Raw genomic sequence first — 60,948 nt, forward strand, 5'->3', positions numbered from 1 at the left:
TTATTGAACAGCTACTTTACATCCAGTGATTTCTTGGATTTCTCTCTCATTATCCCATTTATTTTCTCATTTCCTTCCCAACAACACTATGAGGCAAGTGCTATTTATTCCCTCTGTTGTGCAGATGAGGAAACCAAGACCCAGAAAGGTTAATTCACCCAATGTTGTCCTGTTAGGGAAGAGGCCAAGCTGGGATTCATGATCTTGGGAGCTTCTCACTTTTGTGCCATTCAATTCCTCCTTTAAGGATGGGGGGAGGGGTTCCCCAAACTGGGCCTCAGCTGCTTCAAGGGGGTGGGAGTCAGGGACAGACTTTGGCTGCATGTTGTAGAAAGCCAGCGACAGCAGCCTAAACAAGTACAGGTTATTTGTCTCACATAACAAGAAAGCCAGAGGCAGGTGGTCCAGAACTGGTGCAGCTCAACAATGACGTCAAGAGTCCAGACTCTTTCCATCTGCCCACACCATTATCCCTGCATTCTAGTTTCTTGCATTCTGGTTATAAAGTGGCGGCTGCACCGCCAACGTCATGTCTTCAGTCCAAGGAGGAAAAAGGGATTAGAGACAAGGAAGAAAGAAATTCTCCAGTTGGGCTGGCCCCGTGGCTTAGCGGTTAAGTGTGCGCGCTCCGCTACTGGCGGCCCGCGTTCGGATCCCGGGCGCGCACTGACGCACCGCTTCTCTGGCCATGCTGAGGCGGCGTCCCACATACAGCAACTAGAAGGATGTGCAACTGTGACATACAACTATCTACTGGGGCTTTGGGGGAAAAAAAAAAAGGAGAAGGATTGGCAATAGATGTTAGCTCAGAGCCGGTCTTCCTCAGCAAAAAGAGGAGGATTAGCATGGATGTTAGCTCAGGGCTGATCTTCCTCACACACACAAAAAAAGAAATTCTCCAGCCAAGCTTTCATCTTTGTATTTGGGAAGAGGAGCCCTCCCCAGCAGGTATCCCCTTGCATCTCATTGGCCACAACTGGATCCCATATCCCCCACCTTCTCCACCATCTAGACCAATCATTGGCCAAGGGAATGAGTTGCCATGGCTCATTTAAACCAATCCTGATGCATCTCCTGGGGCTGGGAGAGGGCCCAGAGTCCCAGCCTCCCAAAGATTAAGTCTCTCCAGTTGCTAATTGCACAAACCACGTTGTTAATAGGAAAGGAGAAGGGATGGCTGTTGGGTATGCAAGGGACAGTGTCTGCCACACCCAGTCCTTACCCTTGGCTACCTCTCATTCTCATGGACAAGATCTGGGTCCCAGCTGGAGAGACTGATTTGTTAGATATGTACACAGACAGCTTTGAGGAGTTTTGGAAACTTGGTTCCCTCCTAAGCCACCTTCTCTGGGTTTTGTCTACCCCAAGCTCCCTGGTGACAGGAGTTTGTGTTTTGTCCTCTGGACCTGGGTCTGTAGATCTATGTGTGCATGGGGAGCGGTGACACCATGGTTCACCATGTGTGAACACAGCTACAGTAACTAGCTCACTGCCCATCCCAGAGGACTCCACAGGCCATTGCTGGGCTCCTGGCTGCCTATCTCACTTCCTGATTTCTGCTATTTCCCAGACTTTTCTCAAGAGGCTCCTCCATGTAGATGGAAGGATGGCGGGAGTTTTCTAATTGCTATGGCCCCATCTCAGGCTCTCCAGGTGCAAACAGAGTCACATCTCCATTTCCTCGAGACCCCCAATGGTTTCTCATATCTTTGAGAATAAAACTCAAACTGTTTACCTTGACCTACAAAGGGGTGACCTGGTATCCCGACATTATTATTAGTAGCACTCCTTTCAGTCTCAAATGTGTCCTAGTCTGGATGATAAATTACGTGGTCACCTTATCAGGCAGTAGGCTCTGCATGTTCCCAGCCCTGCCTCTGTCCCCAGGCTCCTCTCCTCTGCTCACTCTAGCTCACACACCTCACACATCTCACACCAGCCAGGCAGAGCAGTTCCTCGAAGGGGGCCAACCTCCTGCCTACCTTGTTATACCACACCTGAGACACACTGCCCTTCTCTTTCCACTGCTCAGTTCTATTCAGCTCTCAGGTCTCACTTCAATGTCCTTTTGCCAAAGGGGTCTTCCTTTATCTGTCCCCCATGAGCCTTAATTCTATCATACAAATGTGGTTATTTTTCTTTATTGCCAGAATCATCAATTTGATGACATGTTTATTTGTTTAATAACTGTTTCCCCCACTAGATTGTAAGCAGAGACCCCTGCATCTCCAAAACTTAGCAGAAGCTGTTGCTGCATAACTGTTTTATGAATGAATGAATGAATATATAATGTTTCTCCCGAATGCATACTCCCACCCCCAAGATACTAAGTTCACTATGATCATCTGCAGGGAGATATAACTCCGGCACAATTTGAGCTTCCTAGCAACATAACACATCACTCTGAGCTGCCCATCACAGGAGGAGTTTAAACAAAGGCCATCATGGAATGACGGACACTGCACAGTAAGGCCTTCCCTGCAGCTAGTTCTCACCCTACCTCAGGCAGGGTATCAGCTGGTTTGCCTCCAACTCCACATCACCATATACAATGCTGTAGTGAATATGTACATGTCCCCTTATGGGCCTGTGAAAAAATTTCCCTGGAATATGGATTTCCCAGGTAGCTGAATTGATGGGTCATTAGGAATACGTATACTTAATAAACTTAACTGGATTAAACCCCCCCCTTTTTTTTTTTGGTCTGTGTAAGTTCTAGAATTCTTGGGCTGATTATCCATCTCAGCAAGTGGGGCTTTGAAAAAAACTTAATTCTATAAAAAAAAATACACATTTCTTCTATTCCAAGTATCATGGGGATTTTGCTACCTGTTATAGATAGCAATAGATATCCTGAATATCCCTGTATCTATTATAGAAATTGAATTTGTAGTTATAAACCTTCCCAGGCCCAGATGACTTCATGGTGAATTCTATCAAACATTTAAGTAAGAAATGACACCAATTCTACACACTCCTCCAGAAAGTTGAAGAGAAGAGAATACTTCCAAATTCACTCTATAATGTTAGCATTACTCTAATACCAAACCTAGACGAAGATATAATAAAAAAGAAAACTATTGACCAATATCCCTCAGGAATAATGATGCAAAATTCTTAACAAAATTTTAGAAAATTGAATCCAACAATACATAAAAAGGATAACACATTATGACCAGGTAGACTTTATCCCAGGGATGCAAGGTTGATTTAACATCCAAAAATCAATTAATGTAATACACTATATTAATAGAATAAAGGGGATAAAAAACAGTTGATTGTCTCAATAGATGCAAGAATTTGACAAAATCCAGTACACATCCATGATGAAAATTCTCCAAATACTAGAAATAGAATGAAATGTGCTTGACTTGATAAAAGATACTATGGAAACCTCACAGCTAGCCTGACACTTAATGGTAAGAGACCAAATGCTTTCCCCCTAAGATCAGGAACAAGATAAGGATGCCCAATCTTGTCACTCCTATTCAACGTTGTAGTGGGGATTCTAGACAATACAATAAGGCAAGAAAAGCTTTTTAAGAAGCCATCCAGATTGGAAAAGAAGAAGTAAATTGTCTTTATTTGCATATGACACGATCATCTATGTAGAAAATCCACTGGCATCTACAAAACTCTACTAAAACTAATAAATAAGTTTAGCAATACTGCAAAATACAAGACCAATTTCCAAAAATCAGTTGTATTTCTATATACTAGCAATGAACAATTGGAAATTCCAGTTCCATTGTAATGGAAATTAGGATTGCTATCATCAAAAAGACAAGAGAAAACAAGTGTTGGCAAAGATATGGAGAAAAGGGAACCCTTGTGCACTGCTGGTGGGAATGTAAATTGGTGCATCCACAATGTAAACAGTATGGAGGTACCTCAAAAGATTAAAAATAGAACTATCATATGATCCAGCAATCTCACTTCTGATTAATATATCCAAAGGAAATGAAAACAGGATAACGAAGAGATATCTGCACTCCCATGTTCATTGCAGCATTATTCACAATAGCGGAGATATGGAAACAACCTAAGTGTCCATCAATGGATGAATGGACAAAGAAGATGTGATATATATATATATATATGTCACAAAGGAATATTATTGAGCCATGAGAAAGAAGGAAATCCTGCTATTTGCAATAACATGGATGGAACTTGAGGGCATTATGCTAAATGAAATAAGCTAGACAGAGAAAGACAAATACTGCATGGTATCATTTATATGTGGAATCTACAAAAAGTCAAACATATAGAAACAGAGAGTAGAAAAGTGGTTACCAGAGGCTAGGGGCTGGGGGAAATAGGGAGAAGTTGGTAAAAAGGTATAAACTTTCAGCTATAAGATGAATAAGGTCTGAGGATCTAATGTAAAACTCGGTGACTATAGTTGACAACACTGTATTGTATAATTGAAATTTTCTAAGAGAGTGGAACTTAAATATTCCCACCAAAAAAAAAAAAAAAAAAGATAAATACATAAGGTGAAGGGTGTGTTAATCAACTAGATGGGGGGAATCTTTTCACAGTATATATGTTTATCAAATCATAATGATATACACTTTAAATATTTTACAATTTATCTGTCAATTATACCCAAATAAAGATATAAAAAAATGGAAAAAATTTTACAAGAACATCAAATATATGGACTACTTAGAGATAAATCTAACTGAAGATGTGTAATACTTGTACACTGAAAACTACGAACCATTACTGAGAAAAAATAAAGACGACGTAAATAAATGGAGAGATATATGGTGTTCATAGGTCAGGAGATGGTTAGGATGTCACTTCTCAAATTGATGTACAGTATCAAAGCAATCCCTATTGAAATTGTACCAGGCTTTTTTGTAGAATTGATAAGCTGATTCTAAAATTCATATGCAAATAAAAAGGACTTGGAATAGCCAAAATAGCTTTGAAAAAGAATGAAATTGGAGGTTAGCACTACCTGATTTCAAGACCTATTATAAAGCTACAGTTAATATGACAGTGTGCTGCTGGCTTCAAAATAGACAAATAGATCAATGGCACAGAAAGAGACCCACACATACATGGAGAGTTAATTTTCAACAATGATACAAAGACTATTCAGTGCAGCAAAAATAGTCTTTTCAACAAATGATGCTGAAACTAGTTGGGTATGTATACGTAAAAAATGAAGTTTGAGCCATACCTCATACTATACGCAAAAAATGAGATCAAAATGGGTCACAGACTGGACATGTAAAACCTAAACTATAACATTTCTAGACATCTTTGACACTGAGTTAGGAAAAATTTCTTAGATATGGCATCAAAAGTATGATACATAAAGGAAAAAATGATAAATTGGACTTCATCAGAATTAAAATTTTCTACTATTCAAAAAACACTGTTAAGAGAATGAAGAGAAAAGGCATACATTGGGAGAAATATGTGTAAATCACATGTCTGAGAGGACTTATATCCAGACTAGGTAAAGAACTCTCAAAGTTCAATAGTAAGAACACAAATAATTCAAAATAAAAATAATCAGTAAAAGATTTGAACAGAAACTTTCACAAAGAAGATACACAAATGGCAAATAATAGTCAGTAGGGAAATGCAAGTGAAAACCACAATGAGATACCACTACACACCTATTAGGATAGTTCAAATTAAAAAGGCTGACCATACCAAGTGTTGATGAGGATGTGGAAAAACAGGAACTCTCGTACACTGCTGCTAGGAATGTAAAATGGTACCATCACTTTGGAGAACAGTTGGACAGTCTCTTTAGGAAGTTGAACATACACCTAGCACATGATCCAGCCACTCCCAGATATTTGCCCAAGAGAAACGAAAGCATAGGTCCACATGAAGACTTGTAGACAAATGTTTATAGCAGCCTTATTTGTAATAGTCGAAAACTGGAAACAACCCAAATGTCCATCAACAAATGAATGGACAAACAAGGGCTGTATTAAAAGAACAAAATGCCGAAGAGATATTTGTACACTCATGTTCATAGCAGTGTTATTCAATAGCCAATAGCCAAAAGGTAGAAGCAACCCAAGTGTCCATTGAGGGATGAATGGATAAACAAAATGTGGTATAAACATGCAATGGAATATTATTCAGTTTTAAAAAGGAAGGAAATTCTGATACATGCTACAACATGGATGGACATTATGCTAAGTGAAATAAGCCAGTCACAAAAAGACAAATATTGTGTGATTCCACTTATATGAGGTACCCAGAGTAGTCAAATTCATAGAGACAGCAATAGAAGGGTGGTTGCCAGGGGCTGGGGGGTAGGGAGGAATGGGGAGTTACTGTTTAATGGGTAAGGAGTTTCACTTTTGCAAGATGAAAAGAGTTTTGTGGATGAATGATGGTGATGGTTGCACAACAATGTGAATGTACTTAACACTACTGAACTGTACACATAAAAATGGTTAAGATGGTAAGTTTTATGTTGCCTGTATTTTACTACAATTAGAAATTTTTTAACTTTCTTTAAAAAAGTGCCAGGAGAAAGAAGAGATTCCTTGCTCCTTGAAAGAATCCTAGACAGCTTCCTGGAGGAGGAGTCATTTGAGTGAGGTCCAGGAAGGAGACTAGGATTTACCTAGAGAACAGGAATTGGCATCCCAGGCAGAGGACAGCTCAAGCAAAGGCAGAAAGGCTGGAGTGGGTTGGAGGGGTGGGGTCAGACAGCCTGCAGCAGGGCACCCGGGTCTGGGAGGGATGAGGTGGAAAAGCAGACTTGGCCCACCAGCAAAGCCCTCCCAGCCTCTGTTAGAGGAGAGAGACATTTGTAAACATCAGCCCTGAGTGAGCTAGACCCACAGCACAATGGCTCCATCGAGACGGCCATTTGGGAAGGGAAAGACTTGGGGTCGGCTCTGGACAGTCGTCGAAAAATAAACATGTCCCTGGACATTCAGGAAATGCTTGGCGAGGCTGTGTCCAGGCGGGGCTGTTTGCTTATTTGTGACTTTCCTGCTTTCCATCACCCTGTCAGCGGCCACCCTGCCCCCATCCTGACCCTGACACCGGCCTGGCCTGGCCTCAGTCATTGGCTTCAGAAGAAAAGCGGTCCCTGGGAGGGGAAGGAAGGCAGAGGGGCAGCAGGAGTGCACATGCAGGGTCAGCAGGTGAGTGCGTGTGTCAGCGTGCATTTGCACACAAACAGGTCTGACAGCATTGTGAGTAGCACAACGTGTGCGTGTGGGTGCATTTGTCCACATGTGCACACAGGGGTTTGTGTGTACATGTGAAGGCAGATATACATCAGCGTGTGTGTGTGTGTGTGCGTGTGTGTCACACCAGAGTAGATGGGGGCCTGTGTGAAGCAGTGTGGACTCTACGCCCAGAGGGACTGAGTTCAAATCCAACTCAGGCAAGTTACTTAGCCTCTCTGTGCCTCAGTTTCTACCTCTGTTAAATGGGAAAAATAATATTACCTATCTCACAGGGTTGTGGTAAGGATTGAAATGAATTCATGAATAAAAAGCACTTGATCAAATGGGGCCAGTACATAGTAAACCGCCTAATAAGTGCTCGCAATTATTATTCAGAAATAGACTTGTGTGTGTGTGCGTGTGTGCATAAGTGTGTGTCAGTGTGGGTTCTGAGTGTGGAAATGCGAGCAGCCTTGCAGTGAACGAGCACCAGTGTTCTCTGGGGCACCTGTGCTGGGATCGGAGAAGAGCAGCCATAACCAGCCAGGTGCTGGTCCCCGGGGCACCTCTTCCCAGCCTGGCGCCCACCCTCCCCGCGGAGGCAAGCAAGGCCTTTAGCAGCTTCCTTCTCCACAGACCTCTGCCCTGGGGAGCAGGCCCATGCTTCCTGCCTTGGGCTCCTCAAGCCTCCTGTTGTCTTTCCATTTCCTTGGGCTGCAGGAGTGTGAATATTTTTTCTATCAAAGGCCACTGACCCCAAAAAGAAATCGAGCAAGGATCATATACAAAAATCAACTTAGGGCCAGCCCTGTGGCTTAGCGGTTGGGTGCTGGTGCTCCGCTGCTGGCGGCCCGGATTCGGATCCCGGGCGCGCACCCACGCACCACTTCTCTGGCCATGCTGAGGCCGTGTCCCACATACGGCAACTAGAAGGGTGTGCAGCTATGACATACAACTATCTACTGGGGCTTTGGGGGAAAATAAATAAATAAAAATTATAAAAAAAAAATCAACTTAATCTTGGGACTGTTTTTCCTTGAAAAATAACAAAGGAACTCAACTCTTCTGCTTTTTAAATCAAGAACAGTAAGTGGTGCCAATTCTAAAAAAAAAAAGTCCTCAATTTCATATTATGTGGAATTGCTTTATAAAAGGTGAAGAACATTACAGATGTGAATAATTCTTCTCATTAAGAGGCACAGTGCACCTCCCGGGGGTTGGGGGGCGAGGAGGATCCAGTAAGGGGGGAAAGAAAGACCGAGAAGAAAACCTATGATCCTGGAGCTGAGAGGTTCATCAGGGATGTGAACTTCAGATCTAACTTCAGTATTGACGTGGGCTAACCATGGCTCTCTGTTCTTGAACTGCTCAAATTCTCAAACCTCTAGAGGTTAAATTCTAGATGGAAACAGTGGGTTTTGGAATCAGGCTGGCCTGGATTCAAGTTCTGGCTCACCATCACCCACAGGGCTGCTCCATTAAATACCGCGTTCCTGGAACTGTGCAACCCAGGCGCCCACTTACCAGGTATGTGAATTGTTCTGTAGTGGGATGAAAGGCGACCCTAAAAGGATATGTCTATGTCCTATCCCATAACCTGTGAATATTACCTTATATGGCAAAAGATGTGAATAAGTTAAAGATCCTGAGAAGGGTCGCTTATCCTGTATTATCCGGGTGGGCCCAAATTCCAATGACAAGTGTCCTTATAAGAGAGAGGCAGAGGGAGATTTGAGACAGACAAGAAGAGGAGAAGACACAGACACTCAGAGGAGAAGGTGATGTGAAGACGGAGGCACAGATTGGAGGGGGAAAGTGACAGTTCCTTCCTCCTAGATTTTTTTTGAGGATTAAATAACAAAATGAATGTACAGGTAGCTGTAGAACTCAGGGTTCCTGCTTTAAGATTTGGGGTGGCAATATTAACCCCTCAGTTGTGTCACAGAGCGCTCACTGCTGGGGACGCATGGTGAGCCAGATACAGGATCAGCACCACAGTGAGAATTTTGAGCTTTATGTCTGCCTTGGATGCCCCAAAGCCTGATTCTCTGCCTCCCTCACCCCCTGACTCCTGGCAACAGTCACGAGCTGCCCAGTTTCCTTGTCTCTAATTTTCCATGAATATCTATTCTCCCCTTTCTTCCTTTTAGTAGCAGCAACTGCTGTTAGCCTGACACACAGCTCTCCAACTAAAGACTTCATTTCCCAGACTCCCTTGCAGCTAGGTGTGGCCCTCTAAGTTCCAACCAATGGGACGTAAGAGGAAGTGATGTGTGCCCTGGAAAGGAAGCTGCTTGCCCTTCCTTTTCTCCTCCCCTTCCTGAAATCTATAAAATGGATTGGTGGAGTCCCTTTCAGCCAGGCAGATAAGAACAACTCCAGAGATATGCTGTCCAACTCTAGAGCCATTAGTCGCATGTGCCTACTTAAATTAATTAAAATTAAATAAAATTTAAAAGTCAGTTCATCAGTCACTCTAGCTTCATTTTAAGTGCTCAGTAGACACATATGGCTAGTGGCTACTGTGTTGGACAATACAGATAGAGAACATTTCCGTCATCACCAAAAGTTCTGTTGGACAGTGCTGTCCTGGAGGATATGGAGCAACAAGGCAGAAGGAACCTGGGTCCCTGGGCAACTCTGAGGAGCAGAGCCACCCTATAGCCTCCCCTGCCCCAGCCGCCTATCATCTTATATTTTTATAAGAGAGAAATAAACCCCCCATCTTATCTATCTGTCAATGCAGCCAAACCAATATCCTAATAAATACTTTTTAAAAATCAACCCCTTTTCCACTTAAGTTACCAGAGGCAGTTTCTGTTGCTTGCAGTGAAGAATGTTGACTGTTACAAAAACAAGTAAAACAGGAATGATAAAAGAGGAGTTCTGATGTGGTCTGGGAGAGCAGGGACGGCTTTCTTGGGGAAGTGCTGTTTACACTGAGACCTTTGCGCCTTGCTCTGTCCACAGCAGTGAGGCTGGGTTGAGGTCCTTGGGTCACTCACTGCTTTGCCGCCAGGCAGAGCCACAGTGCTGGGGTCAGAGTGGTGCACATGATGTGAGACAGGATGCTCCTGCCCCTAAAACGGACCTAGATTTATTCACCCACAGGAAATGCCTGATCCCAGTTCTGAGGCAGGAAATGTATAAGATGGGCTGTGTCATACCAGCTAGCAAGGACTCTCCAAAGACACTAGGGCAGTGTCAAAAGGATCGGGAGCCAATTGAGGAGGACAAATATGGAAGACGCTGTGCATCAATAACAAAACTAACCACAGTGGATTGAAATGCATCAAACGTGTACATCTGTGAGTCCATAATGATACTAAAAACAAACCAAAAACCCAGGAGGATGGTTGGAAACTAACTTGTTCTTTTGAAGACTGGTAAATAAAAGGACAAATCCAGCCTTATCCTGCCCTTCCTATATGAACAGTACCACTGGGTGCCAAATAGTAGGGGAGGAGAAGTTTCTCTTCGCTAACAAATGAAGAAGGAATGATAGTTCTTGCAGCCCTTAATGAATTTATGGATCTAGGCTTTGAATATCACAAAAAGAGAGACAACCAGACATTATATGTCTCCTGATGAAAGAATACATCACCACCACTGACATAGCCTTGCCAAAAACAGAAATAAAACACAAAAAAAAAACCTGAATCTGATCAAACCTCTAGATCCAACTTTCAATTTACAGGAAATTCAGAATCCACAGGAGCTTGCTAAACATACAATTAGAAAATTTAGGCTGTGAAAAACTCTTCTGAACAACAATCCAGTTTCTTCAACAAATCAACTTTAAGAAAAAATAATAGAGGAGGAACTTATGGATTGAAAGACTCAGAGATATAACAACTAGTCGCAATGTGCGGGCCTTACTTAGATCCTGACTCAGACAAACTAAATTTTTTTTAAAGTATGACATTAATGAAGCATTTGGAAATTTGGATAATGACTGGACATGTGATGATCTTAAGGAATTACTATTAATTCTTTTAGGTGTAATAATGCTATTTTCAGATGAAATGATGCGATGTATGAGATTTGCTTCAATATAATCTGGAGAGGGCAGAAGTGAATGGGGAGGTGGATGAAAAAAAATGGCCACGAGTTACTTGTTGAAGTTGGGTGATGGGTACACAAGGGTTCATTATACTATTCTCTTTCTGTTTGGATATTTGAAATTTTCTGTTTGACATTTTCTAAAAGAATCCTTTGGTATCTTTATCTGTTTGAAATTTTCTAAAATTAATTTAAAAAATAATAATTTGTCACACACAAAATCCCAAGCACAAACCAAGACAACTGGGCCAAGGCAGATTTTGTTTTCTGCTGCCGTCCCTGCCCTCCCAGAGCCACCTCCCCTTCCACCAGCCAACCCACTGGTCCCATGCCTGACTCTGCTGATTTTATTTCAGGGACCTCCATAGCCTTCCCTGCCACTGGGTCTTTTTGTTGTTGTTGTTTTAACAACTGCTTAATTGAGATATAATTCACATATCACACGATTCACCCAATTAAACCGTATAATTCACTGGTTTTTGCTATAGTCCCAGATATGCACCCATCACCACAGTCAGTTTTAGAACATTGCCACTGGGTCTTTATCACATACACACACCAAAATTTACTACCTTCAAATCTTACGCAAAAAGAGTTAGTCTTGATCCTTTCTCTCCCAGAAGGCCCCTGCACCTTTTATGCCAGTTTTCCTGCAAGGATACAAGTTCTGTGTATCATTTACTAGACACACACGTACACACAGTAAGTGCCACCTCACTGGCCACCCCACCACAGAATAGTGAATGGTGGCCTTCCAGGCCCAGGCCCAGCAGGAGCAGAGGCCTGGGGGCGTGAAGCCGTGGGTGTATGGGATGGACAGGTATCCTGACGTCACTCAGAGGTGAAAGAGGACGCAGGAGCTGGAGAGATCCAGGCGAGGCAGAGGAGACTGGACTCTAGTGGGCCCCTGACACTGTAGGGGCTGCAAGTGTCCCTGCCCAGAGGGGTGGGAGCCACTCCTCTCTGCCCTCCTCCCAGGCAGGAAAGCCCTGGCCGTCACCCCCCTTTCCTGTCGTCCTGCCCGGATCCTGAGGCCTGCAAACCACACAGGCCACTAAGGCCATCCAGCCACACCTTTCAAAGCAGTAGTTGCCTTTATTCAAAGACAAGAGACGTTTCCACTGTGGGCTGGCGGGTCAGGAGCCCTGTCTCCATCCCATCCTCCCTTCCCAGGGAATCAATCTTCTTAAACTTTATCCTCCCAGAGACCATCTGGATGAAAACTGTTCAGGAAACTCAGGCGGGTACTAAGCCCAGAGCTCTCATCCGTCTTGCTCTGTCAGAGCCCAGTGCTCCAGCTTTTAAGGATCCTTACAGCTGGGGCCACCACGGCCCTCCTGGCCACAGGAGAGAGCCCTGCCTGCACTCAGAGCCACACCTCCAGACATCCAGAGACTGTAAACTGCCTTTGGTCTTCTCCAGCCCTCACCCTATCTCTGGGCCCTTGGTCCCACTCTGCTGTGTCGCCCCATTGTAATATCCAGAGAAGTAGTGTGATAGAATGGGAAGAATTCACAGAGACCCAGAGTTGGAACCTTTCTCTGCTGCATGACCTTGGCCAAGTGACCTGACCTCTCTGAGACTCAGTGTCCTCGTAAGTAAAATTATGGTAAGTAACACCCACCTTGGGGAACCATGGTAAGGATTAAATGAGATAATGTACTTTAAAATTACCTTCTTCCTCGTTTATTCTGCACTAGCCTTCTTGCTGTTCATCAAACTCTCCAAGCACCTTCCCACCTCAGGGCTTTGCACTTGCTGTTCCCTAGAACCTCATTCCCTGGATATCCATGTGCATGGCTTACTTCCTTCAGGTCTCAGCCCAAAATGTTACCTTGTCAGAGAGGCCTTCCTTGACCAGCTTATCTAAAATGGACACCCTCCCCACCACCCCTCACCTCTATTCCTCTCTATCCTTTACCCTGCTTTAATTTTCTTCAAAGCCCCTAAGACTACCTAACACATTAGAGAGTAATGTGTTTATTGACTGCTGTCCTCGCCACTGGAGTGTAAGTTCAGTGAGGGTGGGAACCATGTCTGCTTTGTTCCCTGCTGTGTCCCCAGTGGGGACACAGTGACAGATACATAGAAGCCACTCAACAACTATTTCACCAGTGGAGGACCAAATGGCTGATTGCATGAACGAGTCACCTAGCACGTGCCTGGCCCATCACAGATGCTCAGTAAATAGTAGCTATTACTGTTACTAATTTGGAGGTGCTGAGAGAGGCACAAGGGGGCCTGGACTTTTGGGAACAGGTGGGGCTAAAGATAAGAGCTCAGATGGACTCAAAGCCACCGACAGCCTGTCCGGAGGCCAAATACCATAAGCCAAGACATTTGGCCAAGGCAAGGATTTGCCATCAGAGAACTCCCCGGACTGCGGGGACCTGGAGCCCCACCCGTTGCTAGCCCTGCCCCCAGGGGATTGGGATGGCCCTGGTCCTGAGGCTGGACAGACCCTCCCACCCACACCTAGACGGAGAGCTTAGCCAGCCTCAGCAATGGGGCTGATAAGAGGCTCTCTGTCCCCATAGGGAGCCTGAGCAGCAGAAAGGACTGGTCACCAGGATTGAGTTGTGGTGGATCCCAGGCCAGGTGGGGCATCAGGCCAGGCCCAGCCAGAGGAACCAGGGAACAGGGTCGTGAGTCTAGAGCTCCAAGTTGTGCCCCCAGGGTTTTGGAGTTTCCCAGTTGGGAACAGGCTGCGCCCCCAAGTTATGGAGGAAAGAGCGAATCTGTGCAGAAAACCCAGCTCCATCCCTGTAACTGTATGACCTCAAGCAAACCACTAACATCTCAGAGCCTCAGTGTCCCGTCTGTCAGGTAGAAATAATAATATCCACCTCAAGATGCTGACGGGATGGTTATTAAGAATAATAATAGTTACATTTACCAGCAATTTGCCTAGTACTAGGGGTATTACGTGATCCCCTTTGATCCTCAAAACATCCCTAACTTTAGGTGTTTCTATGCTTACTTTATAGAGAGGAAACTGAAGTTCAGAGAGATTGTGGCCAGCCCAAAGCCACACAGCTAGGAAGAATCAGAACAAAACTGGACCCAAGTCTGCTGGTCATAAAGCTCTGTTTTAACCACCATCTAGAGAACACACCTAAGCCCCCAGCACCTGGCCAGGCACAAACAGACTCCCAATCAATGTGAATTTTCTTTTCCTTCTCTGAGGTCAGATCTTGGGGCAGGTGAGCCTGGTGGGGTTGCTAAAGGGACAGGGAGCAAGGTGGCCCTTAGGCTGGGTTAAGGCTGCAGCAATAGCTCCCACTCCCTCCTCAGCCAAGCACAAGGAGGCTGGACTGGCTTCCTGCTTCCAGCAGGTTGTGAGAAGCCACTTCCCAACACCTCCTCCCCAGCCCGGGAGAGCGGCTGGGGTCATCCCCGCAGAGGAAGTTCAGCCAGGTCAGGCCTGCCCCTTTCCCACAGCCCCAGAGTGACCCTCCACAGCTTTTCCACTCACCTCTGGGCCCAGAGTCCCCCAAAGCCCCCTCCCAGGGCCTGCGGGGTAATGCTGCCATTGGGATTGCTCCCTTGATAGGGGACAGCCTAATTCACGTATGACCCACACCAATAAATCAGGGAGGGGTGTGGGGTGGGGACATTCATAAATCCATATCAAACAGCCCCCAAATTATGACAGATGACATGGCAGTCATAAAATTGCACAAGCAAAACTCACCAAGTCATTAATTTCATGGCCGTAGAAAATAAACAGACACATTTTTTTCGCGGCCCTAATAAATTTTTAAAAACTCAAAGAATGGTCCATCTGCTTCGAATAATTTTTAATTTCCTATTCTGTCTCATTCCCATTAGCTATTCCACTGAGATATTTGCTAAATTCTTTCATTTACCTCCTCCCATCTGTATTCAATTACCCTATTCCCAAATAGAGCGAGTTTTTGTTTCTCCTAAGCGCGGGACGAAATACCCCGCCTGTACCTTAAAGCAAATGTTATGTGTGTTTTATTATCTGTTAGACCGTATGAGTCATTCTAACTCGATTGCCTGTGTGGAAAGGCTTGGAGAGCAATCTGATTTTGATGTTTTCTGGCTTGGGTGGAAAACACCTGCCCGATTCTCAAAGCTAATCTATTAACGTGGTAAATGCTGTAGCAGATGTTCCTGAGTGAGCGAAGGGCCGCGCTGTGCTGTGACCAGGCCCAGAATGTTGGGCCTACAGTGGAAATGCCCGGAGATCAGAGGCCAGCAATGCCACCGGAGGCTGAGCTGTCACAAAGTCACATTTTCTGGCCAGCCCCCAGGCCCCCGCTGCCTGGTGACTCCCCACTGCCTCCCGGGGCTCTCAGTAGCCACTCAAGATGGAAGGACATTTCAAGGTCATCTGGTCCACCCCAGTGCACCCCTGTTTTTTACAGTCGGGAGACTGAGGCCCAGAGAGGAGGTGTCCTTGCCCAAAGTCACATAGCATTCTGAAAAAGAAGATCCTTAGAGACCGCAGGTGGGTGCAGAGAGCTGAGGCTCGTTTTGTGGAGATGGGGAGAGCAGGAGAATTCTGTGAGTGCACCTTTCCCCGCAGTGCCTTCTACCTGGAAAATAAGATCACTTAGAGTCTTTTCAGCCCAAAACTTCACAGGCCGTCTTTCCTTATCCTGCAGGAGCTGGGCCAGGCCTGTGACAGGGGGAAACTGGGAAGCAAGTTGAGAGGCCAAAGCCTTGCTCCGGGGTGGGTTGGTTTCAACAGTGTACACACTGGAACCTGCAAAGCCCCCAGGAACATGGACTTCCAGGCCAAGCTGCAAATCTGGGGAAGAATTGGGGTCCCCAAGGCCACACATGGCAGGATCCATGTAGCTGTGCGGGAGGTGCCCACATCTCCTCAGCCCTCATTATTTCCACGCATGCTGGCGGCTTCTTACTATGGGCACCTGCAATACTGCCTGAGAGCTTTCTCTGACCTGGGATCATGTTCAGTAGACCCTCAGGATGGTCAGGAGATGTCAGGGACTTGACACTCCCAAGAGCAGCCCTAAAACAATGATGAATGAGAGCTGGGGTATTAGCTCTCTCCCCTCTTGGATGGGACAATTCTGAGATATGTCTACACCAGTGATTCTCAACCAGGTATGATTTTGCCCCCCAGGGGACATTTGGCAATATCTGGATATGTTTTGGTTGGATGGTTGCTACTGGCATCTAGTAAGTAGACGCCAGGATGCTGCTCAACATCCTACATTGCACAGGACAGCCCCCTACAACCAATAATTATCCAGCCCAAAATGTCAGTAGTGCTGAGGTTGAGAAACCCTGTTCTCCACCCTCTCTCAGAGGTCCCCAGTGGGACTGAGCCCCAGATGCCCACAGCAATAACCTGCTCACTTAGGCACCCTCTCCTGACTTCTTTCCTCTCCCTGGCCCCCTTCCCCACTCCCCTTCCAGCACTTCCTGGGACCACCTCCCACATTACTTTCACTCAAATCCTCATCTCAAGGTCTGCTTCTTAGGGGACCCAACCTAAGATCATTACTACAGTCATGGCGACTTTGGAAGGGTCTCAAAGACTTGGGTTCCTATTTCAGCCATCTACACTCTTACCACGCACATTCAGTCCCAGTGACTCCCACGCTGATGTGGCTGCTTGAGGACACATATATGCGGGCACACCAGACCAGCTTGGGCAGGAGGCCCTTTGGTCCTACTCTGGTGGACCAGCCGATTGGAGCTGTGCTCACCCTGCAAAGAGATGTAAGACAAGTACAGATTTATTGCAATCGCTTTCAGAATCCCAACTGACTTTGTAGAAATTGATAGGCTGATTCTAAAATTTATACTGAATTACAAGGGACCAGGAAAAGCCAAAACAATCTTGAAAAAGAAGAACAAAGTAGGAGGACTCACACTTCCTGATTTCAAAGCTTGCTTCAAAGCAACAGTAATCAAAATAGTGTGATACTGGCACAAGGATAGATACAAAGATCAATGGATTAGAACTGAAAGTCCAGAAATACCCATATGTCTGTGGTCAACTGACTTTCAACAAGGGCGTCAAGATCATTCAATAGAGAAAAAATAATCTTTTCAACAAATGATGCCAGGACAACTGGATATCCACATGCAAAAGAATGAAGTTGAACCCTTACCTCACACCATTTACAAAATTTAACTCAAAATGAATCAAACACCTAAATGTAAGAGCTAAAACTTTAAAACTCTTAGAAGAAAACATTGGGGTAAATCTTCATGGTCTTGGATTTGGCAAAGTTTCTTAGATATGACCCCAAAAGCATGAGCGAAAAAAGAAAAAAATAGATAAATTGGATTTCATCAAAATTGAAAACTTTTGTGCTTCTATGGGTACCATCAATAAAGTGAAAAGACAACCCACAGAATGGGAGAAATATTTTCAAATCATATATCTCATAAGGGACTTACATTATTAGGTATCCAAGAATTTAGAACTACTGTTTTCTCCTGGTGAATTTAAATTTCGTACATTCACCCTCTGTATCTCGAATGATGCCTTTTTGCCTTAAAGTCTATTTTGTCTGACAGTAATATAACTATGCCAGTTTTCTTTCAGTTAGTATTTTTCTGGTATTTTGTCAGTTTTACTTACAATTTTTTATATGTCCTCATGTTTTAGGTATGTCTCACGTAAGCATTTGGCTATTCTTTTTTTAATCCAATCTGATAGTCTATGCATTTTAACTAGAGAATTCAGTCTATTTATATTTACAGAAATTACAAATATATTTGACTTTATCTCTATAATCTTATTTTGTGTGTTTTTTTTTTTGTAATTTGTCCTGTTTCGTAAGGATTTCTTTTCATCTTCTTTGTTAAGTTGTTTTGAATTGATTAGATTTTTTACTCATTCCATGTTTTCCCCACCCCTAGTGTGGAAGATAGGCATCCTATTTCTTGGTTTTTTACTGGTGACTTGGCATTTTGAAATGATTACAGAACTTAACCCAGTCTAAAGTTAATCAATATCTTACCCTTCTCCTGAACAATGCAAAGTACTTTGAAAGCTTTAATTTCATTTACTTAAGACTCCGCCTTTTAGCTCCATCTCTTGTTTAACCCCATGGAATAGACATTGTTTTGGAGGATCAGTGTGTTTGTTTAGATTTACCCATATTTTTATTATTTTATCAATGCACCATTTCTTCTTGTATTTCAGAATTTCTTCCTGAGGTCATTTTTCTTCTCTTCAAGTTCATCCTTCAGAAATTCCTTTAATGGATGGTCTGTTATTTATAAATTCTCTCTGTTTTAGTATAAATGTCTTTGTTTCCACCCTTATTCCTATTTTTTGCATTTATTGAGATATAATTCACATACCATAAAGTTCACCCTTTGAAAGTGTACACTTCAGTGGTTTTAATGTACTTATAAGGTTTTGCAAACATCACCACTATCTAATTCCAGAACATCTCATCACCCAAAAAGGAAACCCCACATCCATTAGCAGTCACTCCACATTCCCCTCCCAACCCCAGCCTCTGGCATCCACTAATCTACATTCATTCTCTATGGATTTACTTATTCTGGATATTTCATATAAATGAAATCATACAATTTGTGGTTTTTTGTGTCTGGCTTCTTTGGCTTAGCATAATGTCTTCAAGGTTCATCCATGTTGTAGCATGGATCAGAACTACATTCTTTTTTATGGCAAGTAATACTTTATTGTATGGCTACACTACATTTTGCTTATCCTTTCATAAGTTGATGGACATTTGGGTTGTTTCCACTTTTTCACTATTATGAATAATGCTGCTGTGAGCATTTGTGGACAAGTTTTTGTGTGGACATGTTTTCTATTCTCTTGAGTATTTACCTAAGATCTACACTTATTCTTAAAAGATAAATTATCTTTTAAGAAATTATTTCAGTCTTATTAGGGACTTATACAGTCACTAGTTGGTGTAAATTTTTCAAAGCTCTTAAAGTTACTGTTCTTCTTTCATTGTTACTATTGATAGTATTATAACTAATCAGCCATTAGTCTAATTTCTTCTAATTATAGAAGTTGTGAACAACAAACATTTTTCCCTCTGAGACTTTTAAGATCTTCTCCTTGCCTTTGGTATTCTTCAATTTGACTATGATGTAACTATGTCTGGACTTCTTTTTATTTACCTTGTTTGGGATTCATTGGAATTCCTGAATCTGAGGATTCATGTTTTTTAATAAACATGAAAAATTCTCTGCGACTATGTCTTTGAATATTGCCTCTCTCATTATTCCTATAATCACTTTCCAAAAATCTGATTAAACATGTATTAAAGCTTTTCATTCCATCCTCCACGTCTCTCAACCTCTTTTTCATATTTTTCATTTTTCTTTCTGTGCTACATTATGTGTGATTTTTTCAGGGCTATCTTCCAGTTTACTAATTCCCTCTCCAGCTGTGTCTATTCTATTTAACTGCTCCATTGAGTTTTTAATTTTATATGTGATATATTTAATTTTCTAAAACCCCTGTTTGGTTCTTTATCAAATCTGCCTGGTCATTTTTATAATCCCTTGCTTCTTTCTTGTGCCACAGAAGCTCAAGGTGTGAAAGTTGCAGGCTGCCCAACAAGGTAGATGTCCTCAAGGTGTGCAGCAGTGTCAGAAATAATTTGCTTCCTTGGACTGGTGTTTTCAACTTGTTCCTTGACTCTTGTAATTCCCTTATTTTCTTATAAGCCCTTCCATTAAACAAAGAGAATTTCAAAAATATTTTTTCCAGCATCCTTACATGTTTTGTAGCTGATATATTTGTAAACCTTTAGTCATCATACAGATTTTTAAATCCTTGCTCCTTTTCCAACATCTCGGCTTTTAGAAAATAACTATTAAGCACCTACCATGTGCCAGAAACTGTGCTGCGGATTCAGGGGAGAACAAGACAGAGCTTGTCCCTGCCCTCAGGGTAGCTTATGGCCTGTGGAGAAACCAGACACTTAACCAGGCAACTGCACCCCACAGTTAATCGGTGCTCTGAGGGGGTAGGCGTTAGTAAACAAGGCCATGCTGAGATATATAGAGGCCAGAAACACTCCAATCATCACACTGATTCTCCTTAAGTAAATATTCAGCATTTATTTAAGGGGGAAGAATACCTTACAAAGCAAAACTCAAGCTCTTTTCCTACATTAGAAGGCATTAGGGAAGTGTCTGTTATTATTCAAGCACATGTTGTTACTGGAACATACATCTTTTGGGGGGAGGACCTAGCCCCCACCCCAAGCTACTTAGAAAATCAGTTATTCCAACCACATACAGTAGCCTCATGGAGGGATGTTGTGGTAAATTACATTTCCACTGATGTTTTAGTTGCTTCCTTAGCCATCTCTTAATTCTAGTGTTCTGAGTAACTACTGCTGCATAACAAATCCCTTCAAGACAGTAGCTTAAAGTGATATCAACGTGTTATAGGTTGAATTACGTCCCTCCAGAAGAGATGTTAAAGCCCTAACCCTCTGTACTTCAGAATGTCATCTTATTTGAGAAATACAGTCATTGCAGATGTAATTAGTTAAAATGAGGGTATACTGGAGTAGGGTGGGCCCCAATCAAATATGACTGGTGTCCTTATAAAAACAGGGAAATTTGGACACAGAGACACAGGGACAATACAAGGTGAAGATGGAGGCAGAGACTGGAGTGATGCATCTACAAGCCAAGGAATGCCCTGCACCAGAAGCTGGGAGAGAAGCACAGAACAGAGATTCTCCCTCGGAGCCCTCGGAAGGAACCAACCCTGCCAACACCTTGATTCTAGACTCTAGCCTCCAGATCTGTGAGAGAATAAATTTCTTTTTACCCAGATTGTGCTCATTTGTTACCTAGGCAGCCCTAGGAAACTCATATATGACCATTTATTCTGCACGTGAATCTGGAGGCTGCCTGGCCTCCAGGCCGTTCTCACTCTGGGTCTGTCACGCCTTGCAGGAGCCTGGTGGCTGGGGCTGGGGGCATCTCAAAGGCTGCCTCATGCATACGTCTGACAGTAGGGCTGGGAAGACTCAAACTACTGGGGCTGGATGAGTTGGGGCCCCTGGGTCACCTCTCTCACTCCATGTGGTCTCTGCACACAGCAGCCTCTTGAGAGGTAGACCTCTTATAGGGCAGCTGACAGCTCCCAGAGCAAATTCCCAAGAGAGAACCTGGGAGAAGCTATTTGGCCTTTTCTAACCAGCCTCAGAAGCCATAGAACATCACATTGGCTACATTCCGGTCAAGGAGGCTCGCCCAGGTTCAAGGTGAGGGGACATAGACTCCACCTCCCGATGAGAAGAGCGTCTAAGAATTCATGGACACGTTTTAAAACCAGCACACCAGCTCGGTCACGGGGAGCATTTGGCCTGGGGTGGTGGGGAACACTCCCTGAGACAGCAATGTCTGCCTGCCTGAACCCCTAGGCATGAGGAGTTAGCCAGGTGAGCAGGTCATGTGCCTGGGAGAGGAGCCCCTCCTCTCCCACCCTGGCCCTAAGCCTCCCCGCTGATGCTGGAGTACCACCCCCTCCATCCTCACCCGCAGCCTCCAGGCCTGACGGGGCCCAGGTTCACTCATTCGGCGGAGGCTCTGGGCCAGCCCTGGAGATCCAGACTCTGCCCAGATGCCGCCCAAGCCAGAGGTCATCCCTGGGCTCCTCTCTGGCCACCACCCAAAGGAGTGCAGGGGAAGCTCAGGTGCTTCGTGTAACCGACAGGGACCCTTCTTCTCGTCCTCAGTCTGAAGGCATTTCTGTCCCCACTAATCTGGGGCAGACAGGAGGCCCCTCAGAGAGGGTTCCCCACACAGACATCAACCCCGAGGTTTGGGGGCTAAGTCTTAAGATCTGGAGCAGTTACTGTCCCCTGCTAACCCCAGCTGTCGCTCCCCAATTCTCTGCCTTCTGATGAGTCTTTAAAACTCTCCCTATGCCCACCCCACTCTGTTGATAAGGAGATAAACGCATTTCCAGCATTGCTGTGAGTCTGAGGAGGCCATTTTCCTGTCAAGGGAAATATCCAGTTTTCTGATCATCTGGAATTACCTAATCTGGACACTGAGGGACACACACACACACATATGCTTCTCCCCTTTCCCGCTGAGGCCTCTGATCTCCAGAAGAGGCTGAACAAAGTTTCACCCAAGGTCACGTCACCCTCCCCTCCAGTCCTGCCTCCACCCTCAGAGCAGCAACCAAGACCATCAGGCCGGTCTGTGTGGGACAGCAGTGCCCGCTCGCTGGGCATCTGCTACAGGTCAGCCTGAGCCGTCTGTCCTTGCTGACCTCCTCGCAAGGGACATGTTCTGGTCCCTTCGGTCATTTGTGAAGAAGCTGTAGCTGGAGGAGGGGGGGCTACTGTGCCTGAGCTGAGATTCACTGTCATCTTTGTCTCAACACTTATCCCTAAAACCAAGACCCCTCTCTCCTCCCTTCCTCTCCCCCTCCTCCTACTCTCCTCTGCCTCCCTCTTCCTCTCCCTCTGTCTGTCTGTCTGTCCGTTTTTGTGTCTCTGAGCTCTCTCTCTCTCTTTCGCTATAACCCCCACAAGGGTCTAGGCTATCTAGAGGCTGTTTAGAATTTTCTCCAAAATGAGTTTGCCTTCCCCTCTGTCTTTGGTACCAGGATCTGGCCATACTCATTAGGAAAACTCCATGAAGGAATGAGCATGGCTACCTGCCGCCTCCTTCTCCCCACCCCACAAGACCTTTCCCGGCTCTCTCAGCTGAGACCCAGGGTGGGATGCATGGGGGAGAGAATGACCGAAGACCAGAATGGCAAGGGGGGAGGATTATTCCCAGTGGTCAGACTACAATAGGACACAGGCAGTCGAGGAGACAGGAATTCAATTTTTATCAATAATCAAAATTCCTCCCAACCTGAAAGCTCCAGCCCGAAGAGGTGCTGCCGCTTGCCGGCTATGTGACCTTAGCTATGTCACCTAACCTCTCTGAGCCAATAATAAGCCCTACTTTAAAGGATTGTTATTATGATTCAATGAGATAGGACTGTTGATTTGTTTGCAATGCTTTGGGCTGCAAATAACAGAAAAATCAACCAAGACTTGCCTGAGCAATAAAGATATTTAATTATTTCACACGCCGAAATTCTAGAGGTAGTTTTCAGGTTTTGTGCAATGATTCACAAAATGACATTGAAAATCAGTTTCTTCCTATATTTTTGCCTCACCATCCTTAGCTTGTTGTTTACATGTCATGCTGTTTCCTTATGGCTGAAAGATAGCTGCTGCAGCTCCAGACATCATGTACCACATTCAAAAAAAGAATAAGGGAAATATTAATAAAAAATACCCCTTGGGCCAGCCTGGTGGCATAGCAGTTAAGTGCACATGCTTCGCTTCAGCGGCCCAGGGTTCACAGGTTCGGATCCTGGGCACACACCAATGCACCACTTGTCAAGCCATGCTGTGATGGCGTACCGTATAAAGTAGAAGAAGATGGGCACAGATATTAGCCCAGGGCCAGTCTTCCTCAGCAAAAAACAGAGGATTGGCACCAGATGTTAGCTCAGGGCTAACCTTCCTCACAAAATGAAAAAAAAAAAACAAAACACCCCTTCAGGTGATGGATTTCATAGCAGCTGATCCGAGGATCCCACCTTGAGAGACTCTGCCCTGCAGCACGATCACCTAATGTGGAACTCACTCTCAGAGGCTTTTGCATTTTGAAAAAGCCTTCAGAGAAAAGGTGATGCCCCAACGGTAGTGTTCCATGCACAGGTGGGGCTAGGAAGAGGCAGGAGAAGCCTTCCTGGGACTTCAGGTCATATCACAGACCTTCAGAGCTGGAAGGGACCTGGGAGCCTCTCCCTCCCCCTACAAATGGGGAACCGAGACCCAGGGCAGAGAAGCAATTTCCTCCGAGTCACACAGCAGAGCCAGGGTGAGGATTCCTGGCTTGGAGCCCCTCTTAGTGCTCTGGGGGAGTCCTCAGCAGGGAGGCTCAGACCAGGAAAGGCAAGTGTCTTAGGTGGGTCCCCAGAAGCTGAGCCTGGGTCAGGGATTCCTGTTTGGATGATTTACTTGGGGAGGCTCTGAGAAGGGGAGTGAGGGAGGCAGGATAGGGAGTGGGTAAAAGCTAAGCCAGAATGCGGTCTCAGCCAGGGTCTAGCTGCAGCCTGGCACCTCGAGGGTTCCAGAGCATGAACGGCATCACAGAGTTCGTCCTACCTTGACACCTGGGGTCCTCTTCTGTACCACCACATCAGCCAGTCACCAGCCACAGTCAGCTCAGGTCATGCAGGGTGGGGCGCGGCCTTCTAGGTAGGGTGGCTCTCATCTGGCTGAGGGCCCGGCTCCAGTGAGGGGGCAGCTGTGAGCCATTAGCAGTAACCCTGCAGCTGCTCGGGGACGGGGAAACCAGCAGGGAGAAGGAAAACAAGCAGGTCCCCTCCCAGAGCCCCACATCATCCCCGCATTTCCAGCCACAGGGCACCGTGTGCAGCAGCACGGGCCTGTCCCTTCCGCAGCCTCAGTGCCCCTGCTCGTAAAATGGGCCCACAGGACCCAGGGAGGGCTGGGTTCCTCTCCAGCTCTGCACTTCCAAGCTTCTGTGGGTCCACTTCCACTTCTCCCCAAAGTTCCAACCAGGCAGCCCCCCGGCCCCCAGACTCCCCACTTGCCCAAGCAGGCAAAGAACCAGTGAGACCGAAGTAGGGTCTCCCCTCAGCCCGGCCTGAACCCCGTGAGGTGGGCAGAGGCCGTGGTTTTCTGGTGTGTGTGCATATCCAGCCTGCCGAGTGGGCCTGGGGAGTCAGTATTTCTTGAAATGCAAGTACCAGGACCACACTGGGCTGTCAGTAAATTCATTATCCCATTACGCAGGCCTGAATTATTCAGCACTCCTGCGGCCGCCTCAGGAACATGCCGAGCACAGTCGATGCCCGCATTAGTGGGATGGATGGAGTCAGGCCCGGGGCATGGTTGGTGCCGGGATGACGGATCTGGGCACAGAGAGGCTGCCAGTGCTAGAAGGCACAAAGGGGTCTGGCTGGCAGGACGCAGGCCCTGGGTGCTCCTGGGGCCTGGGAAGGGGGTAATGCACATATCCACAGTTCCCCTCACCCCCCAGGAAATTGGCAGAGTGTGTCTTTGGAACCCCGCCTGCTCCAAAGGGCCCAGGGACAGAAGATCCAGTCTCCACCTCTTCCTGGCTGTGTGACCTCCAGCAGTTCATCCACCTCTCTGAGCCTGTTTCTTTATCTGTAAGAGGCAGCAGTGATGCTAAATGTTCCCAGTATCCATTCTCCCTTTTAAGTTTAATGAGAGAACTGATTTTTCATTGAGCATATAACCCTCTAGAATAAAGACTATTTCTAGGTGAACGTGTGGCCATGTGACTAAGTGCTGGTCAAAGGGATGCAAGTAGAAGTGTCTTGTGAAACTTTCAGGAGGTGTCCTTAAAGGAAGGAGGTGAGTCCTGATTTGTCTCTTCCTTTTTCTTGAAAACTGAGGTGACGGTGTGATGGCTGGAGCTCAAGCAATCATCTTTCTCAATGAGGAGAAGCCACGTGATGAGGATGGCATTGAAACAGAGTAGAAGCCTGAGTCCCTGTTGACCTTGGAGCCTTCTTACCACCTCCAGGTTGCATCTACGTAAAATAGAAATCAACTTCTCTCTTGGTTAAGTCACTGTTCTTTTGGATTTTTCTGTCACTCACAGCCAAACCCAACTCTACCTTGTTGGGCAAATCTGAGGGTGAAATGAGACATTACAGGAAAAGCAGCCACCTCAATAGGCATTTCCTCTAGGATACTTCAGTAGTTAAGAACTGTAAGCCCTGAAACCAGAGGATCTGAGTTCAAATCCCAACTCTACCACTTATAAGCTGTGAAACTTTGGGCAAGTTGCTTAACCTCTCTCTGCTTCAGCTTTCTCATCTATAAGATGGGGATAAAAATGGTTCTACCTCACAGGGTTAATGTGAGGATTAAGTGAGTTAATATCAAATTACAGGAAGTGGCTGGCACATGGTAAGTGCTATATAAGTATCAGCCATTAGTCTGCCATTTTTCCACATCTAGGGGGATTCTCAATGTAGCCCAGGGACCTGGGTCCCCGTAACATCTCCCAAAACTTCATCTCAGTGTGGATTTTCCCCGAAGGTGACTGTGTTCTCAGGACGGCAATGCCAGGGGCATTCTGAGCTTCAGCCATGATGTAAACGGCTTTGCCTCAGGAGAGAGGAGCCCAATCTCAGCGAATGGGGATGGGCGGCAGCGACTGGGCTCCTGGTTTGCAGCCCAGAAGAAGGACTGCCTTCTGGGATCCAGATGAAGTTCTCAGGAAGAGAGAAAGAGAAATGAAGGCCCCTGAGTGGCCATGTACCCGGGGCAGGTGTCTCTTCCCTCTGACCCTCTGTGGAGTGGATTAAATCAGAGGTTATAGCTCATGTGCCTGCAACACAAAGACCAGGATGGAATGTGAGTGAAATTTGTTGGGTTTGAGGCAGCAGGGAGTGGTGGGGACTAGGGCAAGGGCACACGACCATGGAGGGACAGGGGCAGGCACCATGCAGTGCCAGCCAACCTGCTATGCAGCAAAATGGGCTCAGCGCTGTCAAATCTTCCGCTTTTTCAAAAGGAATGGAAATCAAATCTGAATTCTTTGTGAAATTTTCTGATTGTTTAGCGTTGGCTCCATTCAAACAAACAAAACACTGATCAGGGCAAACAAAATACGTCCCCAGGCCAGCTTCGCTACCAGCTGCCCTCAAGTGAGGAGAGGTCTCCCACGCATTGCAGCGGGAATCTCTGAGCCCCAGGCTCTATTTGCTGGCATCTCTGGAGAAATGGATGTGCTGAGTGTGGGGGCGGTGTGCGGGAAAGAAAGGGGCTGGGGCTTGTCTGTCCTGGGGAGGCAGGTGCTCTGGGCTGGACCCTGACTCCTTAACCCCTCCCCTGCCTGGGTTCAGGATGGTGGGCGGGCGGGCAGAGGCGGGGGCTGCCCTGCGGCCTCAGGCAGCACTCTGACTCCCAGAGCATCAGGTTCTTCCTCTGAAAGACAGATCGGGGACTCTTCAGCTCCAGGATCAGCAGCGACCCTGGCCCACCTGCCCCGCTGAGGCCCTGCCCAATGGGGTGGCCTCTGCACCCTCAGCTTTGGGGACACCCTGGGGCCACGGGGACCTGTGTGTAGATCCTGCCTCTTCCCTCCATCACCCAGAATAGCGTTACGTATCCACACCCTTTGCTTTGTGAGCTCACAGGGCCCCCAAGGAGGGCGTAGCGTACACACACTTGCCCGATCTCGGGGCTTGGCCAAGGGCCTTGCTGTGGCCACTGGAACATCAGCAGACCTGACTGAGGCGGAGGCTCTAAAAGCTCTTGTGTGGTCGGCCTCTCGCGCCTGTGCTGTCCACTGGGATAGAGTGTTCCCAAGTAGCCGCTGGTCTCACAACAATCCGGACCTACAACCCGAAGCAGAAGCACCCAGGAGACCCGCTGACCCAGGAGCAAGAAAAGCAGGTGGTTTTTGGAAGCCGCTGGGACTTGGGGCTGTCACAGCGCTGTTGCAGCAGAAACCTGACCACTCTGCTCGGAGTGGCTTCCCCAACCCGGTCCCCAGCTCGCTGCACAGAAGCTCCCACCTTGTCTGGTCATCCACTGTCCCAGGAGCCCCTGTGCCCCTGGCCCTGGAGCAAACTGACAGACTCCCCCTGGAGTGGGGAGAGCCTCAGGCTTTGGGCCATACAAATTTGGAGCCAGTGCCCGAATCCTGGCTGTGAGACTTCAGATGAGTCACATTCCCCGCCTGAGAGTCACTTGAAGAGTGTGGGAGAGGTTGGGAGGGTTCCAGGAGACGCCACGGGTCTGCCCAGCACTGGCATTTGGACTCGGCAGCGGGAAGAGGGACTGGGCCTACCATGAGTCTGTGGGCCGAGGCATCGCCTATGAGAAAACTCACCCCTGAGGAAAACGCCTTTGGAGGGCATGCTTTCAAATTCATGTGGAATCTGTCACTCTAGCCTGAAGAAAAGTCAAAGAGAGCACAGGCCACACTACTTGGGGGCCTGTATCAGTTAGGAATGCTTTGAACTTCACATAAGAGAATATACAGCTAATCATTGCTTAAACACAAAAGGCTCCATTTTCTCAAATAACAAGGAGTCTGGAGGTAGACAGTTGCTGGTGGTGGTTCAATGACTAGACAATGTCTTCAAGGACCAACACGCCCTCTTTCCTCTTGCCATCCTCACTGTTAGGTTTTTTATCCTTAACCTTGTTGCCTCGTGGCCACAAGATGGCTGCTATGGTTCTAAGCATTTCATCTTGGATGAAATCCAAGCAGAAGTGATAATGCCCAGGAGTGGCCATGATAGTGGCACCCCTGGCTATCCTGCCAAAAAAGGAGGAAAGAACAGGTGACACCATGAAACACACACCTGTCATCCACTGGGAACTCCCAGAAACGCCCAGATGCCAGGACCTGAATTGAACCAGAGAAATTGGATCACAGGTAAATCGCCGGTACATGGTAGATGCTTCTCAAAATAACTAAATGAATTTCCAGATACACGAGCTCTGGACTTGGGCCCAGTGGTGAGATGACAAACTTTTATGTGAAGCTGAGACGGAGTCAGGCTCACATCCTGGCTCTGCCACTTATATGTCCCCTGATATTTGGGAGCCTGTTTGCACATCTGGAAAATGGAGACAATGCTGGCTACTTGAGATGGTGGCTGAGGAACATCCCCACCGCCCATTGTTTGTGCGGTAGCAGGGAATGCTCCGTATTTACATACCTAACACTGTGGTTCTCAAGGAGGGGGGACGGGCACCAGGGAGGGGTATATTAATCCTTACATCCACTCAGAGAGGTCGGGGGTTGTGGCCGGCAGGATCTTGCCACCCTCTCACGATCTCCACTGCCACTCCTGTGGTCGTTATCTTAGATGAAAGAGGGACTCTGCGGCATAACTAAGGTGACTAACCTGCTCACCTTAAAATAAGGCGATTATCCTGGATTCTCTGGGTGGGCGTCGTGTAATCACGTGAGCCCTTAAGAGCAGAAGAGGAAAGCAAAGTGATTTGAAGCACCAGAAAGATTCGAGGTGCCTTTGCTGGCCTTGAAAATGGAGGGGCTCCGTGAGAAAGGACTGAACTCTGCCCACAACTAGAGAGCTTGGAAGAGGGCCGGTCCCAGGGCAGAACTGCAGCCCTGGATGCCACTTTGACATTAGCCTGGCGAGACCCTGAGCAGAGAGTCCAGCCGTGCCTTCCGGACCTCTGACCGACAGCACTGAGACAACACGTGGTGCTGCCTGAAGCCACTAAGCGTGCGGTAGTTTATTACGCAGCAACAGAGCATTAAGACAGAAGCATTGTCTCCATTTTCTAGTCGAGACACTGAGCTCACACAGCCACAGAGTGAGTGGAGGGCCCACTGTTTGAACCCAAGTCCGTCTGACTCCGGAGCCCATGCTGTCACTTCCCATTCGGCCTGCCAGATGAGGAAACCGAGGCACTAGAGGCTGGGGCATTGCCAGTGCCAGCTCCGCAGCATCTCAGCACAGGGGAGGCAGGGCCAGGCTGTGGGCCCCCCAGCTCAGCAGACCCCTCCAGATGTGGTCAGACTCCAGGCTGCAGTTTCTCCATGGAGAGGAGGCCTGAGGAAGGCGAGCCCTGGAGGGAGGCCCAAAGGCGCCTCTGGCACCGCAGCTGCTGGGGAAGAGAATTCTTCCTGAGTGTGGGCAGGGGACTGAAGGCCCAAAGGTAGAAGAGGATTCCTGGGGCAGGGCCGGGGCGGGGGGCAGTCAGCCGGCCACTGAGGCCCTCCTGGCCCTGGCGGACTCCACTTCCATGTCCTAACTTCTGCGATCCACGCTCCGAATCAGAGGAAACAGTTGCCCCATGGGCCAGATCAGACACAAAAATCAAAGATGTATTCAGTTTAACACAGAGCTTTAAAAAAAGGAAAAAAAGTCTAACCCAAATGTTTTCAATCATGAAAGTTCACATTAAAAGCCAGATTTCCAAGCTTTCTTGAAAAATCAGAAGCTATGGCCACACCACGCCCATCTTCCCACATGGCAGCATAGGCTGGAGACAAGTGACCGCCATGCCCTCTGATGGGACATGAGCTTTGGAGCACCACAGTCCCCACTGCTCCCTATCACCCTCCCCTCACCTACCTGCCTGGCCCCTGAAGACATTTGAGTTCCAGTCCCTTAGGCCCAGCTTGACTCCATGACCTTACTCTTCTGCCCCTGTCCTGCCCAGTCCTGGGAGGCCCTGGGGGAAGAGGCCCAGCCTGTGTGATGTTAGCAGGCTGGGAGAAGTAGGAAAGAAACTCAGGGGCCTCTTCCAGACCAGTTTGTGTGGACAGCTGTTCCCAGTGACCTGGTTTGGCTAAGAATTCATCAGGGGTCCAACCCCTGACCTCCTGGTGTGGACCTAAGGGCTTACGGGCACCCACTTGCTCTCCCCTCAGGAGTCTGCGGGTGCCTAATGGGGCAGCTGCATTTGGCCAAAAGGGCAACTGAGGGGGGTAGAAATGATCTTGCCCCTCTCCCCAGCCCCTGCGCTCCCCTGGGGGCAGCTGCCCACATCCACGTGGCCCTCTGGGGAGGCCCAGCTCCCCCCACCACCACTGAGGCCACCTGGAGGAAAAGAATCAAAACCTACTTTGCCTTCAGCCCCGGCCTTCTAGGAAAAGGCCCTGTAAGAGACTCGGAGGTGACACTCTGCTCCCTTCCCTGTGAGCAGAGACGCTGGCGCTGCAATGGAAGAGACAAGAAATGAGTAGCAAACGGGGGAGGGAGGTGGAAAAATTAAATTTTGCGTGATCAGCAAGGTTTCAAACAATCGCTCGCCAACTGAAGTGGGTGCCACGTCTATAAGTCATTCTGTTTTATAGGCCATTAGGATCTCCAGAGAGAACCTGCATGGAGACCACTGCTTTTTGTTGAAATTAAAATGTCAGAGAAAAAGAAATAGAACAAAACAGGGAATCTGCAATTAATTACCAGGCCATAAAAATTCAATAATCAGGAGGCAGAGCGGCCACGGGCCCAGAGGTATCAGAGCCCGCGTAACAAGAATGGAATACATTAATCTTTTCAAATTAGTTTTTTAATCTGACTGGGATATATGGTGACATGCCTCCCCTCCCGCCAGCTGCCCCCACCTCCACGGGCTCTGGCCTGAAGCCGGGCTGGGGGAGAGAGGTTCTGGTGTGAGCTGCCTGCCCTAACCCCGAGCCCCCGACAGGGGAGAGCGCGGGTCTGCAGCCCCAGCTGAGCCCAGGGCCCCTGCCGGCTGGTGGGGTGGAGGGGCCTCAGCAGAGGGGCCAGGGAAGCACTTCTCCGGAGTCTGTTTCCCACTGGGTCCCAGTGCGTCAGAGGAGCTCACAGGCGTGTCCTCCCCTCGCCAGTGGGTCGGAGGGTTTAGGAAAGCAAGAGCAGGGTCTGGGGAGTCAGCATGGCGAGGTGGTCTCTCTGAGCTTTGGTTTCCTCCTCTGGAAAATGGGGATAATATCACAGCCCCACAGGGAGGCTGGAGGTATAGCGCTCGGTAAAAGGCTCCCTTCTGTTACTCTTTTAACTGTCTAGACGGGCAGCTCAGACAGCGAGGAGCCAGAGGCACCACCAGCACGCTATTCAGAGAGCATTTATTTAACACTTGCTGTGTGCTCAGCTCTGGGGAAGGAAAAACCAGCAGCCTCGGTCCTAAACCTGGGGAATGAGACTCATAATCAGGTCAGAGAAACATTTACAAGGCCAAGCAGGATGCAAAGGATCAAAAGGCGGAAGGAGCGTCTCCTAGGAGCAGGGCGGTGCCTGGCAACAGGGAACTGGGAGGAGCTGGGTTGACCCACCCAGGCCCCGGGGGACAGTAGCTCCTGCCCCGCACCCTGGGCCTGGGGGCTGCCGGCTCATTGGTCAAAGGGTCAGTCCCACCCCGGTCTCTGACTCCAGGCCGTGCCCTCGGCTCCCGGAGCCTGGCCCTGGACCTGGGCCTCCTCCTGCATCATGTCCCCGGGCAGCTCGGGTCAGTCCGACGGCCCCAATTTCTCTCCAGCTCACCCTGGTCTTCGGCCTCAGCCAGGCCGCGCTCTCACCAACCCCGCCCACGCCCACGCCGGCGAGGAGTCTGCCTCTGGGCCTGCTTGCTGAGCCCCGCCTGGGAAGCCCCCTGTGGAGCTCTAGTCTGGCCAGTGTAGCTACTAAATGGCCACCCCAGGGGACGCTGGAGCAGCAGCCACCGGATGACCTTCTGCTCTTTGGACTTTGACTCCTTTTAAATGGAACAGTTACAGCCCACTAAGTGCTGGGCTCTGTAGAAGTCCTTCACCTGGATTTTCTCATTTCATCCCCCAGGAAGTCGGGACTATTAAGAACCCCATTTTACAGAAGAGGAAATTGAGAAGCTGCGGTAGCTCACCAGTTCTGTGTGTCCTGTGGTCTTCACCAAGAATACAAACCAGGATGGCTGCTTTCGCCTCCCCCAGTCTAGCACACAGTAGGTGTTCAACGCTCCCTGGATAGTGTCCCTGCGGAACAGCCCTGCAGGGAGACCCCACCTGCCCTCCGATCTCTACCCTCTCCAAGATGTCTTCACTCTGACTACGATCATAACAGCAGCTGCCATTTACTGAGCACTTACTGTGTGCCAGGCTGTGGGATCTGGTGCCATTTATGGTAAGACTGTGGAAACTGAGGCTCAGAGAGACTGATGGGCCCAAGATCTCACACCCTTGTCTATTTGGCACCCAAGGGCAGGACTCTAACTAAGGCCATTGTCTCAGTGCCCCATCAACCAGACCTATCCCAGGGCTCCCGAGCCCCAGCTCTGGCTGTGTCCCCCCAAACCACGTCCTTCACTCCTTCCACCTGATACCCTTGGTCACCTCCCCAGAAGGCCTCCCCTGATTCTCTCAGTCCCTCTCAGGGTTCCTTTAATTTCTATCACTTTGCACTTGTTACTCTTCTGTTACACCAACTGCCCACCCACATAAGCCCCAGGGGATCTCAGCAGAAATGGTAGCGATAAGAAAGAAGCGTAGCCAGGAAGGGCATCAAATGTTTCCTGCCTGACCCAGGCCCCTAGACCGCAGGCACCGGGAGGGAGAACCCAGACCCTAGATGCAGGGCTTGCTCCCCGCCGGGCGCAGTTCCGAGCACGACCACCAGGTGGTGTCCGCCTCGCTCGAGCGGGGCTTGCAGTAAGGCGGTGCAAGGCCGCAAGATGGCGCTCGAGGCCGTGGCTCCGCGGGCATTGCCCAGGCAAGGCGGAGCCTGGAGTGCCCGTCGGTCCGAGTGCCGTCCCGGTAACCCCAGCCGCCGCCGCCTCCTGCCCGCGCCATGACCCAGCCCGTACCCCGGCTCTCTGTGCCCGCCGCGCTGGCCCTGGGCTCGGCCGCTCTGGGCGCCGCCTTCGCCGCCGGCCTCTTCCTGGGTGAGTAGGTCCGGGCCTGCGGCACCCTCCGCAGGGCCCCCGCGGGCGGGGCGGGAGCCGGAGCAGAGCCCGCGAATCCGCGATGCTGGCCGCGGCTGAGGCTCACCCCTGGCGCCCGGAGACCCCGGCTCTGACCCAGCACCCCCTCTCCGGCAGGGAGACGGTGCCCTCCATGGCGATCCCGGCGAGAGAAGCGCCTGCTGCCCCCTGAGGACAGCCCCCTGTGGCAGTATCTGCTGAGCCGCTCCATGCGGGAGCACCCGGCGCTGCGGAGCCTGCGGCTGGTCAGCAGGGCCGGGCACGGGAACAGGCGCCCACCTCGGGCCGGCGGGTCCCACGTGGTTGTGTGACCTTGGGCTGGGCCGTGGCCCTTCCGGCTTCCAGGCTCCCCAGGCCGGGCTCAGCGGGAGTTCCCTGAGGGCCCGCCCCACCTAGGCCACGCCCACCGCCCCGCCCTGGAGGGGGATCTGAACCTGGGGCGGGGCTGGGTGACTGGCAGGGCTGGTGCGACCCTCTCCCCCCCAACACAGCTGACCCTGGAGGAACAGCAGGGGGATTCCATGATGACCTGTGAGCAGGCCCAGCTTCTGGCCAACCTGGCGCGGCTCATCAAGGCCAAGAAGGCGCTGGACCTCGGTAGGATGCGGGGCCGGGATCACTGGGGGCCGAGATCACCGGGCCGTCCCCCCACTCTGGCCTGAGTCTGTCCTTGTCCCTGTCCCCAGGCACTTTCACAGGCTACTCAGCCCTCGCGTTGGCCCTGGCGCTGCCCCCGGCCGGGCGCGTGGTGACCTGCGAGGTGAACGCGGGGCCCCCGGAGCTGGGGCGGCCCCTGTGGAGGCAGGTGAGTGACCCACACACCCGAGGCCCTCGTCAGGCCCCCGGAGCCCGGACACTCCCAGCTCCAGGAGAAGCGACATGTTGGCTCTGACCTCGCTCCTTGCAGGCTGAGGAGGAGCACAAGATCGACCTTCGGTTGAAGCCCGCCCTGGAGACTCTGGGTGAGCACGGAGCTGAAAGGGCCTTGGCGCCATTTCCCAAATGCAGACACTGGGTGCGAGCTAGTGACCAGGTCCGCCGGGCAGGCTTGGGGCAATGACAGCCCCCCGCCGCCCAACCTCACGGTATGCGGCCACATGCAGGGTGGCAGGGCCGGCGCCCTCAAGGCCGAGGCCGGAGTCCCCGAGTGGTCACAGCGCCTGGGCCAGGGCCTCCGGCCTCTGGGGCCTGCGGACTCAGCGCACTACCCCTCCCTCCCCCACAAGATGAGCTCCTGGCCGCGGGCGAGGCCGGCACCTTCGACGTGGCCGTGGTGGACGCGGACAAGGAGAACTGCGCCGCCTACTACGAGCGGTGCCTGCAGCTGCTGCGCCCTGGAGGCGTCCTCGCCGTTCTCAGTGTAAGGGACATACGAGAGGAAGGACCCTCTCGGCCCGGTCCCTGCCTTTTCCCTTGGGTCCTCCCTATGCCCCGCCCCCACGCCACAAAACCCCACCTAGTACACTCACGTAAGCCCCTCCCTCTTAGTACTCGAGTCCTCGGCCTCCAGCTCGCGCCCCGCCTCCTGCTCAGGCCCCTCCCCGAGACCCCGCCCCCGTGACGCCCCGCCCCTCCGCAGGTCCTGTGCCGCGGAGAGGTGTTGCAGCCTCAACCACGGGACACTGCGGCCGAGTGCGTGCGAAACCTGAATGAGCGCATCCTGCGGGACGCCAGGGTCCACATCAGCCTCCTGCCCCTGGGCGACGGCCTCACATTAGCCTTCAAGATCTAGGGCTGGACCCTAGGCGAGTGGCCTCGAGGGATGGGACTTGGGAACTCCAGCCATGGACCCTCAGTTTTAACCTATCAATAAAGTGAGGCCTGGGGCATGAGCATCTGATTCTCGTACTTCTGAGCCTTCCTACGTGGCACTCAAGTAGCGTAGGCCCAGCATGGGCAGACTTCTGCAGCAAAAGGGAGCCGTGAGGTCACAGACGTACATTCTGTCCCTGGCACAGTCCTGAGGGCTGCCCAGCACCAGGGTGCCTGATGACAGTAGTCTCCAGCTGACTGGAGGCAGTATATACCAAGTTTTAATTGACCTGGCCACATGCAATTGGTCAGAGACCTCAGCTCCTCAGGTTTGCCTCCACTCCACAGGATCTGAGGGCTGGATGCTGGGTAGAGGACCCCTTGGTCTCCCTACTACCTATCTTCCTATGAGGGGCAAGTGAATGAAGTTCCTGTTCAGTGTAACTGGGACCAGTGGGGAGACGATATGTGGAATCCGACAAGAGGCCTAGCAGGGGCCAGGGTTGTCACTGAGTACTTTTACAGGTTATGCCAGTTCTGCTGGCCATTTGCCTATGTTTTCACAGAACTGTAGGCTAGGCCTCACCTCTGAGATGGAGGCCCTGGTCAGTGGACATCACTCCTCAGAACCAGACCACTTACTTGACTTAGACCTGAGGACCTCAAAGTTGACTGGAGTATATATATATATCCTGCCCTCCCCCTTAAGTCCTGGAGGAAGGTGAGGGACTGGGTGGGATCACTGGCCAGAGAGGTGTGAAACAGACAGGCCTACAGGTAGGGGACCATCAATATGGCAATTTTAACAAGTTCCCCAGAGGAAGATCAAGTTAGGCTTTCCAGCACCAACATCTATGAGTGGAGGTGGAGAGGGAGCCAGATGCTTCACTTCTCTCATTTAAACCTCCCCAATCCTGTAGGAAGATCTTATCTCCACACCACAGATGAAGATCAGGCTCAGATATTATGTGTTCTTTCCACTAACACTGCCTCAGGCGTCAGCAGAAATGGTATCAGCCTAGAATACAACTAGGTCTTGCCACCACCTGGTTGGGCCTGGGTGGTGGAAGTGCACCAGGAGACTGCTAGAAGCAAGGGCGCAGGAGCCATAGGAGCCCACAGCTGGTGACTTGCATAATCCTACAGCTCCTGGGATATACCTTACAATTCTCAGGACCATGGCTGTAAACCTACCCTTTTCTCCCCCATTCATAAAAGCATTTTAGGATGCACATGGGTGAAGTGGTCCAATTTACTAAGCAGATCCTTGACAAACTGGTAACTCATTTGTGCCACACCTCACAACATAAGGCCACACCCCAGTCCAGAGTATTGGACCAAGTGAACTCCAGCCACAGCATGAGGGAGGGCCACCAGTTAGCTAAGGTGTGGCTGGCCATCCAGGGGGCTTCAGGTGTCCCCAGGGCCTGTGACCAGGTTTCTTCCCTGCTGAGCACCACCAGCAGTTTGAGAGAGTGTCTGCTGGTCTGCTTCACACTTCTCTTCCATATGCCAAGTACAAGAGGTGCTCTCACACCTACCTTGATCTTTTCCTGTTTTTCTTACATAGCAACAGGTCCTGCCTTAAACAAATTGGTTCAAAATTCCAACTTTCTGCCATTAAGTCATGTGTGTCTGATGCACATGGGCCTTTCCGGCCAGTCCCTTAGGACAAACATCGTGAGACCAGAAGGGGCCTATGTGCCCCCCAAGTCCACGTGCGTGGAGAGCTTGCTTGGGCTTCTCTCATCAAGATTCTTGACCTGGAAATTTTCAGCACGTATCACTTTTTGGGTAATGAGTCTCAAAGTACTACATTTTTCTTCTCTGTTCTCTCTCAGGCTCGAAACTCTACTTCAGGTCTAGTATTGTTCATTTGCTGAACAAATCTCCCCCTTCTCTAATCTTTGATCATATCCTCCATCAAAAAACCTGCTCTTTCTAGGCAGACACCTATTAATTTCTGTCATTCACCCCAAATCCATATGAAAGCCAATGGCCACATAGCCTGAAGGCATTGCCTATGGTTTCAATCTTAGGCCCAAGCTTTTCAGTCACTGTCTGCCTGGAAGGAAATGAGTACATGACCTCTCACTGCGCCCACATAGTCCTCTCTCACTGTCTACACCTTACTCCATTACCCCACACCTAAGTCCCATCACACCCAACTAGACTCCAGTTCATTTTCCGTAGCAATAGCTTGTAGGGGTATAATGAGTGTATATAACCTTTCGGCACCATCCCCTCACTTTCCTTTCTTCATCACTTACTCTCTAACACTTCCTGGGGTTAACAATTATCAATGTAATTTTGTACAAACTTACAAACTGAAGATGTAAAGGCATATATCCTCTTATTTTATTGTAGTCTAAAAAGCTCATGGAGTTACTCTAGGGACACAGAGGACTCTGTGGCACATATTTAGGTAAATAGCAAAACGCTCACTGGAAAAATAAAGCATAGCTAGATATCAGGGAGATTTGACCCCAGCTGGCAAATTTTTAACTCTGCAAATACTTAGAGTCATTAATTATGTATACTTGTTTTATTCATAATTTGTAATATTTTGGGATACCAAAAGTTAATTCTAATGGCTGAATTTAACAAAAATTTTTTAACCTCTTCTTAAAACATCCACTGATCCATCTCATTCAAGGGCAATATTCAATGTTAAAAGGAACATAAAAACAAACATGCACACGATTGCACAGTTTTCTTAAAGGTCTATTTCATTATTGGTGGGTAGCGCATTTAACAGTTAAATACATTTAAATAATGTATAGGTGACTGCACGACTGCAGCATTGGTAACTAGATAGATAACCAATTCAACTAGAAACCAGCTAACAAGTAACCGTCTAAATATTTAAAATACAGGTCTTATTCAGATCATCCTGTGTTTTGATCACCTTCTTGGGGGGAAAAAAGCCTGCTGGTCACACTGGAAATATATTAAGGCCAAATCTTCTGATAACCATTCCCAGAGGTTTCTTTCAGCTGGATTAAGCCTCCAACTCCAGGGCGAGCCCAAGTTTGTGGCCTCCAGCATTAATGCTTTTCCCATCTACCAGAGCAGACAGTGTAAGCTTCACACCTATAAATAAAAGCAGACAACCATTATGTGCCTGAAACACCTCATGAGAGTCTGCAGTCTTCTTTAATAATCACCCCAGGGCCTGCATGTCACTTTTCCTCAGCAGTCAGAAGACTTACTAGTGCCAGCCACCAGAGGGCGCTTGAGAGTATCTGAGATACCAGAAAGAATTCAGCCTGGGTAAGGCATCAAGTCACAGAGCATAAAAATATTAATAATAAAGTTCAAAGTGCCCTAGAAAATATAATAATGTTCAATATACTATCAAGACTAAGAGACAATCATAATTAGATCCTGGAAAAGAGACGTTTTGGGGAGAAATGGGGAAATATGAATATAGACTATATATTAGGTATTACTAATGTTAATTTTCTTAGCTGTGACAATGATATTGTAGTTACGAAGAAAAATGTCTTACTCTTAGGATATGCATACTAGGGCTGATGTGTCTACATGTCTGCAAAACATACATTTAAATAATTCATAAGGATATGTGGAAAAAAAGAAAAAAGGATTCAGCAAGAACAACAAAGCTGGAGGTATCAGGCTACCTCACTTCAAACTATACTAGAAAGCTACAGTAATCAAAACAGTATGGTACTGGCACAAAAACAGACACAAAGATCAATGGAACAGAATAGAGAGCCCAGAAATAAACCCACCCTTATATGGTCAATTAATCTACAACAAAGGAGGTAAGAACATACAGTGGGGAAAAGACAGTCTCTTCAATAAATAGTGTTGGGAAAACTGGACCACTTTCTTACAACACATACAAAAAAATAAACTCAAATGGATTAAAGACAAATGTAAGACCTGAAGCCATAAAATTCCTAGAAGAAAACATAAGCAGTAAGCTCTTTGACACTGGTTTTAGTGATATTTTTTTGGATCTACTTCCTCAGGGCAAAGGCAACAAAAGCAAAAATAAGCAAATGCAACTATATCAAGCTAAAAAGCTTTTACAGAGTGAAGAAAACCATCAACAAAACAAAAAGGCAACCTAATGAATAGGAGAAGATATCTGCTAATGATATGTCCAATGAGGGGTTAATATCCAAAACATATAAAGAACTCATACAATTCAGTATCAAAAAAACAAACAATCCGATTAAAAAATGGGCAGAGGACCTGAACAGACATATTTCCAAAGAAGACATACAGATGTCCAACAGACACATGAAAACATACTCAACATCGCTAATTATCAGGGAAATACAAATCAAAACCACAGTGAGATATCATCTCACACCTGTCAGAAGGACCATTATCAAAAAGACATTTGTTGGCAAGGAGACGTGGAGAAAAGGGAACCCTCGAGCACTGTTGGTGAGAATGTAAATGGTGCAGCCACTATGGAGGTTCCCCAAAAATTAAAAATAGAACTAACATACAATCCAGCAATTCCACTTCCAGGTATTTATCTCAAGAAAACAAAATCACTAGTTTGAAAAAGAATATGCACCCCTATGTTCACTGCAGTATTATTTACAATAGCCAAGACATGAAAGCAACCTAAGTGTCCATCAATAGATTTTGAATGGATAAAGGAAATGTATATATACAGAATGGAATATTATTCAGCCATAACAAAGACTGAAATCTTGCCATTTGCGACAACATGGATGGACCTAGAGAGTACTATGCCAAGTTAAATAAGTCAGACAGAGAAAGACAAATATCATATAATTTCACTTATATGTGGAATCTAAAAAACAAACAAAACAAAACAGAAACAAACTCATAGATACAAAGCACAAACTGGTGGTTGTGAAAGGGGATGGGGGTGGGGGATGCACAAAATAGGTGAAGGGGATTAGAGGTACAAATTTCCAATTATAAAATAAATAAGTCATGGGGATATACAGCATAGGGAATTTAGTCAATATTGTAATAACTTTGTATGGTGACAGATGGTTACTAGATTTGTTGTGGTGATCATTTCATAGAGTATATAAACATCAAATCACTATGTTATACACCTGAAACTGATATAATATTGTATGTCAACTATAGATTATGTATATAAACATGGAGAAATAAATCCAATGTGGTAAATGTTAGTAGCTGGTGAATGTGGGGAAGGGTACATGGGTGTTCATGGTACCATTCTTTAGATTTCAAAATAATCAAACTTACAAGTCTGGGGGAAAATCCCTATTTGGAGGAAAAAATAGTTCCAAGTGCTTTAGAACCTTGCTATTCAAACGGTAGTTCAAGAACCAGCGACAATGGTATCACCGAAAAGTTTGTTAGAAAGACAGAACCTCTCATCCCAGACCTATTGGATCAGAATCTGCATTTTAACAAGATTCCCCAGGTGATGCACACACACACCGAGGTTTGAGAAGTACTGCTCCAGAAAGCATGGCAAGGCTCAAAATACCATGTAAAGTAAATGAGACTATAAAGACCGAACAACCTAAACAATAAGTGAACTTTGATTTTAGAAATAAAAATTACAAGACATTTCAGGTACAAGTGAGGAGAGTAATAGAGAATGGATATTAAATAATATGGAATCACTATTAACTTTCTTAAGGTGTGATAATGGTACTGCCGTTATGCAGAACAGGAGAACGTTCTTATTCTGAGGGGATGCATGCTAAAGCATCTAGGGAAGTGTCATGACAGCTGCAGCTTCCAAACAGCCCAGCAAAAAAAGAAGCGGAGGGGAGGACAAAAATTGTGGAAAAACTAAACATGTGTTCATTGTACTCTTCCACCAATTCTTCCATATGCTTGAAAAGGTTTGCAAAATAGAGAAGCAGCTGAGAAATGAAAACTAGTTTTTAAAACACTATCAGAACAATCCTACCTTATCAAGAATACTTACCAGGCCTCAGAGTCTGAGTATAGCCCACTCCAATTAAACTAGAGTTGTTGACTTTTGCCTAAAATAAAATGCAAAAACAACTGTAAGAAAAATTTTTGAATGGAGAGACAACGCCCTATATGTTTCCCTATCGTGCAATTATGAAGTGTTCAGCTTTTACATTAACATGTAAGATAATAAAATTTAATATCACTATTAAGCCAAACAAAAACGAGGTACCACTTAATTCTTATCCATTAAACTCCAAGTCAAATTGTCAGTAAAACACAATAGTCTTGATATCTACTGTAGGATGGTTTACAGACCCCAAATTGTCCATGTAGCACAAGAGCTTACACACTGTCATAAAAATTGTCGTTGTTGAGTCTAATCTAGCACAACAAAACCATGCCAAAATGTGGGTAAAAGAAGTCCACCAGGCTCACTAGCTAGCTTTGTGATGCACACACCAGCCTATGTGAAGTTTCAATTCGTAACTCTGACGTACAAGTTATTATTTTCACAGGTCTTCCAAAAGAATCAAAACCATGAATGTTCAAAATCTCCAAATGACAAGCACTTCCTTTGAAGAATCAGATCAACTAAAAATCTTTTACTTCACATTCTCACACTGCTCATTAATGCCCCTGGGTCTTGGCTGTATGTAACTAGATTGTGCTTAAGAAGAGGTTCCGGGCCGGCCCGGTGGCTTAGCGGTTAAGAGCGTGCGCTCCGCTGCTGGCGGCCCGGGTTCGGATCCTGGGCGCGCACAGAGGCACCGCTTCTCCAGCCATGCTGAGGCCGCGTCCCACATACAGCAACTAGAAGGATGTGCAGCTACAACATACAACTATCTACTGGGCTTTGGGGGGAAAATAAAGAAGTAAATAAAAATCTTAAAAAAAAAAGAAGAGGTTCCAATGGTGCATCATTTACCAATCCAGGCCCCTGCCCTCCTTACACAACTCTATTATTTTAGGACTGAGTCACAGACCTCCAACAGCTGGAAGGAACCCTGGAGAGCAAGACATGGTAAGGAGAGGCTCCTTCTAGCTCCATTCTCTCCCACTACTAACATCATTAAGCCATACCATTAAGCTATAAAATGGAGGCACCTCACCCCAATCTCCAAGTACTAGGTTGCCTAGCCAGGCTACTTTGCTCTTCTACATTGTGAGTGCTATGGTACAGAGGTAACAGACAGACTCTGGGATTAAACCACATTTGGAAATGATTTGATGTCTACCACCCTCTTTTGTAATGTGTAACATCAAAATAGCCCAATCCAGAGACAGCAACGATGTAACTGTACAGGCACAAGTCACATAAACGGCACTTGTATTCACTTGGCACTACAGACAAGTCTTCATGAGCTACCAATGACCATGTGAGTTATTTGTCTAAGGAAGAAATGCCCCAAATTAAGAGCTTCAGACAACTGGATACAAGTTCCTACTATTTTAGAATAGGAGTCAACCACAAAACTACGATGGGGCATGAAGCAATGCTTCAGTGTGATGCTCGATTCTGGCAACAGCAGCACTACTTAGGTGGGAAATGCTAGATACATTTCCAAACTAATCCCCAGGAGCCACTCAATGACACACAGGTCCCAAGCTCCCTTCCCATTTTAGACTAGGAGAGAACTTCACCTTCTGCTGGCATTAAATCTGTGATGGTCTCATAGACATACATTTGCAGAGAACAGCAATGTAGCTATCGGAGAATAGTATGCTGTGTGAATCCTGAGGTTTTCTTACTGCCAGAGTGCAGTTAGAAACAGAGAAGGGAAAAATAAATGAATCACTGCCTTGCCAATGGGCAAGGCTTCTCATTATCTCTGATTACAACTGTGCTAAGATAAAACAAGAATGGGGCTAAAACCTAACTGTCTAAATTATCAAAACATATTGTCCTTAGGAATGAAGATCACTTTATGTAACAGAAATAACTCTCATGGAAGGTTTAACTTTCTTTCATTCCCACTACATACAGTACAGGCAGTCCCTGACCTGTAAGCAACTGACACACAGGAACAGCTGCTGATCTGCCTGAAATTGGAGCCCGCCCCTCTACACCCTCAGACACTGCACTCCCTCCTACCCCAACCCACTATGACTGAAGGAGGAAATAGCAGGAAGACCCTAAAGACAGGACTAGGGTGGCCATCCGACCCAGCTAACTCGGGATGGGGGAAGGGAGTCCTCAGGATGCAGGACTTTCAGTGCTAAAGCTGGAATAGTCCCATGCAAAGCAGAATGAACTGGCTGATCACTCCAGGCAGGAGGGAAATCAAAACAAGCAGTCCAGTCCTGGCTATTCCCCTCCTTCCCTAGTAGTGGTATTAAATCTTTTCTCTCTCCAAGCTTTGGTTTCTTCATCTGCAAAAGGGCATGTGTACCAGTGACCGTTCAGATCAAATGTGAAGATATTTTATAAACCATAAAAAGACAAAAGACAAAGTAACAATTAGTGTACTATTACTCCCTGACAGAGATATAAACTGCCAGGGCCCAAAACATTGGCTTCCCTGGGCTTAGACAGGATTGGAGCTCAGGCTTATTATCTATACTAATTCATCAGCCTTTGAGGTAAAAAAAACTCCCGGGGCCGGCCCGTGGCGTAGCAGTTAAGTACTCGCGCTCCGCTGCTGGCGGCCCGGGTTCAGAATCCGGGCCTGCACCGATGCACCACTTATCAGGCCATGCTGTGGCGGCGTCCCATATAAAGTGGAGGAAGATGGGCACGGATGTTAGGCCAGGGCCAGTCTTCCTCAGCAAAAAGAGGAGGATTGGCATGGATGTTAGCTCAGGGCTGATCTTCCTCACACACAAAAGAAAAACTCCTGTGGCCTGAATATCAAACTTCTAACACCGTCTCCATAGAAAAAGCAGCATTCCAAGTTCCAATTCCAATCTGTGTGCAAACTGGGAATTGTGTGAACCACAGTTCAAGTTTTTAATATACCCAAAGATTAATTCCCACTACTAAAAACCCCATTCTAAGTCCACAGTGGTACTCACAGAAATGGAAGCAGTAGGATCCAACTGATATTTAGCTGCAATGCCAAAGCGAGTACAGTTGGTACCTGATGTCCAAGCAAGGTTTACTGAAGTGTCAAGATCTTCACATACTTTCTGATAAATTGATCCTCCAAATTCTGTCCCATCATTGCTATAAGATATTTTAAATTAGTAAATCTAGAATAGACAATGTAATATGTCTAAGGCACTAGGCTGATATTGTAGCATTACATTTAAATAAAAGCCATGGCTCACACGGATCTCGAGTCTTCTACTGAAAACTCACAAGTTCTAAGAGGTCTTTCTCAACCTATGTCCAAAAGCAAGGATTGGTCAAATAAATCATGGTACATCCATCCAGTGGAATTACCACATAGCCACTACCAATCATGTTGTAGAATACATAACACTATAGGAAAATTATCAAAATGTACTAAGGTGGAGGGGAAAGGGTTATAAAACTGCCTTTCGGTATGTATTTTATATACATATACATACATAAAAAGGTGAAACACCAAAACATTAACAAAGATTATATATCTAGGTGGTCGGATTATGGGAAATTTTGGTTTTCTTCTTTGAACTTCTGTTACCTACCAATGCATTACTTTTATAAGGGAAAAAAAATTCTTTTTAGGTCCCTTCCACATATTTATCTAATTTGGGTTAGGTAAAAACACCACACATTTTAGGCAATCCCATCACATCAGTACCTCACACACTACAGACAATTAAGTCAAATGAATGCACTGGCAAAGTCTGGCAATGTCTTAGCCTCTTCTAAAAATCCAAAGCACATCAAGCTCCATATGAAATAAACATTTACTCTCTCAGCACCAAGTCAGACATTTTTTACTATACACTTTTGAGGGGCACCGTAGAAATGCCCAAGGATGATCTTTTTAGATTAAGAGAAATCCTTTAGGAAATACCTAGATTAGTGAGATGACAGGAGACATCAATATCATCCTGAGGTCCTACACCATACTACCCCACAAAAGAAATACTCACACATTAGTGTGTAGCTGGAAGTCCCCAGTCCTGTAGCCCACTGCAAAGTTATTCCTCGTCAGCTTTGATTTGGCACTGTCAAAGGTCATCTGGTACCCAGCAAGCCAGCCCTCATAACCAAAGACAGCTGAACCATGGATTGCAGGTCCAGCAAAATCAAAGTCAACATCACAACCAAGGTTTATACACTCCCTCTTGTAAGACGACTTGATTTTACCACTTTTCTTTCTGGAAAAAGAACAAACTGACTTAAAACTGATGACTGTGGGAAAGATTTACATACATAACTTCTGCAGAGGGCACAGAACAGATTTAAATGAACTGCAATGTAACTCGGGCATAAAAGAAGTAGCAGGATAATCATAAAAGGTAAAAAAAAATATAGCTGAATGAACTAAAAGATAAGGGCACATGGGATAACTCGACTGCCACCACCATAGGAAGACTGCTTTGTAGAACTGGAAATCAATCATAAAAGCCTACTAGAACCCAAGTTAATTACCCAAGTTAGTGCCACAATGAAAAGAGGCAAATATTTAATTAAAGGCAAGCCAACAATGACAATCATAGGGCTCATGATCCAAAGGCAGAAACAGGAATTTGCCACCACAAGGCAGCTGACTAAGCTATCAAACAGTAAATGTGCATCTTTCCTAAATATACAGAAGAGGAATCCTTTTAAATTTAAAGCAGATAAAAATGTCCATGCTTACCCTGTGTTTGGTGAAAAGGTGGTATCAAATGTCAGTTTCAAACCTTGACAAATCTATTTTGAAAGAAAAAGGAATTTGTTTTCAGCTTTATTTCCTTTTGAAATACGAAAACAAAATAATTAATACTAAATCACAATTTCAAAATGCTACCTGGTCTTCAATTGCGATTTCTGTTCCCAGAGTGTTATCAGTGTTCCATTTTTCTGTGAAAGTCAGACCATACTCACACCACTTATACTTGGTCTCCAAGGTCCCAGTAACTTTACCAGTGTCTGTATTAGATGAACCAGATGTTGAGAATTCCTAATAAGACAATAAAAACTTCATGAACTTTCTCGTAAACCTAGCAGCATCTACTGCCTAACACAAACAAACCCACCGAAACACTTTGTAATTTCACTAATCCTTTTTTTCCTAGCTTACCAAATACTCTTCCTCTCTGCTACTCTCTGAGTATATACAAATAGAGTAACAAATCTGCCTGCAAATGACTGACTGCCACCTTACTTACAGTTGACATTTCAACCAATTGATCACAAGTTAACCTGTATCTAGTTCTCAAGTGAACAGCAAATTGTACATCTTTTAAGCAAACTTCTGCTAAGGTAATTTCATTTGGGATTCAAAAATCAGTGGGGAAAAAAGAAGGAATGGATGTTTTAGCACTGCATCCAATCTACCTGATATTGAATAAAACACTAAATAGGTCAGTATGGTTAATCACAGATCTCATGATTAAAATCAGAGTTTATAATAACTGATTTTTATGATAAAATGTTTCCTGAAAATCCTTAAAAGGAAAGCACCTACTGTAGGAATCCACGCCATAAACAAAAGATTTCTTTAAAAAATTCTTCGGTAATCCCAATACTCTGTCTTTCTGAGATAAAAGAGCCTTCACAGGTTTCATGCCTTTCCAATCATTGTTCACATTCTCATTAAAAAAGAAAAAAAGTAGGGGAAGGGCATTATAGGAGATTTACTCTACAACTGGTTTATACCATGTATAATATAAACTATATTATGTACAACAGATATTATCAGTAGAAAAAATAATCTAATACAGGGATCAATTTGAAATGCATTATATAATCTTACATTTGTAGCAAATATAACTTGTCAATTCCCAGTTGCACACCAACTGAAAAGGAAGGCATAATATGGAGGAGGGCTTATATGAAATTTAAAATCTGCTACAGATACGCCAGAAATCTAATCTTTCAGAGCTCAGTATACAGCAGGCAATTGAAATCTTCCAAAATAAATATTACAACACTCGGAGAGTTCTGATTAACAATCTGTCTGCTAATGACGGCTATACAGTTTGGCCACCAGAAAACCAAGTCTATAGAAGATCGCTGATCTGAACTAATGAAAAAGAGAATTTCAACCTGAAATTGTGACATCTGCAGAGTGAGGCAATATCAAGAACTATATCAATAGGAGAAAAGGCCAATCATCCTTCACTTAGAAAACAGAACATTTGTGTAACTATTGCTCTACAGTGAAACAGACTCAAATCCTTAGGTTTTATATACAATCTCCTGAAATTAGACGCTTTCATTAACAGGAATTTCAAGTCAAAGCTTGGCACTCAATGTCCATATTAAAAAGTACTGGATTATGTAAGGAAGTAACACTGGATATAAAATTAGGAGTCCTGGCATCCAGTTCTGGCTGTCATTTACTAAATGATTAACACTAAGGAAGACAGTTAACTTTTCTGGGTCTCAGTTTCCTCAACTGTAATAACAAAACCTACCTGTTGTGGAGGATTAAATCGGAATGACAATGTGAAAGCTTTGCACATTTTCATGTGCTCTACACAAAAGGAAAGCATTATTAAAACAATATACATAAAATATGAATGGGGAATATGTATGAGTAGCTATTTTTAATCCTGAGTGACACTGATTAATGACACCTGAGGACCCACCCACTGCCATCAGCCCAAAGATTGAGAGCCAGCGTATATAGATGTCAAGGAATCCTCAAGACGCAAAACCAAAAAGATCACACTGAGACCAGAATTGGGCTAGATGACACCACTGGTGGAGCTTACACTGTTCACTCCATCACCAGACATTTACGGTTCTACATTCTGGGGTGGCCTGGACATACAGTTCAGGTGAGTAAACAGAACCAGCCATTAATGGGACTTATTTGGGGCCAGGTACATATTACAAGATTATGGTACTTCAAAGCATCATGCTGGTTCAATTAGTCATGTGCCACATAACAACGTTTCAGTCAACACATATATGACAGACCACATATACGATGGTGGTCCCACAAGATTAGTACCATATAGCCTAGGCGTGTAGTAGGCTATACCATCTAGGTTTGTGTAAGTACACTCGATGATGTTCTCACAACAATAAAACCAGCTAACGATACATTTCTCAGAACGTATCCTTGTCGCTACGTGACACTTGACTGCACTTACATTAAATGGAAACAAAAACATGCTTTATCTAATCCAGCTCCTATACATGCTTCATGATCTTAAACCTAATTCCATAAAGCTTTCCTTAACCCTGTCCACAATAAGCCTTTCTTTTCCAAGAAAGATTTTGATTTATCAAACAACCTAGTACTAGATATACTTCTTTGATTGTTCCCCAGTTTAAAGTTTATTTTGTCTCTCCAACCAGCAAGTAAGGTTTTTAAACACAAGGATTGAGTGTTTTTTTCTTTTGGAAGGCCTTTTGTGTTTCAATAGATTACACAACAAGTGTTTATAAGGCATCTCAACAGGTCAAGAGTGGGAACACAAAAAACAATCACTAAGTCACTGCTCTGTAGCCTGTTACCTTTAGCAAATGTCACTCAATCACACTGAATATTCAGGCTTCCTTTCAGATCAAATAAACCAAATGACAGATGTGACCAATATAAAACCACAGAAATCCAAGTCTAGGCATTAAGAAACTACAAGATGATTAATTTTAATAAATACCAGCTATGTACACTAAAGGAATTAACAACTACAGCAAGAATTTATCAAAATAACAAATATTCAATATGCACACTATACCCATCCTCAAAAAAAACTTAGACAAAGAAAAAAAACTGCACAAAATTACTTTACTCTCTTTGAGGGCATTTGTTAGGCAGAATCAAGACATGCAAATACCAAAATATTACCTCTTTAAAAATACTCAAATGAGGACTCTCTAAATTCACAAAATACATGGGGAAATCTTCCCCAAGGACGGCTGCTAGAATCTGACCATTATATAAACGATTGGTACACTCAAATTAAGAGTTATTGAATATTTTTATGCCCAGAACTCTTAATGGTTTTAATAGGCATTAAAAGGGTTACCAAAAAATCCAACAGGCTCCTGCCATCAAGCTTGTAATTTTACTGAGTAAACAGAGTCCCACATGGCCAGTGTCTTTCCTGAATTCCTTGTGCATACATAGTAAACCACAAGAAAATCAGAAATCATATCCAGGGCCAGCCCCGTGGCTTAGCAGTTAAGTGTGCGCGCTCCGCTACTGGCGGCCCGGGTTCGGATCCCGGGCGCGCAGCGACGCACCGCTTCTCCGGCCATGCTGAGGCCGCGTCCGACATACAGCAACTAGAAGGATGTGCAACTATGACATACAACTATCTACTGGGGCTTTGGGGAAAAAAAAGGAGGAGGATTGGCAATAGATGTTAGCTCAGAGCCGGTCTTCCTCAGCAAAAAGAGGAGGATTACCATGGATGTTAGCTCAGGGCTGATCTTCCTCACAAAAAAAAAAGAAAGAAAGAAAAAAAGAAATCATATCCAAAGCCAAAATAAATCAAGTTACATGCAAATCCCTTAAAACAAAATTAACTTCTGCCTCTTCTTTAAGATAAAATGGGTAGACATCTTTCAGTTATGACTATTTTATAGGTTGAATACTACATAAAGGCTCATCAGAACTTATGAAATATCTAACACTCACCACGCCACTGCATGACTTTGTTTTCACATCCAGTTTCACCAACCCAAAACCTTAAAGAAGAGAGCAAAAGATAACAAAATGATTCTTTCACATGAAAGATTCAAACCAAGAGCTGACTACACACATAAAAAAGTAGTCAGCTCTTGGTTGAGCTGACTCAAAAAAGAAAGATTTCACATATTCAGAAGGGGATAAAAATGTATGTTGATACACAGTATTAAAATGAAAAAATTTTAAATTATTCTATGCAAACTGACAGGTAAAGGACAGAACCACTCTACGCAGCTTTGCATAGTGTTTTGGTGTATATTTGGCACCAAAAAAAATGCTTTCAAACCATTTTAAAACCTAAATACCAGATCAGAGAATCAATTCAACTTAAATCTCAGAAAAGCCAATAGTTTATTATAATACAAACATTTAGAACATTTATCCCAAGGGGTATCTCTCTTTGGGATTAAAAAATCTAAATAATTGGGGAAATAATCTAAAGGGCGGGAGTGGAAAAAAATCTTCAAGACAACCCAAATTCAATGACAAAGCACATAACCCATTAGGAGTCACCACCACAAAAGCAAAACACAGTAATATATCCTAATTCTAGTCAACCACGGCATAAGCTATAACTGAAGGAAATGAAAACACAGTTGTTTTTTTTCCTAAAGATAAAATCCTTAAACTAGAGTTTGAAAAAATTGGAGGAAATTGGGGTAGAAGGGGATGTGGATTGTTACAAAACTATTTTAACAGAAATTTTATCTAAAATTTATCTAAAAGAAGAATTAATGCAATAAAATATTTACAATTTGAATTACTAATTTAATTTCCCTAAGAAATCCAAACACATTTTCACTTCTGATCTAAAATTTTTTTAAAAAGTTCTTACCAAATCCTTTGTTGAAAATATCTCTGGCAGCTTTGCCAAGGTCAGCGTATGAGGGAGGAACACACATTGCTGGTGGGAAGAAACATTCCAGTGTTAATGTTCCAGTTCTCCCACTTTCTGTCCAAGAACTAGATTATGACCCACTGCTATCTTTAAATTCAAGCAGTCTAACCTGTTGAAGATGTGTTTTTGACACCACCAGGAGCTACAATAAAACTGTAGTCTAATGATCCATGAAGGACATATCACCAACAAAGGCTTATTTCTAAAAGGGATAACCACAGTAAGTGGCTATACGAACTCGGGAAATTCTCTACAAAATAGAAAAACAGACTTCTTATTCCTAACTATACACAGTGCCTACAGCCTCAACGCCTAGGACTGGACTAGTACAAAGATGCAAACATATACACACATATATATCTATACATACAGATATATCCGCCAAAATTCACTGGAACGGGCTGATTTACCCAAACGAGATGAAATCAAAACCTAACACAAGGCCCTCTCCCCCAATATATCCCTTAGTATCCTCACTGAGGTCAAAACATTCTGGAGTGGGAAGAGAAAGCTAATTTACACTTTGGGAATTTAAATATTGGAACTTAGGGAAAAAAAGGCCATCTATGTTTCACTCAAGTGTCTACATCAACTAACTATCCAACGGCACTTTAAACATACTAATATGACACTCAAGTCCTCGGTCAATGCTGTGTGGCTTAAGGGCAAGCAATCTGATCTACTTACACTAGCTCATTCATTCTACAAAGCACGTCCACGCCCTTAGGAGCACATGTAATGACCTTGCGCTCTCTCAGAGGAGTTACTACTTCCTCTAGAAAAGTGACTGATCCAATCCTCCAAAGGCTGAATCCAACAAATAACTTTCTGCTTTTGAGTTGGTCAAAGACACGTCCAAAAACTGAAAGTGAATGCAGCCACAGACCAACTCCCCTGGCCTAGGCCTCTTATCCGAAATCCAGCAGCCCAGCCCCTCCTCCGCAGAGACGGCGGGAGTCAGGACCGAGGAGTGGCTACCGAAAGGGGCGAATTTCCAAGTCCTTGGAGAGATGGGGGCAAAGAAGCTGCGGTTTTCTGGTCCACAGGCTTCGACTCCCCGGACACCGCCACCCCAGCCCGCAGAGATCCCTTCTCCACTTACGCCGCGGGCAGCTCTGTCCGTAGGTCGCCATGGCGAGACCGCGGGAAGAAGTGATCTGCCGGAGAGAAAATAAGTGCGGTCAGCGGGGGTGAGGGGCGGGTCAAGAGGCCAGAAAGGGGTCTCAAACAGAGAGAGGCGAGGGGCCGCGGGGCAGCGCGGCCATCTTAGGGAGCCAGGGCCGACCCCGAGTCCGGCTGAAGCCTCCTGCTTAGCCGCCGACGCCTAGACTCCCAGGTCGGAGTGAGGCGGGCGCGGCTGTACCTGCTGGTCTCCTGAGAAGAACCGCCGCCGCCGCTCCGTTCGCAGCTAAGACCGCTCGGCTCGCTCGGGGTCGCGCTGCAGCTGCCGCGGCTGGAGGGCGAAGTGAAGGAGACACCGTTCCGCCCGCCGCAACCCTATCCTCCCCCCGCCAGGACCCCGCCGCTGCGCCCGGGGCTGTCCGCCGCGCCTGTCTCCGCAGCGCCACCCGCTGCCCACTCCAACCCGCTCCGGAACGGCCTCGTGGGCCGAGAGCACCTTCGCCCCCGGGGTGGACCGCCTCCGTCCGTCGGCGGGGGCCGGAAAGGCAGAAGCTGCCGGACCTCGGGTCAGGCAACGATGAGGGCAGCCCCAGAGGCGAGGGGGCGGGGAACGGCAGAGGCAACGCGGCGGGGATGGCACGGGCGGGGGATGGGGCGGAGGCCCCGCGCGCGCTCGTCACGGGCGGGCGGGGCGTCAGGCGCGTGCCCGCGCGGAGCCCTGCGAGGCTGGGCGCGGCTGCGCACCCCGCAAGTCACGTACATCTCTCGACTATGTTTCTCGACTGTGGTTCCCTTAAGCTGCCGAGGCCGTCTGCCATATAGATCGTCTGGAAGGAATTAGCTGAGCCTTACTCCCGTTTTCCCTAGGCAAGTGCGACGTGCGCTTCTGAAAGACCGTCTCTCTGTCCAGGCCCAGGGAGAAACGAGTGGGGCACAGGGTCACCACTTCCAGTCCCTCGCGCCCTCCCTTGCTTCGTCTGTTTCCCGCGGCGGTGTAATCGCCATGCTGAGCGGGACTCCGCCTGAGAGCCTCTCTTGGGCTCGGCATGCCCGTCCCTGAACAAACGTGAGCACATCTCAAGGTGCCCCGCCCCTCCCATCCCACCCTCCGTCCGTGCTTAGGGTTCCTCTTCTGCCGCCTTCTGCCCGCTTAGGGATGGAACTGCTTTGCACATGCACAGAACCCACGCTGTCTTGGTGAGTCAAGCCTGCTAGAAAATTTAGGAATCATGCTGACCAGGCATTAGAATGCTGCACTCAAGTTCCTGGGTGTACAGGAAGAGGGAGCCAAGGGAACAAGAAAAAAAGCCTAACGAGCTAGAAATGGGGTCACTTGAGGCGCCGGAATCAATCGCCCATATTAGCAATTTATCCCCTTTGTACCCCAGTTTCCTTATCTATAAAATGACAGGTTTAAATCAGATGAAGTGGTCTTTAATAGCTATCAGCCATAGACTATAAGCAAAGACTTTCCCCCTGATTTCCTCTGGCTCTGAAAGCCACCTCTGGTCAAATGCTACCAAGGTTCCACCCTTCTCCTGTACCAGGAAAAGCATAGCTAGATAGGCTTCCACAATCCAAAACCGGATTAAAGCTGCAGCCTGATAGATATCCCTCCCATGAGCAAACCCAGCCAGCAATCTTGCCTGGTCATGGTTGGGATTACTCATGTAAAGGGTTAGAAGAAGGGAGGAGTCTTTGCTCCTAACAGTTCAGGCACCAAAAGCACTGATTAATTCTTTCATTCAAGCTCAGACAGGTTGGTCTGAAATCAGCTTTGCTCCACTGGGAGCTGGTCTGCTCTGGCTCTGTTTGGTGCTGTTGTGAGGCTAATAGCAGAGACTGACTTCCCATTCCAACTGCAGCATAACACACCACCACCCAGAAGAACCTAGTCTCTGCTCAGTCACTTCCATTACCTTCAGTAAGGCTTATTCACATTGTGAACTATCTGTAGCATTTTTAACCTCCAGAAAATTTCACTTTGTACAGAACACTGATCTGAGGCTTCACCCTCTACAAACCCAAGGAATGTACACAATACCTAATAACCAGGAGAAGAAACACGGCAATTTACTTCAAAGTTGGATTCAGTAAATGTATCTGAGTGCTTACCTCCAAAGCCCTTTAGACCAAAGCAGCATTAGTAGCAGCCACCACTTACAGAGCAACTACCTTGTGTCACCCACAGGGGAAGCAAAGTCCATTCAGATGCAGCTCCTGCTCTCAAGCACTTAAAGTCATGTGTGTATAGGTGTCAAGAACTGTGAAGGGTCTAAGATTTTACCCTACTTACAAGCTAGCAAGTTAGCTTGCCATAGGTTCATACGCTTATAGATGCTGGCTGAAGACATGAGACTCGAAGGTCAGAGACAAAGGACTTCGTTACTTGTGGCACAGCAGGCAGCATAAGCTTAATGGTGGAATCAGTTCCACTTGCCTTCTACGTCCCACAGGAGTGATGCAGAGCACCTAGGTAGAAGCTGTGCACACCATGTATTTATGTCACAGTTCAGGAATCCTGACCTTAGGAAACCCCCTGCTTATAAGGAGCTGCTAAAAAACCTGCCCAACCTTTGCCCCAGAGGCAGACATTACAGTGTACTTCTCAGGAAATTAAATCTTGCCTCTGCCCTAGAAGGAGACACTACCTCTATTTCCAAAGGCTGTTTGCTGTGCAAACATCCTTGTAAAAGTATATTGCCACAGAGGACTGTGGGCACAGTCAGGCTGAGGAGACGCTTGCACTAAAGTTTCAAAGTAGGACTTATCAAAATTAAAAAGCCCTAAGGTCAAGGATGGAAAAGCAAAATTCTAGAAAGAGGTATGTGCAAAGCCATATGGGGGCTTGAAGTGACAAGAATCATTTGGAAACCACAAGTAAGTAAAGCTGGAAAAACCTGTAGAAAAAGTTGAGAGATTAGTGTAAAGATGTTGGCTGGAGCTAAATACTGAAGGTCCTAAAAACAGTGAATGAGGAGGAGTCTAGGGTGGCTGGGAGCAACATTTCTGGCTTGAGCAACTAGGAGGACAAAGGTTCTACTCACTGTCGGAAGGGCTACAGGAAGAGGGACAGGTGTGAGAGTAAAGAGGATGATTCAATTTCGGATAAGTATGAGGAGCCAGGGGCCACATCTAAATGGAGTTGTCCAGTAGGCAATTATGAAGCCTAGGAGAAAGGTCTGGGTAAGAGGCTAAAAGAAAACTCAGGAGGGAGTGTTTTCCTGGAAGCCAAAGGGGAGAGCAGTGGGGAGGAAGGAGCACTCAACAGTGTCACATCCTGAGGAGCACTCAAGTGAGGTAAAGACAGAGTATTAGTTACTATTACTGTGTAACAAATTACCCCAAAACTTAGTAGCTTAAAACAACAAACATTTTATTATCTGGAAGCTTCTGTGGGTCAGAAATTAGGGAATGGCTTAGTTGGGTGGTTCTGGCTCAGGGCCTCTCATGAGGTTGCAGTCAAGATGTTGGCTGGGGCTACAGTCTTTTAAAGGCTTGACTGTGCTGAAGGATACACCTCCAAGATGGCTCCCTCATGTGGCTATTGGGAAGAGGCCTCAGGTCCTCATCATGTGGATCTCTCCATAGGGCTGCTTGAGTGTCCTCATGACATGGCAGCTGCTTCTCCCAGAGCAAGTGATTCGAGAGAGAGAGAGACTGAAGCCACAATGTCTTATATGATCCAGCCTCAGGAATCACACTGTCATTTCTGCCTTATTCTCTTTGTTAGAAGTCAGTTACTAAGACTAGTCCACACTCAAGGGAAGAGCAATTAGGCTCCACCTTTTGAAAGGAGTGTCAAAGGATTTGTGGACATATTTTAAATCACCACAGTCGATCCTCTGGTCACATTATTTCTATTTCTTCTAAACAGAAAATACACTGATTCCCTCCCAAGACTTCCCCAAAACCTCCAGCCTTTATAGCATCAGCAAGAGGCCTCTCAGGTGTAGTTCCTTAAGTGCAGCAACTCCAGTACAGTTCCTCTTGATTTGAAGACCTATGAACTAAAGAGAGAAGCTGTCTGCCCCCTACACACACATCTAACACACACAGAGTGGGATAGGCACAGGATAACTGCTAAAGACACCCCTGGTCAAAAAGAGGGAAACAGGAGATACACAGGAGTCCACAACAGTTCTGAAATCCAGCCAGGCAAATTTTGAAGATGCCTTTATTAGGACTCAGTCCTACTCCTGTCTGTGCCAGATGAGGTCACATGGGGAGAGCCAGCTCTAGATACACATTCCTTTTCTTCCTGCCCCAGGCTCTGTCCTTCAGTGTGAGGAATACACCCCAGCCCACACATCCAAGCTCCATCCCGCCTCACATACATATGCTCCTTGACTATCTGTCTTGACATGAATACAGCCATGTTTGGCCGCTCCATTGACCTACAGCCACCAACACAAAAAGAAATATAAAAGCTGCTTTCTGCGTGGTGGGAACTGGCCCTTCTCTCACGGAGGGAGTTGCAAGTTGTAACATTTCAAGGCTCTTGGAGCGTCGTAGCACGGGATGGACTGGCCATCTGTGCCGGGCTAAGACGATAACCAAAGAAAACAATGCACGTACACAACCACTGGGCTGGGACGTTAGCCAAGGGGCTCAGTGCACATATGCCACTGATAACTGTTTTGTGCATGGGAACACTAGATGCTTGCTCTGTAAACTCTGTAACTGCTTATATAAACTGCTGGAAGCTGAGACCTGGTGAGAGTTCCACCTGTGGAAGGGACACCTTGCCCAGGACGTGTGATCCTTGCCCAGCCGCGTCGATTGACAGGGCTCTCCCGGCAGTGGGGCGTGGATGTTGTGAGTAACTGATTTGATGTGAAATAATTGATTTGATATGAAGTAATTGATTTGATGTGTTCTCTTTTTGGTCAACCTGGTGTTTCTCTTTCTGGTTGATTTGTGTCATTTCTCTTCAGCTGATGTGGGTGTTTTCCCTTTCCAGTCGGGCTGATGTTTTTTCCTCTTAATATTTGACCTATTTGATCTGTTTGCAGACTGTCGCCTTTACTATCCTCTATATAATAAAATATACCTTCAGTCCATTTGTTTGGAGTGGAAAGTGTCTTTTACGTCTCCGATCGAATCCCCGAACCTCTCATAACATAATTGGCGCTGTGAGCAGGATTCGATTAAGGAGATGCCTTTCCTATTCAAACGAAAGGTAACTGAAGCCAAGGTGGAAGAAATTCCAGGATGGGAGGACCCTCCCTTTTGCACTCTGGCTGGGGAGTGGGCTCATAGGTCAGGGTTATGTGAAGCTTGGGATGCTCGTCTGCGACGATTTGAACCGTTGGATGTGACCAAAGCTTTGCAGACGGTGGAAAGGAAAGCGAAAGATGATGTTTCTTTTTTGGCACGACGAGGTTGGTGTTTGTTGACTGCTTATCGCCGGGCTACAGAAGATAGGGATAAGATACAGAAAGAGAAGGCACTCTCGGAAAAGGAAAATTTAGATTTGCAGTCTCGCTTGGCTGTGATTCAATGTCAATATCATGCACTGGGAGATCAGGCTCGTAACTACCAAGCTATAGCAGAAAAGGCTGCTGTAAGAGTTGCCAAATATAAATATAGAAAGAGGAGAGGAAAGGTAAATGAACGAAAAGTTCATATGGCCATAGCATCGGCCGGTCCTAAGTGGGACCCGGACACATGGGATGGTGATATCTGGGATGATGATTCTGAAACTGATTATGAAGAGGAAAAACCGCCCAAATGCACAGAGGCACGTCCTCTTCGCCGTCGGCGGATGGAAATGGATGGTAATCATCCTGTAAGGAAAGATGTGATTGAGGATTTTAACCAACAAGAAATTTCTGATATTTTAGCCTGGGCTACACAAAAGCCTGGAGAAGCCATTATAACCTGGCTTGTTCGCCTATATGATATGGGCGCTACAGGAATTAATCTGGATGCAAGAGATGCTTTTAAATTTGTAATTTTGTCCAATGATCCAGTAATATGGGGAAATAAATTATGGGAAGACATATGGTTATGGTGTCAAAACACGATTGTTACTGTATTTCATGTTGATGCTCACAGTTCTTTAATTTCTGCAGAACGAAAGCATAATTCTCATGCTAATCAGCTGGTGCAGATTCGTGCAACGCACAACCCAGGCTTAGCACAATGGGTCCACGAAAAGAGTGGACACTTGGGAGAACAAGCTTCATACAGGTGGGCACAACAAAGGGGAATCCTTGTCACCCATGATGATATTGCCACTGCAGTACAACAATGTCAGTTATGCCAACAGTTAAATAAACGGGGAGTTCCACACCCCTACCAAGGTCATATCCAAAAGGGATTATTTCCCGCCCATACCTGGCAAATAGATTTTATTGGACCATTGCCAAATTCTTGTGGATATACTTATGCCTGCACTGCTGTTGATACATATTCTGGTTATTTATTGGCTATACCAGCTAAAGTGGCCACCCAACAGAGTGCCATAAAATTATTAGATACAATTAAGTTATATTATGGGACACCAAGGCAAATTCAGAGTGACAATGGTTCCCACTTTACAGGTAAGTTGATTCAAACTTATACCAAGGAAAATTATATAGAATGGATTTATCATATACCTTATTACCCCCAAGCTGCAGGCCTCATAGAACGAATAAATGGATTGCTTAAACAACAATTAAGGAAACTTGGTCATGGCTCACTAAAGGGGTGGCACAACCATCTAAGTACTGCTCTAAATGTGTTAAATAATAGGCCACTAGGCCCTAATGAGACTGCTCTGTCAAGGTTGTTACCAGCAAAGATTACAGAAGTGGCAGCCGCCACCCATGAGCTTATGACCTTAACCTATTGGCCCCTGACTCAGTCTGCTAAACCGCCTTTTAGGTACCCACGGCGAGCGGCTGGATTGGATTTATCTACTGTTCATTCTATTCAATTGCCCCCTAAGAAGCAGTCTATAGTCCCTACTGGGATAGGGGTACAATTTCCCAAAAATACCTTTGGTTTGTTAAAAGGACGCTCTGGACTGGCAGCAAAAGATATTGATGTACTGGGAGGAGTCATTGATCCAGATTACCAAGGAGAAATAAAATTTATATTATATAATGGTAGTGACACAGTACTAACTGTAGAGTCTGGGGAACGAGTGGGACAATTATTGGTGCTTCCCCTCCTGACTCCAAATGTGTCACAAGGACAACCTCCAAGTGAATTAACCAAAAGAGGAATGCAAGAATTTGGGTCTACAGATGGATGGAAACCTGGAGCAAAAGTGTGGGTGACACATCCACCCAATACAGCTCCCCGTGCCGCAGAAGTAGTGGCCCAAGGGCCCACTACAACACTCATAGTTATGTATCCAAGAAATAAACAGTTATATCATGTTCCTAAAAATTCTGTTTCTTTGCATGAATAGATACTCCTGCTGTGTTCGCTATGCTGTGCTGCACTTCTGTGTCTGCTGCAGACCTACATGCCAACTAATGTCTCTGTAGGACGACCTTTGACCCTGCACTGCTGGACCAACTGCTCTACACCAGTGGGACCTATAACCTGGACTATGAATGGCCGAGAAATTTGGTCTCAGAAACAACAAACAACTTCTCAATATAAGATAATTTCTCTATTACCCTGCCTTCTGCTACCCTCCGTGATGGGGGCTGATCTGGACTTCTACAAGCTAGTTTGTTAGGCCTAAATGTTACCTTATCTAATGTTATCTTTGATGCTGTACATGATTTGCAAGATCAAGTTAATAACGTTTCATATTCTAAGGGGTTATTTGATTGGTTACCTTGGGGTTTGGGTCCTTTATTGCGAGATAGTTTTATAATTATTGTAGTCATTGGATTTTGGATTCTTGGATGTGCCTTATGTACTTGTATACAAAGTTCATTGTCTGTGCGTATGGTGTCTTATGGTTAATGGAGACGGCCACGGCCGAATATGTCTTGACATGAATACAGCCATGTTTGGCCGCTCCATTGACCTACAGCCACCAACACAAAAAGAAATATAAAAGCTGCTTTCTGCGTGGTGGGAACTGGCCCTTCTCTCACGGAGGGAGTTGCAAGTTGTAACATTTCAAGGCTCTTGGAGCGTCGTAGCACGGGATGGACTGGCCATCTGTGCCGGGCTAAGACGATAACCAAAGAAAACAATGCACGTACACAACCACTGGGCTGGGACGTTAGCCAAGGGGCTCAGTGCACATATGCCACTGATAACTGTTTTGTGCATGGGAACACTAGATGCTTGCTCTGTAAACTCTGTAACTGCTTATATAAACTGCTGGAAGCTGAGACCTGGTGAGAGTTCCACCTGTGGAAGGGACACCTTGCCCAGGACGTGTGATCCTTGCCCAGCCGCGTCGATTGACAGGGCTCTCCCGGCAGTGGGGCGTGGATGTTGTGAGTAACTGATTTGATGTGAAATAATTGATTTGATATGAAGTAATTGATTTGATGTGTTCTCTTTTTGGTCAACCTGGTGTTTCTCTTTCTGGTTGATTTGTGTCATTTCTCTTCAGCTGATGTGGGTGTTTTCCCTTTCCAGTCGGGCTGATGTTTTTTCCTCTTAATATTTGACCTATTTGATCTGTTTGCAGACTGTCGCCTTTACTATCCTCTATATAATAAAATATACCTTCAGTCCATTTGTTTGGAGTGGAAAGTGTCTTTTACGTCTCCGATCGAATCCCCGAACCTCTCATAACACTATCCCATGGGCTTAGGGGTGTGTCACTGGTAGTTCAATCCATGCTCAGAAGAAAGGGCTCTGGAGAAGTCCATGCAGGCCCCAGAATGAGGCTCAGGACTGTTTCAACTGGGAAGACTGAGATCTTCTGTATCCAGAGTTTGGTCCAGATAAGGAAAGGGTGGGCATGGGCTTTG

At 46.3% G+C, this 60,948-nt stretch overlaps 2 protein-coding genes and 2 long non-coding RNA genes across 7 annotated transcripts; 2 read left to right on the forward strand and 2 right to left on the reverse strand.

The window, feature by feature from the left end:
- Positions 1-29,466: 29,466 nt before the first annotated feature.
- Positions 29,467-33,769, reverse strand: LOC147916814 (uncharacterized). 2 transcript variants are annotated; one of them, XR_015552455.1, is made up of 3 exons: positions 33,530-33,769; positions 30,836-30,927; positions 29,467-29,869 (listed from the first exon to the last, which is right to left on the reverse strand). It is a non-coding gene; the product is annotated as an uncharacterized LOC147916814 (long non-coding RNA). The 2 variants fall into 2 exon arrangements; XR_015552454.1 differs by having other exon boundaries at positions 29,467-30,112.
- On the forward strand, positions 33,411-37,103 carry COMTD1 (catechol-O-methyltransferase domain containing 1). Of its 3 annotated transcripts, none has more exons than XM_087431995.1 (7): positions 33,411-33,607; positions 33,764-33,891; positions 34,138-34,243; positions 34,333-34,451; positions 34,554-34,608; positions 34,873-35,115; positions 35,157-37,103. In XM_087431995.1, the coding sequence occupies exons 1-7, from the start codon at positions 33,514-33,516 to the stop codon at positions 35,297-35,299; spliced, it is 888 nt and encodes a 295-aa protein (XP_087288121.1). In that variant the 5' UTR covers positions 33,411-33,513; the 3' UTR covers positions 35,300-37,103. The 3 variants fall into 3 exon arrangements, with proteins under 3 accessions (XP_087288121.1, XP_087288120.1, XP_004426984.2); XM_087431994.1 differs by having other exon boundaries at positions 33,415-33,607; positions 34,816-35,006; positions 35,226-36,845; XM_004426927.2 differs by having other exon boundaries at positions 33,417-33,607; positions 34,873-35,006; positions 35,226-36,823.
- Positions 37,104-37,734: 631 nt separating this feature from the next.
- VDAC2 (voltage dependent anion channel 2) lies at positions 37,735-52,468 on the reverse strand. Its single transcript, XM_004426928.3, has 10 exons — positions 52,308-52,468; positions 52,047-52,101; positions 50,882-50,950; positions 49,996-50,045; positions 46,204-46,356; positions 46,054-46,106; positions 45,341-45,568; positions 44,330-44,480; positions 41,328-41,385; positions 37,735-38,491 (listed from the first exon to the last, which is right to left on the reverse strand). Exons 2-10 carry the CDS (start codon positions 52,075-52,077, stop codon positions 38,400-38,402), a joined length of 885 nt encoding a protein of 294 aa, XP_004426985.1. The 5' UTR covers positions 52,078-52,101; positions 52,308-52,468; the 3' UTR covers positions 37,735-38,399.
- A 4,422-nt stretch (positions 52,469-56,890) lies between these two features.
- Positions 56,891-60,710, forward strand: LOC147916815 (uncharacterized). Its single transcript, XR_015552456.1, has 2 exons — positions 56,891-58,261; positions 59,472-60,710. It is a non-coding gene; the product is annotated as an uncharacterized LOC147916815 (long non-coding RNA).
- Positions 60,711-60,948: the final 238 nt, after the last annotated feature.

The sequence above is a fragment of the Ceratotherium simum genome, chromosome 6 (genome assembly GCF_057802395.1).
Source record: "Ceratotherium simum simum isolate JZ-2026a chromosome 6, ASM5780239v1, whole genome shotgun sequence".
Lineage (NCBI taxonomy): Eukaryota > Metazoa > Chordata > Mammalia > Perissodactyla > Rhinocerotidae > Ceratotherium > Ceratotherium simum.

What these genes read in the sequence shown, in the direction of transcription:
- VDAC2 (XM_004426928.3), bottom strand. Translation starts at nt 52,077, where the DNA reads ATGGCGACCTACGGACAGAGCTGCCCGCGGC. An exon ending in TATTTTCAACAAAGGATTTG is followed by an intron (nt 50,046 to 50,881) that starts GTAAGAACTTTT and finishes CTCTTCTTTAAG; the next exon opens with GTTTTGGGTTGGTGAAACTG. An exon ending in ATCCTACTGCTTCCATTTCT is followed by an intron (nt 41,386 to 44,329) that starts GTGAGTACCACT and finishes ATTTTATTTTAG; the next exon opens with GCAAAAGTCAACAACTCTAG.
- COMTD1 (XM_087431995.1), top strand. Translation starts at nt 33,514, where the DNA reads ATGACCCAGCCCGTACCCCGGCTCTCTGTGCCCGCCGCGCTGGCCCTG. An exon ending in CGCTGCGGAGCCTGCGGCTG is followed by an intron (nt 33,892 to 34,137) that starts GTCAGCAGGGCC and finishes CCCCCAACACAG; the next exon opens with CTGACCCTGGAGGAACAGCA. An exon ending in GCCCGCCCTGGAGACTCTGG is followed by an intron (nt 34,609 to 34,872) that starts GTGAGCACGGAG and finishes CTCCCCCACAAG; the next exon opens with ATGAGCTCCTGGCCGCGGGC.